This window comes from Rousettus aegyptiacus, unplaced genomic scaffold, assembly GCF_014176215.1.
Source record: "Rousettus aegyptiacus isolate mRouAeg1 unplaced genomic scaffold, mRouAeg1.p scaffold_m13_p_12, whole genome shotgun sequence".
NCBI classification, from domain to species: Eukaryota; Metazoa; Chordata; class Mammalia; order Chiroptera; family Pteropodidae; genus Rousettus; species Rousettus aegyptiacus.
In genome coordinates this window covers 63,631,126-63,703,214 of record NW_023416287.1, presented here as the reverse complement: position 1 = coordinate 63,703,214, position 72,089 = coordinate 63,631,126, and the positions used below count along the sequence as shown (strand labels likewise).

Sequence of the window (72,089 nt, the reverse complement as noted above, 5' to 3'; positions counted from 1 at the left end):
CCACAACTTTTATCCTGCATGCTGCCATATTTGGTGACTTTATAATCAGGAGCAGCCACCTTAGCCCCACCTTAGTTTAAGAGCGCACCCTGTCTTTATCTGAGGGATTTTCATTAGCCTTATAGCAGATGATTCCAAGTCAAGACATCTATGCCTTGTTCCTAGTTTATATGTGTCCCAGCCGTCACATGTATGTTAAAGATTTTTATCCATAAAGAGTTTTGGCTTCTAGAGTCACTCGAAGCTCATCTGTCCTCATTTATGAGGGGTAAAAATGCAGACAGAAGAAAAGATTTAAGTCACTTTTTTCTAGTTGGCAAATTTTCTTTGGGTTTCTGTCTGTTTTCCCCTGCAACTGTCAGGCAACCCTAGTGGCAAAATAGGTCTACGGTTGCCTGCCACTTGGATTAGCCTATGCAGTCATGCCCTGTGAAAACTTCAGCTTTTCCTATAAGCAAGAACATAAACCTTTATGGTACTTTATGGCTGTTAGCCATGATGTTGCTGAGCCCATTGCCACTGGGGTATCCACATGAAAGCTCACTGACTATCATTCCGAAGTATTGGCCAGGAGGCTCCTCAGGGGGTTTGCGGTGGGAATTCATGATCTTCAAAGTCCTTTCTGATAATAAGTCTATATAAAGGGTTAATTGAGAGTTCTCAGTAATAGACTGACAGGATAAAAATAGCAAGATTGAATGAAGAGAAAGATTCACTGGAGAGGAAAATCTACAGGCCGAGAGACCACTCAGGAAGCTTACGTCGTTGTCTGATCACTAGGGTCAAAGTTAGCCCCACCCCTGTCCTCCAGGGTTGTTGTAGATCCTTGAATTTACATGTACTCATGTATTTCTCTATGAATTGATATTAAAAGTACAATTTCTATTAAGTGAAGATCCACATGTTTTCTCAAAGTTTTAAAAGATATTATACTATAAATTACACATGGAAAAAATCTCCCTTTGTAAGTGTACAGTTACATGAATTTTGACAAAAATATACAGTCGTGCAATTACCACCAGAATCATGAGTTAGAATATTTCCATCTAAAAAGTTCCCTCACACTCTTTTGTAGTGAATTTCTTCCCTTCACTCCAGCCCCTAGTAACCGCTGATCTGTTTTCTGTCTCTATAGTTTTGCCTGTTTCATAATGTCATATAAATGGAATCACACAGTAAGGTAGTCTTTTGTTTCTGGCTTCTTTCAGTTAATACAATTCTTCAGTATTAATCTATGTTGTTGTATGTTTCATTATTTTTTTTTTCCTTTTAATTTGTGAGTAGTTTCATCTGAGTAGATATACCACATTTATTTACCTATTCAGCGCTTGGTGGATACTGCAGCTGTTTTTAGTTTTTAGTGATTATCTCCTACTTTTTTTTTAAATATAAGGAAAAATGTTCTTGAAATGATGGAGAACATATCTGACAACTGTAGGTAATATATATAGACTGGAATGAGTTACCCAAGAATTTAGAAATTGTGATGTGAGAAACACACTGTAATAAAATCAGCATGCAATGGAAAGAAGCAGAACCATGACAAGTCGACTTAGTAGGAATTATTAACCTGGGGTCTATAAACTGGTGGTATCTGTAGATAAAATTCAGAAAACTTGTGATACTAGATGGAAAAAAATTACATCTCTATTTATACAAATCTGTGACTGAAATCGAGCATTTCATTAAATTATAAATGTAGACAACCAACCAGAGTAGTTATTAGTAGTACCTGTGACTTTGTCACCAATAGAAATCACAGACATCTTCATATTCATCTAGTTGATGGACATATTTTTAAATATCTTTGATGTTCATTACTACTTTGGAATTATAGTAGGTATTAGATCCAGTGCTAGATTTTGTTATTAATAAGGATACACACATATTACTATACCACAATTTGAAAAATGTTTTAACAGTGTTATTTCAATGTAATTGGTCTACTTTTGTTATTTAATGTTATGCACAAAGAGGCTAAAAACCCAGCCAAAGAGACAGACTAGACCCCAGAGCAGCATGGTTTGGTGGCAATCTAATGGAACACACTAGCATGCGTAAAGAAAGAAAATGGCAGTCATCTCTGAGATTGGTTAGCAGCGGAAGGAATTAAAAAGGGAGTTGTAATGTTGGCTGTTTGGATTGAAGATTTCTAATCTTAGGGAAAAGACTTTCCCTGGAGTATGAAAGAGTGCTATAAAAACTTCCCGTGGAGATAGAGAACATATTAGTCATTCTGACTTGTGTGAGTGCTGAATTTCTTATGGACTATTACTACACAAAAATTCCTATTAATGCTTCGATGTTTGTGAGCTTGGTTAGCAAGAGCCCCTCTCTGAGGCTTTAGATGAAATGGTGGTCCTGAACCTCCACTGTTAGCTTTGGACATTGGTTGGCCCATGTGAATTGGTGAATTCATCCAGGTAATGCCCTTGTGGAGGGGGCCAGCTGGGCTCCACCTGGAAATACTGACCTCACCAAAAGTTTCTCCTGCAGTGTCAATAATAGCATTGGGCTGGTGTGGTGTTGCTGGTTTAGAAGTGCGAGATAGATACAACAGACAGTGTTAAGTAGGTAGATATCAGAGAGACTGCCATCATTGCCACGCGTGATGAAAAAGAGAAGTGGCAAGGTCAACTACTCTTTAGCAACAATAGGAACCAGAAAGGTGGAATCATAGTCAAAGGTTGGGAGGTAGGTGTCACCTTGGGTGATATGAATTAATTTTCAGGGAGGAAATAGGTGAGGAGGAAATAAAGGGAGGAAAGAGGTGGGGAGAAAGCAGGTGAGAGTACATTAAAGAGTGCATAGTAAATTATCTTAGAAGACAAATAAATTAAGAGCGAGGTCAAAGTAGGAACATTAGTCTAGGAAAATAAAAAATGGGGGAGTAACCCAGAAGAAATAATAAACTCTCTTCTAAATAGGGGATAAAAACAGAAGGAACATTAAGAAATAGTTCACAAAAGAAATGAAGGTTAAATATTTAACCCAAGTGTTTAAGAATAAGTAGGAAATTAAACAAGGAGTCAATAAAGTATGAATATGCATATAAAAATGTTCTAGCTGTAATGAGGATTACACAAAAATTAAATATATTTTTAAGGGCACATTATGATAATTTTGTTACTTTTTAAAAAGAAAAACAATTCTATTTCCAAAACATTTCCCCCATGTTTTATGTTCTGTTTCTACAACTGCCAACTGAATTCAAACTTTCATTGCTAATCAGATAGCCTTTTGCAAGTATGTCCTAGCTGATCTCCTTACTGCTAATCTATTTTCCATATGATCTTTTCTATAAGCTATTGCCAAAATAATCTTCTTAATGCTTGCCTCTGATTACATCACATCTCTTTTCAAAAGTTTTCTCTCACTCCCCATGGCGGACCAAAGACAGTCGAATGTCCTTTTCTTGACATTCAGAGTTGGCAAAGACTTGGTTCTACTCCATCTTCATTTATTGCTTTGGTCCTTCAAACACCAACTGAATCTTGGGCAGATTCTGTGACATGCTAGCCCTGGGCTCTTACCCTTTCCTCATCCATCATTCTCATACTGATAACTGCATGAAAGGGCAAATGAAGCTTCCCAGTGGCCTTTGAGGGTATGAAAGACAGTGCTCTATGGAAGGTTAAAACTTAAGCAGAGATTTCAGAGAGGAGGACGTTTTAGTTACCTAGTGAAGTGATGATAAAGACAGCGACCACAGAGAGGAAACGTCAGATGGAGACAGTTATGGAGGCAGAAATAAGAGATCCTGCTGACATTAGAAATGGAAAATGAGTGAGAGGGAAGAACCAAGGACAAGAAGAGTATTTCAGATTTAAATGATGAAATAATTAACTTTATAGTTAGAAATATAAACAAAAGCAAATTTAGTTTTGAACACATTGAAGTTGAGGGATTGATATCCAGGCATCCTGGTCCAGATGGCTGTTGGAGATGATAACTGGGGAGATGAAGTGTGGGATAAATTAGGCTGGGGATGGAGAGTCAGGGTCATGAGCATGTGGGTTGAATTCCAGCATTTGGAGGTCACCAACAGATATTAACAATAAGAAGTTTAAAGCTAGAACTCTGGGATAAACTAACATTTAGTTGGTGATAAAAGCAAGAGAAGCCTGAAACTGAGGCTTTTCCCAAGCAGAAGTTGTCTCTCTCCTTGAGGTGCTTTGTACCTTTCTTCAACATTTTTGCCATTCATTAAGTTGCATATATTCACAATTTTTCCTTCTGGAGCACAGTGACTTGAGAACAGAGGCAATGCCTTCTTACTTTTACATCCCCAGTCCTTAGTGCAGGGCTTGGCACAGAGGAGTACTCATTAAATGTTTACTGAATGATTCAATAAATGAAGAGTCACCTCTAGTTGCAGCTGGGTTTTGCTTTCTCTCTGCGAGTCAATACTTGCTCTCTGCACATGAGTTTTGGTATTTCTGATCACAGTTCATCAGTATAACTGCCATTTTCCTATGTTCTTGACTGTATGTGGTGCATGTGCCAGGTTAAGCCAGACCAAGTCTGTGCTCTAATGTTAATCATTTCATCTCCTGACCAGTACCTATTTGCCCCCACTGCCCCTTGGCCTGGGCTTGCCTTCTGTCTTCACCCAGGTTATTTTCCATGGACCTCTAACTGGCTTCTATATTTTCCTGAGAATTTTCTCTTCATCTTTGATTACTGCCTCTAAAATATGCATTGTAGAAGACAGTTTCAACCTAACTTACTTGGCCCAGGACAGACTTGGAAACTGGAACAAATTGCTTTATTCTGAGTTTTTAGATGAATCTTTTGTGTTTTGGGGGTCAGAGGAAGAACTTCTTACACACATCCTAGATCAGTGTGGGCCCCAGAGTAAGAGTATCAACATTCCCTAGGAACTTGTTAGAAATGTAAATTCCAAGGTCCCACCCCAGACCTACTGAATGTGAAATTTTGGGGGGTAGGCTGCAATTTGTGTTTTAACACACCTCTAGGTGATTCTGATGTGTTCTAAAGGCTGAAAAGCATTGTCTTGACACATACTCAGGAGTGAGGTTGGGCCATGGAGTCCAGAGTCTGGTTTCTTTAAGTTCAGAGTCTAGTTTCTTTAACAGCTTGGCCACCTCCTAGCTGGATAACCTTAGACAAGTTACTTAACTTCTCTGAAGCTTAGCTTTTTCTTCTATAAGATAAAATTGTTGAGTCAGTTGATCACAGATTGGAGTTATATTATTCTATGGCTCTGTGAACACCTGCAAAGACAACGATACAAATTACCAAGGTGTCAGTTAACAGAGCAGAGCTTCAAGGTACACTAAAAGGGCTAGCCTAGCTGGTAACCAGGTGTGTGGTTTCTTTTAGTTCCTTCTAACCTTGCTCGGAAACAGATCCATCTGGCTAGATGTCTATGAGCCAAGTGAAAACTTCCCAGCCTCCTTGCCAAAGTTCTGTGTTGAGAAAGGCTAAGTGAATGATCTGTGACCTGCGGTTCTATTGAATCAGGGTCTCTTCAACCTGTATAGAAAGATCTATTTGCAGATATCATCGGCTTAGAAAGGCTGAAGCATAAATAAGAATCAATCCAGATTTCAACAGGCAAAGGAGTTACCCAAATAATGGCTTAGTGCTAATGTGTTTTAGTTACTTATGAATTCAGCAGAGGAGATTGTTCATTGTGTTCTCAATTTAAAGAGTTTAAACTACAAGGTCATTCTGAAAATGAATGATGATTCTTTTGGAGAAGCAAACCATGTCATTAGCTGCATGTATGGTCAATACAAATCCCTTGGAACACAATTCAGTTTCTTTTCTTTTAATGTGCATTCATACCAACACTACAATTCTTCAGTTGGGAAAAATGTTTGCATAAAAAAATAAATAAATAAATTTATCCATATCTTTACTTGAGTCATGTATAACCCCATGGCCTTTTCCCATGGTTTAGTTCTGAGAACTGCTCCAAAGTCATCATGAAGATAACTGGTATTGCCGGCTGATTTGGGTTAGCAGTTTTCCTAACAGCACAGTTGCAGTCAGCCCACAGCATTTGCAGTCTCTTATCCCCATTGTTGCAAGTTATGTGGAGATGAAGCCAGCTCCTGACACTGAGAAGCTGCCTCGTCTTGCATCATGCCCATCCCACGGTGTTCTTCACTGACTTAGCTCCATATTGGACACTCACCACTCATTGTTTAGGAAATTACAAATATGTATAAGTAGGACATGTTGGCTCACATTTTGTTTTTGCAACATCTTTGTTCGCAGGGCCAGCTGAGGGAATACTGCTTTAAAAACTCCGCTGGAGCTCTTATGTGAAAAAGAGTTTGAATTTTTGGTGCCACCAATTTTTAAGCCTTCCAAGTATCTCTCACTCTCCTATACTAGGGTCAGACCCAAATCTGTCCACTCACCCTGTGAAGGTTGCTAGGCAAAGAAATATTTCTCTTGAAAGGCAATGTAGCATAGTGGAAAATGTATGGACTTTGGAGTCAGAAAATCCCAGTTTGAGTTCGACTTTGCCACACACTAGTTATTTTACCTGGGTTTTCTTATACAACCTGTGAGGCTTAATGTCCTTATTTTCTCAACAGCAATAAGAGTAGTATCTATCTGTTAAGGAGTGTTAAATGCAATGACAAAAGCACAGCACAGTTATTGGCATGGGGTAATTCATAAATGTTGGTTTTGTCTGTAGAGGGGATGGAGAGGTTGGCAGGTTGGCCTTAATTTTTGGTTAATCAATTTAATCTTAGGCTCTGTTGGTTGTGGATACTCTACAGAGAATGTTGCAAGCCCTAACTACCTCCTTCCAGGTGCCGGTTTTCGGAGTAGAAATCACTATGTCACAACTCAGTTTAAGACCTATTTCATTTTTTCCCTGAATATAAATAATGTCATCATAAAATATGGAAGTCCTGTCTGAATTTGTATATTTATTGGTTAACCTGATAGTTGCCTTTTGGATTATGAAGCATGTAGAAATTTAAGTATCAGGACATTCGAGTGACATTCATTTATTTCTATGGGGTTCACTGTGCCAAATAGCTGTAATGCCAGATAGTTTGTGGAAATAAAGGTAATGAATTTCCACAATAAAAGTAGTGGAAGGTCAAGGAGGCAGAGAAGCCTACCTGATTCTGCTAATGCCAGGAAACATGCGGAAGCTTGGTGGTCTCCTGCTTCTGGCCATGCAATGATGGGACTCTGAATAATCTGCACTGGGGACAGGAAGGGATTGGAACTAGACTTTGTTGTTTATTATAAGCTGAAAGAGAGCTAATGGTTTACATCACGTTTCTAGATTGTGTATGGTTACGGCTCCCAGGAAATAGGCCAAGGCGATAGTTGCATCAGTAGCATTTAAACTTTGCCCTAGGCTTGGAGCTTTTGTAAATTCGGAAACTCTTTTTTTCGGCAGGCTCTAAAATAACCACTCAAAGGAACTCACTCTGTGGCAGGTTGAGTTTGTAATGGAGAATCTGGATCCTGGGAGCCAGCTAATAGTGTGTTGCCAGACCAAATGAGGGAGGCTTTAGCATTTGGTGTGTGGTTCAGTAGTTCCAAATTTTTCTAATATGATGTAGACTTTTTTTTTTTAACGTAAAAAAATTTCTTTGACCCGAACTTCTAACATCTGCCTATTAAGAAAAAAATATCCATGACAAAAAAGTTCATAAAAAGTCAGCAATGCCTTGACTTTGTATTTTAGAAATCAAATGTGTGTTTGAAAAATAGTAACTGGGTGAGTCGCTGATGAATAAATAGTAGTTGCTTTCTGAATGAAATAGCAACTTCAATCACTTTCGGTGGTTGGGCCAAGGGTTGACAGGCCCTTGATGGAGCTCTTGAGGCTTCTTCTGCCAATATCTGCATCTATGACCCCACGCTGACAGGGGGCGATTCAATCAATGAGTAAGTCAATGCATATCTTGTGGTGAAATGTAGTACTAGGTCATATCTGTAAGGGAAATTTCAAGTATAAACTTGTCCACGAACAACTAAAAATTCTTGCTGAGACAGTGTGTTAGGATTATACACTTGAAACCAGAGGCATGTATAAAGACGTTGGCTCGCAGTTCAGACTGAAATTGTCCAACGTGTTTGGGAAAAGGAGAGGGGCCAGTGTTAAATTGTGGCAATGAAGAAGACTTTGTAGAAGAGAGTTTTTAGTGGGGGCTAAAGCAAAATCTAAGATTTGAAAATCCAGAAGAGAAAAGGAGATGAGAGGAAGATGAGTGTTCAATCCTGAAATTTCCATGAATCATTGCCTATCTAGACCTCATGTTTATTTTCTTAATTTTCCCTTCCTCCATCTCCCCTCCCCTTTCATATGGCCCTGTTTTCCATCCTGCTAACTTGGTGTCTCTGTTTTGTGGCTTTCTAGCCTCTAGCAGAAAGTAAGGAGAAGCGTAGAGCAGGTAAGTCTTCCACAAAAAGTATACTGAGTCAGCCACTATGTACTCCAGCTTTAGCTAGGTGACCTGATTAAGGTGGGATCTTGGGAAGAGGGGCCCTGTGGACTGTCTAGGGCCTAAAGTCCCCAGGCTCTTTACCCAGCATTGAGGACCCTCAGGCACAATTGTTCTAGAAACACACTTGAACGTTTGTATCTCTATTTACCTCTGGGAATTTGGTCATTCTTGTAGTTACATCCTGTTTTTGCCCTTCAATTATTGTGTTGGATGCTTGTCCCTGAGAAGTTTTTAGGGCCAAATCAGAGATTAAGATCTAAACCTGTGAGGCAGCCTGCCTGTACTCAGACCTGGGTTCATGGGACGGGACTGCATTGTGCCTGCTGCCTTTGCCCAGACTTCCTCCAGCCCAGAAGTGACCTCTTTGCTTCTTTCGGGGCTGTGTGCACATGGCAAAGGCTGTCTGAATGGACTTGAGAGTTGGGAGCTAAGAGCATCCTTGGGACCTTGGTACTATGTTTGATTGGATTCTTGGCTGAGATTTGACATTCAAAGCTATCAACTTTACTTTGCTTGTTCTTTCAATTTAGAGCTTGGACTTTTCAGGAAAGCAGTATAAAAATGGTGCAAGTGAGGTTGGGGGATTATCTGGGACTTTCGACAATGGCTGGTTCCCTTTAAGACGAATAATCTGGACTTGAATGTATAAGGGTTGCAGTTTCAAATCTTATACAGGCTGCAGAGGGCCAAACTGGATGAGTGAAAGTCAGTGAATACAAGAGAAGTGAGTTATGCACAAAAGGAGACATGTCTCACCATTAGAGCTCAGGAAAATTGGTGTTCTCATCAAACTTCCTCTTAGCTCTGGGGCTGGAGCTATTGAATCAGCAGGGAATCGGGGTGAGAGGCTCTTAGAAAACATTCCTTTTCTCAAAAAAGACAGAACAGACTCATTCAGCGCTGTCTTGCTGGTATGTCATTGTGGCTGTGAACCTTTTCAAATGTTTGTGTCTCTATTTACCTCTGGGAGTTTGCTCGTTCATTAACAGGATTCATTATGTTCTGGTCTGGCAGAGAAAATCTCCTTAGGCAGTCACATCACAGTGTTAAGTTGTTCTCAGTATTTCCATGCCTGCCCCTGTCCTGGTGGAAGACAAGCTGGGGTTTCCTGGAAGTAGATAAAAGTAGTATGTAGTAGAGGAAATAACATGAGCTGTGCTGTGAGTCAGACAGACCTGTGTTCAAATCTTCCCTTTACCACCCTCATGGTGAGCAGAGGAAACAAGGTATGGGAATTACTGGCTTAACAAAGAACGAGCTCTCAGTAAATATCTTTCCCTTACTTCTTTATTCCCCCCTGAATGGCTTCTCACAACACATAGTTTCAATAGTTGTAATGTGCTGGCTTCTTTCAAAGCTCCACAAACCAACCCTTGTTTCTTTAGTGGCGGAATTATAGAAAGCTGGAATGCCTGGCATGGAAGACATCTAAGCAGTCCTCAAGTACAACATCCCCACTTTACAGATTAAAAAAACTGAGGTTTGGAGTGATGTGGCAGCTTTCATAGAGTCATACCAGCAGGCATTTACTGAGGGCTTGCTACGTGCTAGGCTCCCCAACCTTTTTGGTACCAGAGACTGGTGTTCCTATGAGAATCTAATGCCTGATGATCTGAGGTGGAGCTGAGGCGGTGATGCTAGTGCTGGGAAGTGGCTGCAAATACAGATACTCACCATGCTCACCTCCTGCTGTGCGGCCCAGTTCTTAATAGGCTACGAACTGGTAATGGTCCACGGCCAGGGGCTTGGGGACCCCTCTGCTAAGTCATTGCACATTTAATTCTAGCAACAACCTTGTGAGATAGTTATTCTTTTAATCTACCTTTCATAGATAAGTAATGGAGAAAGATTTGGGCAACTATCTTACACCACCATTCAAGGCCGCACATGTCTCCTTGAAGGATACTAGACCTGTGACTAAAACAGAGTAAGTCCAACCATTTTTCTGCTCAAGGATGCTTTAGCAACACCCTGAATGAAACAGTCTATCTTGAGGTTATTATGCATTCTTTGAGATCAAGAAAGTTTTCTAACTAAACCCATGAAAGCATCACCTATAGAGACCTGAACATTTTTTTAAATAGTTTTAAATTAATAGACTTTATTTTTTAGAGTAGTTTTAGGTTTATGGAAAAATGAGTGAAAAGTACAGGGAATTCTCATACAATCTTTTCAAACTCCTAACCCTACAATTTCCCCTCATTAACATTTTGCATTAGTAGGGTACATTGTTATAATTGATTAACATGGATGCATTGTTATTAACTGAAGTCCATAGCTTACATTAGGGTTCGTTCTTGGTTTTATACATTTTATGGTTTTGACAAATGTATAATGACATACCATGTAGTATCGTGGAGTAGTTTTGCTGCCCTAAAAATCTTCCGTGTTCTGCCTATTCATCCCTCCCCTGCCCAACCCCTGGCAATCACTGATTCATTCACTAACTCCAAAGTTTTGCCTTTTCCAGAATGTCATAGGTTGGAATCTTATAATATATAGCCTTTTCAGACTGGCTTATTTCACATAGCAATATGCATTTCAAGTTTCTTCATTTATTTTTGTGGCTTGATAGCTCATTTCTCTTTATGGCTGAATGATATTTCATTTTCTGGATGTACCACAGTTTGTTTATTCACTAATCTATTGAAGGACATCTAAGTTTTGGCAATTATGAATAAAGCTGTTAGAAATGTTTGTGTGCAGGTTTTTGTGTGGCAGAAATTGTTTTCGAAATTGTTGCAGCTGGAATGATTGGTCCAACTTTAAGAATAATTTCAACTTCTCCAATTACACTTGTTTATTTTAATCTGGTTCGCTTCACGGACCACAATAGGGGCGCCTCAGTTCCCTGAGCACTTACTCCTTTATTTAAAGAGAAACAATCCATATAATTCTGGAGCTGGAGAACCTCTCAAGGCCTATGTTCACTTGGATTCCTAGACTTAATTAGACTTAGAGGAACTTAACACTCTCAGAAAACAAGCAAAGAAGGGTCTCACGTGGAAGATTCTGCAACATTGCAGATCATTCATAACACTTTGGGCACAGACAAGATTCTTAGCAACTTTCAATCCCATTGTTTGTTCTCCTAAAGTTGGCTCAGGAAAGTATAATTTCTCAACAGCTACACACACACACACACACACACACACACACACACACACACACGCATGCAACCTTACTGGTGTCCACCTAGGTGACTAAAGAGCACTTGGCTTTTCTGTTTCCCAGCTCTGACCAATCTACCCAGCCAGTGCTTCAGGAAGACTGGACAGTAAGTTTACTCTTATTTCCCCTTCTGGATTTTTGTTTTCGGAGCTCCTCTCATAATTGCGTCAGGTCTAGTCCTATGCTAAATCTTATCCCGATATATTCAGGGTGCCTCTATTTTCCTGAACACAGGCTGACTGAGGCAAAGTGCTACTCAAATGCACATGAAGTCGGTCTTCATTTATTTTCTATAGCCCATATTCGGAGGAGCTCTTATTTATTTCTACCAATGACAGGGGGAGGGGTGGGATACTACTTAAACTTGCCAAAGAAAAGAAATTCTGTCTCTTACAGTTTAAAACAGTCATTTCTGGGTTAACTGAAACTATTTTGCATTTTCTCCCTCTTCTTTTTTCTGAGAGCACTATCCCTGGGGTCAAGGAGAAAGGTACCTATACTTCTGGGAGGACGGCCATCTCCTGGCACGCTGGTCTCGGCTGCGGTGTTCCCAGGCTGTCCTGGATGCCCTGCAGAGCTCTCCCTTGGGATGTGGCCAGTTCCACATGGTCCTTTGGTCCGCTGTGCTGGAACCTCCTGCTGAATTCCAAGACCTCTGACATTGGTCTCCACTGATGAGGTGGCCTTTTCTGGCCTCAACTCCTGGCAGCCCACCTGCTCCCTCAGCATCTATCTCCACAGCCCCCTACAGGGGCACTCTTCTTTCCCAAATTCCATGCCAAAGCTGCGGGGTAATCAGGGTGCAATCTCAGAACCATTTATGGGGCTCCTATGAGTTCCTGGCAAATCCATAAGGACAGAGGAAAAGATTTCTAGAAGTCTCCAGAAGGCTGGAGAGTAGATGTCGTGGGAATGAAGATATGCCCTGGGAAAGCCAGGACTTGCGACAGAGTTTCCGGGGTGGAATGGTTCCAGGAACCGACACTCTAGGACATTCCCCCAGAGTAGGGAACAGAAATGAAGTATAGTGGAAAGTCTAATAACTAGAGAAAACACACCTTGTCAAGTGCACTTGGGAGAGGGTTCCAGGAGAACAGACGGGAAAACTTTGAGTTTGGAGGAAATGTAGAAAGACGCTTAGGACAGTGGAACGGCCATGGACTTTATACGTCAACCTCCTGAGTTTAAATTCTGGGTCTGAGGTCGAAGTTAAATTCTTTCTTTGTGCTTCACTTTCCCCAGGTGTTAAATAGGGACAACAATATGATGATAGCCATTCTGCAGGATAATTGTGAAATAGTCCGTGTACTTTAGTTCAATGTAATCCATCATTAGTTGCATTCATCTCTTATCGTTAACAATTGACTATTAGAAAGGAAAGTAGTTAAAAATGTACCAATATCTTTCCTTTAGGCATCCCCGCATGTCCATTTGGATTTCTAGAATCCAGAGGACATATATATTTATTGTATTCATTTCTATTTTTAGCCTTTTTGTTCTTGTATTAAACCAATAATGCACCTTATAATTTATGATACCTTGAATCCAGGAAATGCATTATCTATTTCCAGTCCAGGTAGGTACAAGGCTACAAGATATGTTCTGGTGTTCCTTTTTATTTCATTTTGCCAATGGAGGGCATTCTTTTATTGTGCCAGCACTGTTTGCCTCCCCCTACCCCTGTCAGCTCCTCCCCCTCCCAGTGGAAATTAAATAATTGAATTTTAGTGATTAAAATATAGCCGAAACTTTGAAATGGAAAAATTAAGGTAGTTTTCAATGGACAAGTATCAAAACACAAAGTTTCCAAAACAAAGAACTCCTAAACTTCACACAACACACTCTGCTGCCATTATTTCTTTAATATCTACTTCATCCCATGAGACCAGTAAGCTCCTTGCAGGCAAGGACCATGTCCTAATAATCTTTCTATAACCAAGACTTAGCCTATTGCCAGGCCTAGTAGATGTCTTTCTAATGACTAATTTAAAAACTGAATTTAGAGAAGAGAAAGGTCCACGTGAATTCATGATAAATGTCAAGTAAATAAAAGACTAATAAAAAACTTAAGAAAGGTACATGCCTTCATTATAAAGAGTACAAGAAGAGATTAGCTTGAAACAAGCGGCAGGAAGGACTCTAGCGAGACTTAACAAAGAATGTCCTGCTACAGAAGCTGTGAACAGGAGCATCTAAGAAAGGATGATAGTGTTCTTTCCTACTTGTATTGGTTCGAGATCGTGCCTCTGAATGGGGGTGAGGTGGGGGGCAGGATAACTGACCTCCCAAGCTCTTTGAGATGAATGTGTTTTCTTCACTTATTACAAATCATTGGAGTTTTCCCCACTGGTGGAAGTTAGCTTTGACAATTTTCTTTGTAGATTTTAAAGAATGTCACAGTTGGTCTTTATGATTATGGGCGGGCATGGACTTCTGTATATGTAGAGGCTGAGAAGCCGCACAGGCTGAGTAATGGGCTTTACATCTCCCTAGGGTTCAACGACTGTATGGACAAGCTGCGAACCCTCCCTACAGTCCAGAGCCTGGCCCCTTTCACTCAAAGACCTTAGTTTTATAAACCCAATAAACAAAGAGAACTTGTTTTTCACTGAAGGAAAACCGAACCAAACCAACAACAACTTTGCCTGACCTTTAAAACACTGTAAGCCTCAGGGCTGTTGGCTGCACCTTGTAATAACTCTGATCTTTTGACTAAAAAAGAATGCTAATCAACCCGACTTCAGCAACCTCTATTTGTTGCCAGGTTGCTAAGAGATAACTAAAGAAGATTAGCCCATCACAGATCTAGGTGAATGGAAATTTCTGCCCTGTGCTTTTGTTTGTAGTAATGAAAAATAGTTTAGAGTATTTGAGAGAGGGGAAAAAAAAAAACCCTCCTCTATGTCTTTGGCTCTTAAATTGTTTTTAAGGAGCCCCTTTGTCCTAACAAACCCAAATTGAAAGAGGCAATAAATGATTTCTGCCTTCCTGAAGTACCCCTCACTTTTGGCTTTTCTCTTCCTCCTGTCATCATTTCTTTAGCTAGGGCTGAATGTCTGATGATGCAAAAGCCACAAAACATATCATCCAGCTGTATATATTATGAAACTGCTTTAACCCTCACCTTATTCCTTCATAAAGTGGGAGAAAATAATAGGATGTATTTTTAAGATTACTGTGAGGAGAAACACAGATATTCGTGGAAGAAATGCTTAGTTAGCATGGTGGCTGTTCATAGAAAGTACCCGGTAAATAATTGCATACTATTATTATCACCACCATTATAATATGTCACTGTCTCTCTGTGGCTTCAGAGTATTATTATTCCAAAGAGAAACATACATTTATTTTCCTTTCTTAAAAACTGACTGCAGTTACACAATTTTTGACCAGGCGAGAACCACTGAGTAAACAAGGTCACTGTATCTGAAAGCTTTACTTAGCCGTGTGTGTACATGAGCCTTATATGTGTGATGAGCTCCACCGTTGGTTTTCTTATATGGAAAGTGGACCATTAAGCCTGCTGCAGCTGACACTCATGTTTAGAAAGGTCAGATGGAGTGGCGGAAAGGTTTATTCTATATTCCTTTGCACTCTTGTAATTACCAAAAACGATTTAGGAGTATCACCATCTTGTAACTTTATGTGCCTCATTAATCCACATGTAACACTGCACAGAGCTAATTTTTAATGAACTCTACCAGTAACCTGTTGCTTACAATTTTTATGTGATAAACATCCTTATACGTACATCTTGCCATAATTATAAGATTATCCCCTGAGGTGAAGTCTTAGAAGCTGAGCTGCAGAATCTGATTTTTTTTTTTTTTTTTTGATGAACCATTAGAATTATCATGGGATGCATCATGTAGCAGATACTCTTCATCCTTGTTACCAGGCCCACGTCAGAGTTGGGAGGATAAGAACTGGAGAAATTTTTTCTATGTTCCTTCTACTTCTTTTACAGTTTTTCTTAGTTCAATATGCTTTTTTCCCTAACTCCTTGATTTTTACTTATGGTCACATATTACTGGAGTATTAAAAAAAGGAAGAAAGAGAAAGAGAGAAAAATTTCTTTTTATCTTTTTATTTCTATTTCATCACAGCTTTTGACTGTGGATCTCTAAACCAGTTTTTTTTTTTTTTAATTTTTAAGACTTTAAATTCTGCAATAGTAAAATAATGTGGAGTATACTATCCTTTCTGAGAATGTTTCAGATTATATCGGTATTTAATTTTTCTTCACTCGCAAAGGAAACTCCTGGATGAAAAATCTCATTCCTTAGAAAAGCGTGAATTTCAATCTATCTCTTAACCATGAATTTAGCTTCTCTCAAAGAAGGAGGAATAATACTTTGTGTGTCTTTTTTCCTTTTGTGTCCACTTCTAACTAAATACCTCTTTCCAGTGTATCCATTTGTAATACTCATAGATAGGAATTAACTGGATGAGTCATTCACCATCATTAGGTTGTGGGTGCATGTCTTTGACCCCCTCTGTCTCTTGGGCTTCTAGGTAGCTATAGATGACTACTTCCTTCTTTCATCTAATCAGCTGTCAGCTGTGTGTGTGTGTGTGTGTGTGTGTGTGTGTATGTGTGTGTGTGTGCGCGTGCGCGTGCATGCGCGCAGGCGTTCTGTCATAGTCTGTTCTGACTGCTATAACAGAACACCATAGAATGAGGAGCTTATAAAGAACAGAATTTTTTTCTCAAAATTCTGGAGGCTGGGAAGTCCAAAATCAAGGTGCAAGCAGATTTGGTGTGTAGTGAGGGCCCGCTTGCTGGTTTTATAGGCTTCTCACTGTGCCCTCACATGGTGGAAGAGGTGAGATTGCTCTCTTATAAGGCCACTAATCCCATTCATGAGGGCTCTACCCTCATGACCTAATTACCTCCCAAAGGCCCCACCTTCTAATACCATCACATTGGGGATTAGTTTTCAACATAGGACTTTTAGGGAGACACAAACATTCAATCTATAGCAGCTGTGTATCCTATAAAACTGAAAAACTCCTCTGATAGTCTGGTATTTGGGGTGGGGCATATAGCCGTCAATGAATCTCTATGGGTACACTTTCTTATTCAGGGATTTGTCTTAGATTATCAAGCTGAGGGAGATCAAGTGTGGCAAAAATCGTCCAGCTTTTTGTAAAAAGGAGCTCCTAAAAATGTCTAAACATACATTTGCCCTATGACCAGCAATTCCAATACTAGCTATTTCTCAAGAGAAATGAAAACATATGAGAACAAAGACTTGAATAAGAATCTTCATAGTAGCTTTATTCTTGATAACACAAAACTGGAAAGCAGCCCAGTGTCCATTAAATGAAAATGCTAAGCAAATTTGATGTAATTATACAATAGAATACTGCTGATAACAAAAAGAAATGTATTACAAATACACACAACACAGGTGGATCACATTATGCTGAGTGAAAGAAGCCTTATCTCAAAGAGCACACTCTTTATGACTTCATTTACATAAAGTTCTAGAAGAGGCAAAACACAAAAATAAATAAAAAATAAATGAAAAATTTGTTACCTCTCGGGGTGGGCCTGAACAAGGAATATTTTCTGGTGCGATAGTAATTTCTACACCTTGAAAGGAATTTGGGTTAAACAAGTATATGCATTTGTCAAAACTTAGCAAATTATACTTAAAGTTGGTACATTTCATTGTGTACAATTTTATCTCAGAGGAAAAAAATGTAGACAAATCTTGAACTCTAGGTTAAAGATATGTACACTGACATACTTAAGGAGAATGTACTTATGGCTATCATTTAATTTGAAATTCATAAAAATAAGATGGATTGATGAATGAATAGAGAAATGAGTGAGTAGATAGATATGTGATAAAACAAGAATGGTAAAATGATAAAGGTGGAATCTATGTAATGGAAACACGGGTGTTCACTGAAAATTCTTTCCAATTTGCAGTGTGTATAAAGTTTCCCAATAAAATGTTGGAGGAAATGTCCAGCAACACAAGGGATGCCATTCAATTCATTTCAGTAGTACTGTTTTAGGACAATTCAACAACAACAAAAATAACTGGGCACCTGCCACACACAAAGTGTTGCCTTATGTACTGAGAATACAAGAATGAATAAAGACAATGTTTTTCATAGAAAGCTTATAATTTCATAAGACCAAAGTAAAATCAGACTTTCACGGGAAAAAATGTATGCCAACGGTTTTCTGGAATAGTCTAATTTCAAGAACTTTTATTATTTTTAAATGTAAGGGATTCCTTAAGTAAATGTCTCAATGTTATTTTGATTGCTTTCATAAGACCTTTTATATAAATAAATTCACAAGTCAGGGAAAAATAATTTTTTTTGTTAAATGCTGTATTCCGATTTTGTTTAGGGAAACATTTTTGCCATGATTATATCTTACTTCTCTGTTGATTCTTTGACCTTGCTGACATAATGTTTAAAATTTAATTTATAGCAAGAAAAATGGCACTGATACATGGAAAAATCAAGGAAAGTGAGGAAAAAGAATAAGAGGTTAATATTTAACGTTCACATGGGTCGGAGTTATCTTCAACTTTCTTCCCCCCCTTCCTTCAGAATTTCCATTCTGTGGCCCACTCCTCTACTACAGCCCAAGGGCTCTATCTAGAACCTGATCATAAGGTGGTCCTGCTGAGAAATTTTCTGCGGCTCTGTATTAACTAGTCTGGCCTTAGCCTTGGTCTGCACCTACCTCATCAATCCATGCATCATGTTGCATCCACTGTATCTCATTTCCTTAGAATTGGCACGCTCGCCTGTGTGAAGTGAGACTCTGATCAAGTTGATCCTTGTTTTCTTAATCTTCACTTTTCATGAAAACCCCACCTTTCCAGGAAGACTTCTCAGATATTCCCCATTCCCCACCTCACAGAGAAATTAATCTCTCCAATCAGCTTTGGCATTTTCTATCTTTGATGCTTTATTTATTATAAGCTGTCTTGGTTTTCAAAATAAAGTGTTTGTAACTACCACATCCACTATAGTGTAGGCCCCTGGAGAGTAAATTTATTCATCTTTGAAGAAACTTAAAGCCACTAAACTGCTCTGCACATGGTGAGAACTCAACCAATTGTATAATTTAATCTAGTTTTGTAGGAAAGTCAATACGTCTATTTTTAAAATTAGCCTACACTAGGCTGAGTGTGTTATTTGTAAATTCATTGGCCAGCATCATTTCCACCAAAGTGCAATGTTTTTCATGGAACCACAGGCTCATGTCTGTCTTTTAGAAAGACATTTTTTATTTCACTACCAAAAGAGCCATACAGGTTTTATTAGACTTTCATAATTTGGACATCATTTCCCAGGCAATCTTGAAGTACATCACAGCAGAGTTAGCAAAGGCAGGTATTGGCCTTTGTGAGCTTGCATTGCTTATGAGTTTACTAAATTGCTTATTTTCCTGCTACCTTTGATACTGGCGGACTTTGCATCTTTTGCTGCGTGCATAGTGCCATCTAGTGTACAGGGAGCACATAACACTTGTTTACCCCGATGCTACCAAGGCAATGGTTTTTGGTTGTGCACAGGTTTAGTTAGATAATTGTGCTTCTGTTATTCCATCAATTTCTGTAGTCCAGAGGATCTGCAAGTGGAAAAAATCAGTTATTACCAGGCGAATGTTCACATAGTTTACTGCTAAGCCGACTCAACTTCATCTAGCAGGAGTATATTTAGAACCACATATGATTGTATTTTGTGCATTTCCTCATGTTTTTTTATGGTGGTACTCTCAAAGGCTGCTTTTTCTTCATCAACTCAGTGTTTTTATTCTGAGAAAGAGCCCAGGTAAAACTGGAGAAATGGTGAATGGTCCTTGGAGGGGCTGGGAATAACAAAAGTCACGATTACATCAATAGGTTCCAACTCAAGAAGACTGTATAACCAACTTTCTGCTGGAAGAAGCTGAAAGCAGTAAATGAGGGGAATTCAGGCACCTGGGTCCCTCCTAACATCAGTCTTGAGTAAGTCTTTAATATAGTGAGTAAAATTTCTGACGATCCAAGCAACCAGAATAGAGAAACTCTAAAGTAAACAGAAGAGATTTTGAGGCACTACAAATCGTTCCCATCATGCACTAAAACCTCTGTTGTTCTCTTCATATCAGAACTCCTCAGACCTATTCAGAATCTATTAATTATGACTTACAATGAAAACAAACTCAGGTTTGGGATGCAGCTAATTAAATGAAGGATGGGCAGGTGGGACACTGGCATCATTGATCACGCACAGGTTTAGGAAATTCACTTTGAAAATTCTGTTGAATCTTCAAAATTCACAATCATCTTGTTTGGGTGTACCATGTGAAGGCATGTCAAAAAAACCTCATCCCTACCATTAGCGATTTCAATTCATGGTGAAGGTGGGGATAAGAAAAAAGAATAATATATATGAGGCAATTAGAGAAACATAGAAAATAGTTTGCTTTTCCTTTTTTATCTATATTTTGCCTTTTCCAACAAAGTACATGTAATAAAATAAAATATTTTGGTAAAATAACACTTTAAATGTGAGGAAATTGGAATGAAACAAAGAAGGGGTTGAGCTCAGGCAGTACATCTTCCAAGAAAAAAAATAGTGTTGCTAATTCTCCTAAGCCATTAGACTATTAAGCAAATAGCAACTTACAATTTTTTTAATATTGATAATTTCTGCTAGTTATAGATGGAACTATACCAGTGGTTTATTACAAAGCAAGCAATTATTAAACCGATTTCCTAAAATGTACACATATTTATGAGCAGACAGGAAGCGGAGCAACAATACAACCTGATTTTGTAACTCAGGGCATTTCCATTCTCACTTTAGTTCCTTCTGACTAGCAGTTGACGAACCGTTTATTCTGAGGTGGATGTGTCAGAAGACAGGACAAGCCAGTGCTGTGGATGATCAGATGGCAGGATGCTCCAGAAGGTGAAAGAACATAGAACTGATGATACTAGATGGCAAGCACTTCACAGGAGCCGTGAGACTGTTAGGCCTGCCGTATTGTCATTACCTCATTCATGGAAGTGCAGCGGGGACTGTGCCCAGTGCCTGAACAATCCACTAGTCTCGTAACCACTCATTTCATCAATGAAAAATTACTTCTCTCTTTTATGCTAGTTAGCAAGCTTTCACATATGGATTTTGATAATGATAATTGAAGGGCTAAGTAACCATCCCTGGAGTGTCGATGTCTGATTAGAATTCTTCAAACACTAATCACTCCATTAAAATTAACTTGTCCATGTGTTTATCAAACACCTTATAGAGAAGTGGTTTTGAAATGAATTACCTTACAGACATTATAATAGAAATCAAAATGAAGAAGCAGGTCAATATATTTTAAGATTTCTGAATCAACTTTTTTTTTTTTTTAAACTAGCAGGAAATATAGAGAAAGAATAATTTATACTGACTTAAATTTGTGGTACAAAAGAAAACCAGGACATACCATTGTGGTACGAATAGACGCCTCAGAGCAAGCAAGAGAAAAAAATTAATTCTCAGAATGAGTTCCAAAGGAGGGAATCATTATGCTTGAAGAAGAGTCATTGTGGTGCATGTGCTACAAAACCTCTGAAGACATTAAAAAACAGTATGAAGCACGTGGCCATCGCCCCTGAGCTAGGAATGCTAGCTGCTGTCAACAATACTTAAGTCCACTGCTTTAGAAACTATTCAGCCAGGTGTGCTTTTGCTTTGATTATTTTTGAGATTTCTCTAAAGACTCAGTAGATACTCTTTAGTCTTCTTTCAGGCTACTCTCAATTCAGGTTTAAATTTTATTACTGTGATAAGCAATTTGCATCAATAATTAATCAAATAGTTGGAATAAAAAAATTCGTGACTTTTATGGGGGAAAAAAATAGTCCAGCTTTTCAAGCTACGTCTGTTTACTAGGTGTTTTGGGCTGTGTCGTGTTTCCTCAAAGTTCATATGTTGAAACACTGACCACTAGTACCTCACAATGTGACTATACTTGAATATAAGGTCTTTGCAGAGGTAATTAAATTAAAATGATACATCGGGATGGATCCTAATTCAATATGACTGGTGTCCTTATAAGAAGAGAAAATTTGGGCATAGACCCATACAAAGGGGAGACCATAAAAAGATACGGGGGCGGGGGAAATGGCTATCTATGAACCAAGGAGAGGAGTCTCAGAAAAATACAACACCTAATCTTAGACTTTCGGCCTCCAGAATTGTGAGAAAATAAACATCTGTTGTTTAAGCCACCCAATCTGTGGTACTTTATGTGGCAGCCAGAGCAAACTAATACACCAGAATTTTTAAAAGGGGGCTCTTATGACTTGTAAAAAGTGATTCGTCATTGATCAGCTGAAAGACTGTGTCAGTGAGGGGAAAAACACACGGAAGTAAGGAGCGTTTAGTGGATCATTTACAAAAGGTGAGGCAGGCTAGGGAAGCCTCAAGGGACAGTCCTGAGTCGAGCAACAGTTTCGGAGGGTGCAATCACTACCAATAGGCCTCAAGGAGCAAGGAGAGGGTGGAGGTCCTGGAGCTCAGAAAGGGAATGTCTGTGTGTAGAGCTACATTTGCATAGAGGGAGAGGGGAAGAAAGGCCCTGACCTTATTTTTCTTTCTCACCAATCTCCAGCCAATGCCTTTCACTGACCAAATCCAACTGGAAGCCTGAGGGCAAGGATGCCTGTTGAAGCATCCTTAAAGGACTACTAGCTCCTGGATCTTATGGCTGGGTGAAAAAGGGTGGAGAGAGACTAAGAGGCAAATGAGAAATGTGCAGCCTGGAGCATATCTGGATTTTTAGCAGCATACACATTCCTCATGTTATTTTCTCAACTTGATTCATGAATTGGTGGAGGTTCTGTAATCTGTGAATCAATAAATGTTCATTTCCACTCACTATTGGACTCGATACAGGTTTCAGAATATTCATGCTAATAATGCACTACAGCCAATGGGTTGGGGTATAAAGGAAGGCATGGTAGACAAGAGGCAATGTGTAAGTGCCTCTTTGATTAGAGTATGGGTGTGAAGGTCAGACAGTGACATAGCAAGATCCCCAAAGTGGAAGTTCAAGATTTAAGTATACTTTTGGTGAAGAAGTAGAATATCTGAAGGTCGCTTGTGATAAAGATGCATACTGTACTTTCTACAGCTATGCTGCCAAAAAAACCTTTCCATAATGATAGAAACGGTCTGTTTGTTCACTATCCAATTGGTGGCCACTTGCCACATAGAGCGTAGCTCTAGATTGTAAGGGTAGGTACAAATCTAAAAAAGAAAAAAAATCAATTTTTTTTTCCTGGTGCAGAGAGAATATCCCTCTCCTTTTTCCTTTCTTAGAGCATTTACTTTAGAAAACTTACCATTGTTAATTCCTCTCTGTCCCTTTAAGATGCTATATAAATCTTTTAAAAACTAAATGAGGCTTTGCCAGCTTTATAAACAGGAATGTCTTTCTCAAGGACCTGGAAGCCATCTCTTTGAACATCAAAGATGTGAACGGACATCAAGGAAAACAGCACGCTCGTATCCCCTTCTCCATGACTGCCCGGCTCCAAATTGTCATAGACATATTAGAAGCTTCATTATTTCTTTGAGTAAAAGCAATCAGCAAACACAATGGCCACCTCAAATACTAGGTGATTTTAAGATGAGCTGTCTATGACAAATGGCACTGACAAGTCTTGCTTGAAGACAAGTTCTCATTTATCTTGTTAACATGTATGTAATGGGTTGTATCTGTCTGGCTAGATAAAAAGGTAAGATTTCTGTCTTTGCAATTTCTTTATGGGTTGCCTATGATGCACATCTCATTCCTGCGTAATGCTTATTCAATGACAAAATTGTTTACTTTCTCTTCTATCTTTATGGAGACTTTTTCTAGGTGTGCAGGTGATTGTGCTCTCGATTATATTTCCACGAGCTACCAATTAAAAAAAATAAACACAAAAACATACTTTCATTAAAAGGTAAGTAGAGAAGCTACAGTGGAATCCTGGAACTTGAAATACACAAAAGGCTGCAGGAAAAAAAGGAGCAGATGGGACTGAGAAAACAGAGCAAAAAGGGGTCTGTCTGCCTGCATCCAAGCCAAAGAAGAGATACCTGCAGGTTTTGCAGCAAAGAAAGTAAGGTTTATTAACGTTGTTAAGTCCCAAAAACACTTGGCTCCCCAGGTGTTCTTGGGAGTACAGATTATATAGGGAAAAATCAGGAGTTGTGGAAACCAAGGAAGTTGGGATCGAGGGTATTACGGTTGGACGATTGGGTGGGGGTGGAGCAATTGGTCACTGTGTCTGGTTCTGGAGTCAGCCAAGGCACCATCCAGTCAGGTTGCATGGCCAGTGGGGTTGTTCTGCCTCAATGGGCCTGGGCTGAAGCTCATCTAAAGCTGTTATTCTTAGTCTAACTGAAACCTATTGTCATCATGATTATAAACCTGAGGCTTGTTTAATCTTATGTTCTACGGCTTAATCATTAAAGGAGCTGTAATCCAAAGGAGTAAGAATAGGGGTGAGAAAAAACAAGTGAGTCACAATGCCATTGTCTGGGGAAAACCCACTTGAATTAGAAAAAAAAAACTATATTAAAGAAATGAAGTTTGTGTGTAGTATAATACCAAGATGGTAGGCTTAAGCTCGTCAGATGAATAACTGCTGGAAGTAGACTAAAACCTTCCATTAAACATCAGATATTGTTAGAATGAGTAAGTAAGAATTATCTATATATTTATAAGGAACGCACATAATAAATACATAGGCACAGACAGGTTGAGGGTAAAAATAACAAAGATATACTGTGCAAGCACTAAGCATAAGAAAGCTGGTGTGGCAGTATTAATGTTAAGTGAAGTTACAAGAGATAAAGAGAAGACATCCCAATAATGACTAAAGGGTGAATTCTTCAAGGAGACACAATAATCCTAAATGTGTTTTCTACCTAATAACGTAACACAGGTTCCAAAATACAGGAAGCAAAAGTAGAAGGAATTAAAGGAGAAATAGGCAAAGCCACAATCTGTTAGAGATTTTAACGCCCTTTCCTAGAAATTAATAGAAAAAGTAGACAAAACAATGACAGGATTTCGACAACACTATAATAGTGAAACCAAGAAATTTTGGCATGTTAAAGAATTAAGATTTAATTACCTGAAAGTGATCTGAAACACTTCATTTCTAGGTGATACTTGATAAGCAATGCTTTCTTGGATAGATTTTGACTTAGTGATGTTTGGAATAGAGTCCGTAGATTCATAAAATCACCTAAATTTGCTCTCATGTGCTACTTGGGGTGGGAGCCCTGGGGTCACAGAAATATAACAGTCTTCATGCTTTAGGTCTTGATGTGCCACATGCTAGTGTTGTGAAATGTTTATTAATGTGACATTACAGTATAGGCAGAAAAATCGATTTTTTCCCTTATAAACTATAATAAGGAATTAAAACTGTAACGAGCCTCTCAACATTGGTTGAATGATTCTAGCTCTGTGGGTCAGGTGTGTAGCTTTCTTCCATCAGCTCGACAGGTTCCTCCAATGTCACTTTCTGGACAGAAAGCAAACTTCAGTGTCCCTTAGGAACAAAGTTGCCAGGCTTGGCAACTAAATAGAGTGTGCAGTTAAATTTGAATTTCAGATAACAGATAACTTGTTTTTACTATGGGACATACTTACACTAAAAAAAAAAAAAAAAAGTCATTATTGATGTGAAACTCAAATTTAATTGGGCCTTCTTGTGTTTTACCTCACTTAGGAAGAGAAATATGCCCTTCCCAGGGGACTGGCTGAACCGGATGTTAGCAGTTCTACTGAAAATATCAAAGTCCATCAAACACCTGCCTTCAGGGAGCTGTCTCCTCCTCGAACAACCACCTACAGTCCTCGTAAACTATAAGGAAACAATAAAAAGATATGGGCAAAGAGTTGCTCTAAAGGTCATCTTTTTATTTAAATATTTTTATGATACATATACAAATATAATCTCCCAAGGAACAAATGTAAAAACAAATATAAATCGCACTTTCAGGAATAAAGAAAACCATTTAGAAGATGTGACACGTGACAGGCTAGGGGTTTCAAGCCTGCCCAAGGAGGAAGTTTAAGAGTAACTTTTGTTTGTTTGGAGTATTTAGGTCATTTTTACATTTCACCCAGTAGTGATATTCTTATCACCTACTTGGCAAAACACAACTAAGACTATAATGGGGGGGGGGGGAGGGCGGGGAGTGATGACACAAAGTAGAGAGTAAAAATTTTAGATTATAGAAGAGTGACCTTCACCTTGGCCATGAACTTATAGTGTCTAAAAATATCTGTCTTTTACCCATACATAGTGGGAGCAAAAAGTATCAATCTTTTGCATGTCACAATTCAAGTCAACAATATTTCTATAAATGTACTACAAAAATAAAGTTTTAAAGATTCATTTCCCTAAGCAAAATATCTTGAAAAGTCACAAAACAAGTCTTTAAATTTTATGAAAATTATTTCATTGTAGAGGATATTTGTATAAATTTTTACTGATATGCGCGTATACTTTGAAACATGAAATGGATTATTTTCTCAAGCAGCAATAAAAATACAGTCTGCTTAGTTGGTCAAAACATTCAAATCACTTTTCAAAAAAGGCAAAGATGGTGTACAAATTCATGTCCACTACATGATTAATATGTAGATAGCCATAACCAGCTAGTCAATTATCTTGAGACATGGAGTAAAATTATAATTTCAAACTCATAATTACAAAAATTATAGGGTCTTTCCATTTTTTTTTTTTTTGAAAGTGTAAGCAAAAGAGAGTGGCTTCTAAAATTCAGCTGAATTCCATGAATATTGATTTGACACCCGTGTAAGGCACTGAGGACAGACAGCATTAAAACAGGCACGATCCTTTCCACAGTGTACATAGTCTACTGGTTAATTTAGCTGTACCAAATTAGAAGATAATATATTCTGAGGTTTTATAAATAGTATATTATTACTATAAAAAGTGATTTTATATTTATGATTTTTCCCCCTGATTATTGACTGAATTGCAAGTATTCAGTATTTTTGTGATTACTGAAAAGGGAGGGTATGCTGCTATTTTTAGGGTCATACAACACACATACACATGCACAGAAACACATAATGGGTGTTCTTACATTGATGTTCCAAAACTCAGTCGCTCTAACACAGATTGAAAGGCCTTTAGTCTTAAGGAAAACAAATAAAATCAATCACCCAGACTATGCGCATCTCTTTGGATAAATGAGTGTTGATAATTTGCTAGGTACAGTAAAATACAAACTATAGAACAGCAATGTTAAACATTAATATGGTATGAAAAGAGGCCCGGTCAAGTTTTGTGGGTAGCTTCACTACATGTTAATTTGGTAAGTTCTCAGAAGCCAGATTTACTCTCTATTTAACTTGCTTTGTGAATATTGTCTGGCCATAACTCATTAAAAGGCACTTAAAGACACAGCATTGCCATTATGCCCTTGGTAAATTCTAGAGCATTTCTGAAGTACACTCCTGGAAGCTGAGACAGTGAGGTGTATTGTCTATTAGTGACTGAGAAAAATTTAATTTCTTATATGTGCCTCTTAAAGTTTGTAAGGCTCATGAAAAGGCAGGTCCATTGAAAACATGAAATTAATTACTTGGTTAAACTCTGGGTCAGACTGTGGCTGACTGTTTACGAGTAAGAATGCTGTACCGTGCTATGCTTCGAGACTCTGGTGGAAGATGTGGTTACAGCAGAGCTAGAAAGACCAGGTTCCTCCAAACCGAAATACGGTAGAGGGCCAGAAACCCCAGTTCCAGAAACCATGGTCTTTCTTGACGCCATAGAGGTTTCAGCAGGAATTTGGTAACTGGATTGCAGAGTGGAAGCAGGTGCTAGCACTCTTTCTGTCACTGTCACGTTCTGTCCTGCTGCTATACTGGGCATGGCTAGAGCGGGCTGCATACCTGAGGTAGGGGCAAGGAAGCTCTCTCTTTCCCTCACCATAACATAATGTTCATCTGGCAGATGCTGAATGCCTTCTAGAGGACCAGCTATGCCCCCATTAGGCTGCAGTACTCTCTCGGTAACCATGACATTACCTGTATTAGCATAATGCTGGTCTACCAAGGTGGAAGCTGGAGCATATATCCGCTCTGTCACAATAAGGCCCTGTGGCTGTGTAGGGCCCAGGATCACAGTGTTTGGTGGTGGCACAGTAGAGCTTGTGGCAAAGGAAGTTTCTGTCACTATAACGTTACCAGAAGCCAGTGGATCAGGGAGTGGAGTAACTACCTTTTGACCCTCCTTAGAAGATATAGAACTTTCAGAGACTGTTTCCTGAGTTATTTTCTCTGCATGTGCTTCACGTGAAGGTTTTGACACTTGAAAGCTACCAGAGGAGTAGGCATTCTCTAAATTAAGCCTACTTTGCTCGAAGAGTGACTGTGAAGCTGCCTCCAGACTCGTTTCTCTCAAGGGTTTTGGTCTCTGCTCGATTTCCATATCCATATCTATTTTTTGACCCAAGCAAACTTCAGCTAGTGTCTTGAATTTAAATTCTAAATCATCCAAGAACCGGTCATCTAGGTCTCCTTCAATAAAACTGCAGCAGCCAATGGAACCATGTAGAGATTCAGTTTCTTCCTGAGAATAAACCAGAAGGCAATCTTTGGCTATGTGATTGTCATCTTCCTCAGTATGAGAGGCAGCTTTCTAAAATGGAAATAAAAACAGAGGCATATAATTAGTGACACAACTTCATTTAAGAACAAGACTATATTCCTGCCCAAAATGTATAAGCCGAGTCTAAATGCAAGGAAATATTGGACAAACACAAATTGAAGGATGTTCTAAAATACAACTAGTCTGCATTCTTAAAAAAAAAAAAAAAATATATATATATATATATATATATATATAGTGAAAGATAAAAAAGGGAGAAGGGACTGTTTCAGATGAAAGGTGATTCAAATGTCATGACAACTAAATGAAGGACTCTGAACTGGGTCTGAGACAGGAAAAACATGGCTGTAGAAGACATTCTCGTGATAATTGGCTAAACTGATGTATGGAATGTGTCATTATTAAATCTCTAAATTTGTTCACTGTACGGTGGTAAGAGAATGTGTGTATGTGTGAGAGAGAGGGAACAGAAAAGCAAGTAGCGAATGGCTAAGTGATGATAATTGAGTAATCTAGGTAAAGAGTATATAGGAGTTCAAAATTTCTATCATTCTTGCAAATTTTCTGATAAGTTTGAAATGATTTCTGAAGTAAAAGTTGATCGCATTTACATAATCAAGACTGACTGGAGCGGATTAGTGCAGAGAAGAAAAACATATCAAAATAAAACAAACAGAGCACTGGAATGGAGCCTGGCACTGAGACAGAACAGGGGCAACGAGAAGTGGTTTTCCTCGATGATAACACATCACCACCTCCCTGTCGCGCTTAGGGTGGGCAGATGGTATGAAAGCAGAGAGTATGGAAGGAAATAGGAAGTGGGAAAGCACTCCAGAAATTTGCAACCATTTAGAAGAAAAGGAACAGAAATAAACTGGCTTCCATGGGAGGCCACACCCTCACTCCTCTCACGTGTCCTTCAGATGCCTGACACTCTGACTCTGCCCACGGGACACAGGGGCTTTGTTCTCAAGAAAGGCATCCAGCCCTGTTTCTACTTCCTAATTCCAGACATGAGCTTCCTGACTGTGTCAGATGATCTTTCCTGCAACTTTCCTCCTAATTTTTTGTGAACCACCTCAATAATGAAGCAAAGTACTCTCAATTCAGAAGACAAAATTTAAATGGACAAAATCGATTATGTTTTTTGGTCACATATTCTCAAGTCTGCTCCTGCAGAGGGATTGTACTTTCTGACCCACTGACATCTGGCTTGGTCATGTGACTTGCTCTGGCCAATAAAATCTGAATGTAGAAGAAGGTAATGGCTTTAGAAGCCACTGCCTGGTTCTGCGTTGCTATGTTCTCTGTGCCCCAAGGATGGCAGCTTCTCAGGTACAATCTGCTCTCTTGGCATCTTGGAATGAAGACAATGTGGAGAAAATCAGAGGTGCATCAACTGGCAAAAACATGAATGTGAAAAATAACCTTTGCAAGTAATATTGTGGAGTCACTTGTGCCTACGACATAGTTTAGCTGACTGACTGGTACAATGGGTCATGTCTCTCTCTCCTTATTACCTGTAAGCATTCTCTTAAAAAAAAAAAAATAAGTCCCACCAAATCCGAGACAATGATTACCCTAAAAACACCATAGTCACATATAAATGTTTCCTCCCCCCATACATAAAAACCAACCCTTACCTCAGTGAAATAACTTCTTAAGAATTCCTCATTCACTGCAACAGCAGCTGCTCGAGCTCCAGCCATGCCTCTGGAAGCCCCTGTGGCTCTTGTGGTTCTCATGGTTTCGCTGCCTGTGATGGCTCCCATTGCCCCTGCAGCCTGGGTGGTTCCTCCAGAAAGAATGCTTCTGTGTTCTTCCCATCTTCCGTCCATCTCAGACATCTCATGCAGCACTTTGGTAAAGGAACCAGAGCCGTTTCCTTTCATGGTGGTTTCTTTGGCTGTCATACCGCCTACTCCACCGCCCACTGCTTCATGCTCTCTGTGATCTGTTGCCAGAAACGATGGCACCAGCTGTGAGAGCAAATATAGTTGAGAACTGAGTCAGAAGGATGAAGGGTCATTGTGGTTGATAGAAGGATTTGAGCTAAGTGGCATATGAAGGGAATATTTCCACAGAGGCAAACTAGGAAAAATGTTTTGTTTGGGTTGAATAGCTTCTTTTCAAGACTTCTGAGGAGATCCATTCTACCTTTTTGTTTTGTTAGATGATTATAACCCAAGGAGAAAACAAAAATTAGTTAAACATGGTCTCGGCTCATTTGCTCTATTGGCACCAATGGCCTTTCAACTTTCTTCTAGAGTTTACTGCCTTCCTTATGGTTATAGAACCATTATTATTTTTTTTTTTAGCTGGACATATGGCCACCCCCAAAAAAGACTATATTTTCAGTCTTCCATTGCTACTAGAAATATCCAACTGACTAAGTTCTGGTTAATATGATTTGAAGCAGAAATGGAAGTGTTCTTCGAGAGTGGTTCTTCACTTTTCTCCTAGTTGCTTTTTGAAATGTGGAGACAGCTAGTATTTAGAGGGTGAAGACAGCAGGGAATGGAACTCATCCATGGAGGAACAACATGGAAAAAGGAGCCATATTGTGAGGAATCATCACATTGGTCCTGGCTGCCCACATATATATTTAAGCCACTGTCATTCTGAGTTCTCTGACACTTGCTGCTAAATCATATTGTTAGACAGGATGCTAACTTCACCCTGGGAGATCCAGGATGAAGATGCAGTTAAGAGACAATGGGAGATGGTTATGAAGTAGGAGATGAGTGGATTCTGCAACATTTTACAATTATTATTGTAAAAATATGGGGTGGTGGGCTTAACGCTGCCAACCCTAGGTATTGAGGGAAATGGAAATGCAGAAACACCTAGTTGTGAAAGGCTGCCTATTTAATATTGAGACACAAATTTCCATCCTAAATTCCTACACACTGTTGCCTTCTCTAACCTTTGTTCTACATTCCTGTGTCACTACCTTACCCTTTTTCTATATTCTCTAAAACACAGGACCTGTCACAATAGAGCAAAACCACCTCAACTGTGCCCTGGCAATGAACACAAAATATATTGTCATTCAAAGGCATGTGAATAAAATCTGTAATGACCACTTTACTCTCTTATGACCTAAAATGTTAGAAACACATCCCAAGGCCTGTTTAAAATCGGAAAAGAAGACAAGTCCCACTGACATCTGATAACCTGACCTTGTCTTCAGGTGGCGCCCCTTCATTATTCCAAGGATGCAGCATCTCTATGGTGCCAGGAATGGGAGCAAAGCCTTTGGCACTATCTCCGCAATGGCACATCAGCAGTAAAAGTGGTACAACTGGGCAGAAACAAAATTGAGTACAGAGAAGGTTAGTCCTGACACATTTCTAAATCTATGTTGCATAATTTTTGAATTTGCATATCACTTCCTGGATTTCAGTCTTCCCTTATTTACAGTCCTATTTAAAATTTTTCTTTTCTTTATCTCAATCTGACCTTACCAAGCTTGTCTTGGGAGAGTCATACCAAAGTCTACAGGCAGGACGAGGGAGTCTTACAGAATCAGAGGCCTTGTCCATTATAAAGAGGCTGTGTGTGGTTACTGAGTGGAACACCGAGACGTGATTCTATAGTAACCAAATCATCGAAAGCAACTTAAAGACAATTTTAACCACTTTACTTTTTCATATAAAAAAATTCACTACTATATGTGCATGTGTGTATAAAAAGATCAAAAGCTCCTAAGGATAGGATAGAAAAATTTTAATACATCCAGTATTTTAGAACATTGGAACTTCTATAATACTTTATCACTTCACCCTAGAGTAGAATTTGGCAGAAGGCATGGGGTTCAAATTAACCCTCAAATTACTTGAGTACTGTTTTTTTAAAATGATTCTACATTAAAAACCGTTAGAATAGATATAACACTTCATCTAGAATTCAATAGAATTTCAGAGCTCCCTCTTTAAATTTTATTCTACTTCCAGGAAGAAGTGAGAGGGCCAGTGCCGGCCTCTTGATCAAGGTAGTTAAGAATTAACTACACCTGCAAGTAATCCACCGCAAATAAGGTTTTATGGCCACTCTCATTTGGCAGTTTCCAATGATGAAATGACTACTCCCTAGAATCCTTTTTAGGTAAAATAATTGACAGCACAGTCACTATAGCTACTATGAGTAATAAAAAGATTGAAATCAGCCAGCGGCAATTCAACAATTTGTAGAAATCAAATAAATGTTTATTAAGTGTCTACCAAGTGCCAAGTACCACAATAGGCCCTGAAGAATCTGAGATAAGAAGGCAGTGCAAGGAATCTCCAGGTAAAAGATGTAGTCCCAGCTCCAGTATCTCCCTACAAACTTGGTAAACTGCGACAAGTCATTTACTGTTATGTGTCTGTATTTTTTACCTATAAAATACATGATGGCATAAAAGTGTACTGTAAACTGTTGAGTGCTGTGCTAATGCCTTTGACAAGCTCCTCCTCTGTCAGTGAAATAGCTGAGGCTGCCTCGAAGGTGGTCCTCTGCCTATGTTCAGTGGTCAAGTGGAGTGGTACATCACATGACCCCAGGCTGCAGTACTTTGTTCTTTCATGAAAGGAAACCTGAGGTCTTCAGAGGGCATGCACGGAAGGCAGGACTGGTATCATTGTCAGGAACCATAGAAGTGCTCAGAGGGTCTCACTACTATTGGCTCAGGGGAAGAGGCAAGCAGAGGGTTTGGGAGGCGAAGCTCTGACAATATAAATGTGTGAAGCAAGGGCTGTTGGAATAACCTTGTACCCATAATCCAAATTCATGCAACAAATCTTTTCTGAGCATCTCCTATGGGTAAGGCACTGTTCTAGGCACTGGGCAGGGGAGAAGAGACAACAACTTCCCTCACAGAGCTCATCAAAATGGGGTTACCAACAAGGTTTATGTTAAAAGGTGTTTGAAGAGCATGTAAAATAACCTTGATTATTTAAAGGAGGAAAGGATACATTTTCATACAACAAAATTTTGAGAAGCACTATAATAACCTTCACAGAATAAGTGTAAAGAAATCAAGGAGTCCTACAGTAACAAAATACTAGTAGTATCCTTAATTACTTAAAGAACTAAAGAGTAACTATAATATACTTACGTAGCAAGAGCAAAAAGGCAAAAATTATTAGTGCAATTGCTGCGGGTCCCAGGCCAACATAGGAGTCATGCAGGGCTTCCACACAACCACTGCCATCCAGACACTTACAAACTGTGAGTGTAAGGATCTGCTTTTCAGGGCAACTGAAGCCCTGATTATCTGAAATCAGGAACTGAATTTCACTTCTCCCAAACTTTTGTTCATTTTGTTCATTTTGTTCATTTTGTTGTAGTAGTATACTGGTACCTATTAAGGTAAGAGGCAAAAAGAAATAAAGATGAATGGTTACCTTTTCCTGTAATCAAAATTACAGGAACATTCTTTAATTGCTAATAATATTTAGCTCCGGTTAGAAGCTTTATTCTTCCTTAATTTCGCTATCGAATTCACTCTGTGTGCTTGATAAAATCAGTCCAGATACTCCAAATGTGCAGGTTAATAGCAAAAGATCAGTTTTCTGATGATTAATTTTAACAAGTGTGTGTCCACCAAATGCTAGGAATTATACACTGGCAATATAGTGACAAACGTCATGAGTTAAATGACATTTCCATTGAATAACCTTAATTTTACCATTTCTTTAAAAAAAATTTTAAGGCACTTTTCAATCCTAGAAGAGCATAATTAATCCCCATAGTACCCATCCTCAGCTTTAACATTATTCAAAGCCTCTTAAAGTGATTGTAAAAAATTTTAGGCTTAAAATACAATACACCTGTAAATTAAGATAAACTTGGGTATTATATTTGAAAATTTTCTTAAATCAACTAACTATTTAGAACAAAATTATCTTCTGGATAGGTTTTTGTACATTCCAAACCACTGGGAAGGGCACGCAAAAGCTCCCATCAACAAGAGAGATATGTCTGAGATATAAATATATGCACATGGCCATCTGGTATGGAAGGATCAGAGAGACCCTTCTTCATGTTGTGTCCATTACTCATCAGCTTTATGACCTTGAGCACGCTGCTTAACTCTAGTTAAGCCAAGGTTTCTTCAGCTGTAATGTGGGAATAATGCTATGGACTAAAGATTAAATGAGATAATACATATGATTATATGTTATGATTTTGCTTACTTTCTTCGTGTACTACTTTCCATTTTTTTGACATTCCAGTCGGTGTGTCAACAATGACGAAAGTGAAAGGGTCACTGTTGGGGTACCCATCCAGGTCCTCCGCAGTCACGTTCACATACTGCCTGTCATCACAGATACTTTGCACTGGGTTGACCAGCGTGGGACAATTGTCATTGATGTCTTCAACAGTAATAACAACAGTGCCAGTGATGGTTTTTCTAGGAGTATCTTAAAAATAAGAAAAAATATGAATACCAGGTGCTATAGGCATTAAAAAAAATAAAAAATATATATATTTTGGTTATATTGCTGACAATGAACATAGCTTGAATTATCTTGCAATTTTGGCAAGGAGGAGGTACTAACAAATTAGGATATTTCCTATCCTAGATGTTTTCATATTCATATCAAGTAATGTCTTTTAATCCACTAAATAAGTAGAAATGTGAAGGTTCACCTATTTAGAGAACTTTGGTTTTTCTACAAGATCAAAATGAAGGTCTCTGATATTGGAAAATAACATCAAAATACATATAACCAAGAAAAATATCTATTTAATAACTTACCTTCTGATACAGCCAAAATCTTTACAGTGTATGTACCATTTTGAACATATCTGGATTCAAAATCAGGAACTTTTACAAGTTTAATTTCAGATGTGACAGAATTTACAGAGACCCAACTGTCTATATCTTCCAATTTGCTGTATCTGTTATAAAACAAATATAAAATTAACTTTGAATTCTGGATAAATTGAGAATCTCTAATATCTACAACTTTTTAAAATTTAATTTTTGTTTCATTGTAGATGTTCTTGTTATAGGCATTAGTTTGGGATGTTTTTAAATTCTTGAAACTATCCTAAAAGCCCCTCTCTTTACTGCATATCACACTTATTTTGGAACCTTCCCTAACCCTGTGACATACCCAAGGCATATGCAAGGGCGACCATTGCTTGGCTACTAACCCCAGAGGTTCGCAAGTTACTCTGTAGTCTGCCCTACAGCCTTCAATCTAGTCTCCCTTAAATTTGGGGTAAAGCTTTGGAGAATAACTTTGTTACCCAATGAGAACTGCAGGAGAAAAATAGTCTTATGTCCTACTATATGATGGCATGTTATTAATATTTTAAAATATCAGTTTTAAAAGTCAATGACTGACTTTAATGGAAGTACTTTAACATTTTGGGATAATGTTGATTGTCATGACAATATGCTTCTTTCAGTTAGAAACATTTAAACAAGAAAGTGCTGATTAAGTGACTCCTGGGTTTGTTCCCTCAAAGCAAGAATTAGTATGGAAAGAGATAACTTTGGGGAGGGCAAGAACTTTCATATTATGTGTTCAGAAATGTATGTAATTTAATACCATAGAGTTTAAATACAACCGAATACAAATAGAAACTAAACATATGAATATATGTCGTTTGATCAATCAGATTGATAATTTATTTTCTATTAAGTAGCTGTGTGGGTACATAGGGAAGAATGGCTAATTTATAGCAATGTTCATTTATTATGCTATTTAAAAAATTTCAATTATATACTTTAGCTAATTTTTTTTGCCTTTTAATATTTCTATCAGTAAATCATAATACATTTGGATTTTCACAAGTATTTCTGAATTTCATGTCTGGAATTTTAAGGCCTGGACTTAGTTGCTGTCAATGGTTTTCTACATTCATATATAAATAAAATAATAAAATAATAAAGGTAGAGTCTTGGTAATAAGAATCACATTTCACATGGAATATTGTATATGATCTCGCTGAAGGAATTTTCTCTTCTCTTATAGTAAAAATTAGACACTGTTCAAAGTAGGATGACAGCTCATATGTTATGTCAAATATCCATAAACCATTAATGCATATGAATAATCAGTAAAATAGTAAATTATGAGAAGTCAAGGGAATAATTCTTCTGCTGTCCTTGTCAGCATTTCTAAATAGAAAGCACTAATTAGTCAGGTGAACATTAGAAAATTATTTAACTTAGCTGTGCATCTCATTCTTTATCTGTAAAATAGTAGGTTTGAATTGATCTTTAAGATCTTTCTCCTTCTAAACTTCTGTAACTGCATCCTAAAGAAGAAAATACTTTTGAAAAACAAACGCAGTTCATTATTTTTCTAGGTAGAACATATAATCTTTTGATATATTTATCATCCTTAATAAAAATAGTAACTAAAATTAAATAGGTGGGAAAGAAAAGTTTCAATAGATAGCCACAGTATTATTGGAGGATAATTAGTTAGGAAGTTTAAGACTCTAAGTGGATGGCAGTGAGAAATTATCATATAGAGCATTCTTCTTCAATTCTGGGGATTCAGTTAGAAACTGCCTTGTTAGGTTTTGGAGTCGTGGAAATAGAAACTAGAATACAAAACCCAAGGAAAGAAGTGCTGGTTTCTGCAGGAATGGTGGGCAAAAAAGGGTCATCAAGACATTGCAGAAAACATGGCGGAAGCTATTTGTTAATATTATTTTGAGTAAAGGTTATTTGCTACTATTGGCTGATGAATTCCATTAAAAGAAGAGTCACTAAAAGGAAAGAGATTGTTGAAAAGCTTTTTCATATTCCCATTCCAATTCTCACTCTGACCAACTAGGCATGTAAATCTAATGTTTTATAAAGTGTTGGCACCCAGGGACACTAAGGTAAGTGTCCTTACCCAAGCATAAGAACAGTCAAGCAACCAAATGACTCCGACAGCAGGAAAACAGAGGCCGTGTATCTGGGTGGGGCTCCTTTGAATTCAACCATAATTATTGTGACTGAGTTCCACAAATAGTTCTGTAGAGACCTGTCTTTCCATGGCACATCTCTGAGATCTAATGTAAATTTACTTCAAACATTTAAATGTATCATGCAAACCTAAGGCATCACTGCAAAAGGAGTACAATCCAGTTCCTTCTAGCACAGTGGCAGCATCTAGAAGGTCCTCGAATGTATTTTAAATAAAGATTATCACGACCAAGACACACATAAAAGGTTCATCAATCCCAGAACCAAGTAACATGGTTCAAATGAAGATTAATTTCTAAGATTTATGTGCAAATGAAACTGGTTTCTCCACATTAAAACACATTATGCAACTATTTCTCTAAACTTGTGTAAAGTGGAATTTGCAACAAAATTTGCTGCTTTCTTACTTTGAATACTTTCAGGAACTAAGACAGATTGTAGAAAGTTTCTTTCTGAACTTTCTCTCTGTTGCTTTTTAGCCTTGAGCCAGAATTGTTTTGAGGCGAGAAACGAGCTTCTGCCTCAAACTCGGGTGGTAGAAATAAGGAAGACTGGGGAAGTTTCTCTCTGCCTCTCAGTTGCAAGCATGACTCCGGATAATTTCATCTACAGACCTTTGGAAAACTATACTTCTAGGTAGCAAGAAATGAACTGTTCAAATTTCATTATGATTTTTTTTTTAATATAGGCATTTAATAAAAAATGAGGAAATCTATTCATAACTATCTCTTACTTTACGTGGGCTAGTTGTCCGGTGTCTTCGTCAAAAGCTTGAAATTTTCCAATTATTTGGCTTTGGCTTGATATATCCATGTTCTCACTAATGCGAACTGAGATTGTACTGCTTTTGAAATAAATGCCTTCTTTCACATTTTTCACTTTTACTTTGATGGGAATGAACGTAGGCTTATATTTACTCTTAACTGACTTGTGAAAAGGTGCTTTATTAGTGACAATAATGCTTAGGTCAAGTTGCTTCATTTCTTCATAATCTAATTCCTAGAAAGGCAAAAACAAAGGAAATCTTTCAAATGAGAAAAAAACTCGAACACACATAGAACATACACACATCCACACACGAGTCATTTTAATGTGGTACATAATTTAACGCATGGGAAATACAGCAGCACTGACTGTTTTAGCTCATATAGATAACATGCAATTAAAAAGTCTGCAATTTGGATATTTATAAATGTCAAGGATGATCAGGAAACATCTCCAAGTTATTTTTTAAAGGTCAAAATCATTGAAAAAAAATTAATTTTTACAATTCGAAGTAATTTTTTTATCGATGGAAAACAAGTTAATGGACATTCGCTATAAGTTAATATCCTCTAAAATGTGTTTCGTGGGTTTGTCCTGGTGAAAAGGCAACATAAATAGTAGAGACACTGTCAGCTGCCTCCTTAATATGGACTTTCACTGCACATTAGCATATCAGAAAACTGAGACCTTCTGGAGCACAGACAATTGTTTCACTTTGTTAAACCCAAGGGTTTTCAAATTTGTTTAAACAAAGAACCTACTCTTCTCCTTTTTGGTATAATAATATCTATTAATATCTGGTTTGCCATTAATGCCATAAAGATTAACCTTTGTCCAAACATTCTGTTCCTTGTGAATTGTGGTATTTATAAAGTATATTTGCTATAATCAGTTTATCACTGTAGACACATTTTATGTTTGGGGCTCAAAATATATCCGTTTCCTCCTCTGTACCAACTTTACCCATTCCAGTTTTGAACACTAAGTACTTACCTTAAGAAGGGTCATGATTCCTTCATTAGTTTGAGTATCAGTTTCTATGCGGAAATATCCCCTTTCATTTCCTGATGCAAATGTAAAATTTGCTAACCAATTATCAGAGCCTATTTCATCTGCATCAAACACTTTTATGCGCATAACTTCTACATTGGCTTGATTTTCTTCAACTGTCCCTTCATACTGCAAAACACAAACACAGAATTTTTACTTTAATATAACACAAACATAGCGATATATTTTAGGTGAGACCAAAATAGGAATAAGTAGACTCATTTGTTATAAAAATAATAGTTACCATTTCATTCTCCACTACAGGTATATTGTCGTTGACATCCAAAATACGAATCTGGACTTGAGCTTGTTTTACTGGTTTATCAGTTATTTGTCCATTGCCGTCTCTTGCTTCTACTGTTAAAGCATAGCTGCTGTGTTCCTGCAGGGCAATGAGAAACATCCACCTGGGGTGAAAATGAACTGCTCTCAAAAATGTCTTTCTGGTTTTAGTTCATTTTATCATCAATAGAATAAACCACAGTATGTTTTATTCATTATAAATAAGTTTTATGATCTGCTGTTATTCATGTGAACATATCAGAGCTTTTCTAGAAGGGAAGAAAAACCTGGAGGAACTGTTGACAGTTAAATTCTTAAACATGTCATTGGTGGTATTATCAGATGAGTCTCTCCTTTAAACAGCTTGTGCACAGAAGAATGCTCTTTAAAATGTAGTTTGTTCTACCCTGGAAGTGATGGTACGACTATAGGAATTGGTTTTTTCTACATCACACTTCATTTTCAGCTAATAGCTATGCTAAGAAGACCTAGTCCCCAAGAAAAGGGGCTTAGTGAAGGCAAAGCTTGGTGAACTTTGTCCGGACAGCCTGAGAGATATGATTCTTCGAGAATATGTTTTCGAGAACAAGGTCTCAGATGTTACTCCACATTGAACCCTTCTTTTTTCATGGTACCCTTACAGTGGCTCTAGTTAATGTGGCTGGAGTTTAAGAAGGAGCTGGACAACCAGTGCCAATGCATGGGGGTCCTGTGCGGGGTAGAACTGCTCAAAGGCAGAACAGAAGAGGTCCTAGAGCCAGCTGCCTGGGTTCCAGTTCTGGCTTTGTCACTAATTAGCTGTATTCGATACTCTTAATCCCTTTGACCCTCAATTTCTTTCTGTGTGAAATGAAGGATAATTGGATCTGTCTCACAGGGTTTCTAGGTGGATTAAATGAGTTAATATATACAAAAGGTTTGGAATGGCACCTGGCACATAACAAATGCCCAATAAGTGACAGGCATTATTATTGGCTAAACTTTCCATACTTTAGAGACAGCAGCTTATTAAAAAAAAAAATCACACACTACTTCAAAATAATACTTTCACATGCTAATTTTATGTAAAAAGGTTTAGAGTAGAATTTTAAGAGTAATAAAATTCTTTAATTTTACAAAGATCTTGATAGGAACATTGAGCACAATCCTCTCCCTCTCTGGGTAGTAAAATAATTTTTGCACGTAGTACAAAATATATGGACTACACTTTGATGGTGACTTATATTTGATGACAATACAATGCTTTTATGAACATCAACATTTTTCTCATGAGCACTGTTAAAACCTTCATGTATGTAGCATTAAAAAAAATCTAGCTCCCTTCTTCATCTAAAATTTTCCCTGAGTTAGAAATAAAAAAAGTGAAATGTTTGAGAGAACAGCTTTCCTAGGAAATCTATTCAAATTTTTCTCCAAATTGAGATTTACAATAATTTTTCCTTTACAAATAGTTCTATTACCCTAAATGGGGCTATTTTCATCTTTTTTCCCTTCTTCTGTATATGTATTTACCATAGAGGAGACTCCTGGTGTTTCATTCCAAAACCACAAATTATGGGCCACTGCTTTACAACTCTCTAGCAAGCAGAATCCTGACTGGAGAGGCCTTAGATGAGCACTGTCCTTATGTAATTTTAAATTTTCCATCAGCTGTACTTAAAACAGTACTAATCTTTTTTTTTTATATTAATTATCACCGATTGGGTGATGATTTTATCTTATAGTACATCTCAATTTGGACTAGTCACATTTTAAGTGCTCAATGACCACATATAGTTGATGGCTACCATACAGGACAGCACATCCCACGAGAAGGTAATTCCAAGAGTATCCTATAGATGAGGAATATACAACAAAGAAGGAAAATTAGAAAAGGAATAAAGAGAGAGGAGAACCTTCAAGAAAGAAAAAAGGAGAGTTTAAAAGATGAGCAACATAAAATATTAATTTACCTCTCTGTCCAAGGTAATACTGGTTGTATAAACCTCTCCTGTATCTTTATTCAAGTAGAACACTGGAGGATAAGGAGGCTCCTGAGATACAATTCTATAGGAAATTTTGGAATTCAAAGTATTGGGTTCATCTGCATCTGTTGCGGTGATTTTCATCACAAGTGTATCTGGCATTAGAAAGAGGTGTCCAAAGTGAAACTCAACTTTAAGCACACTCACATACATTATTTTTTTATTTACAATTTCAGCTTATTCCAAAAAGGATCACAGTACTTATCAAAATTAGTTTACCAAAGTAAAAAAAAAAAAAAAAAAAAATGAATTCGGGGAGGAAATAAGTGGGAATGGAATACAGTAGTAGAAAAAACAAATGAGGGCAGGCCAAGGTTAGTACACACAATTCTTAAGGCGAAGTCCTGAACACCTGCTACAGGAGGGCCACAAATTTATTATTTACTTATAATAGTTCAAATAACCAATACAAAGCAAGAAGAATGAACAGATATAAATAAGTACTTGTTAAAATATAAACAATTCAGGAGAAATACAGCTATTCTTTACACTATGATCAAAGAGCAATCTCTCTTGCGTCTTCATATAGAGCACTGGATTAAACATTGTCAATAAACCTAACAGTAGAAATAATATATGTCAAAGATCAGCAAACTACTATCAGTGGGCCAAAGCCAGCCAAGCCATCTATTTCTGTAAATAAAGTTTTACTGGAACCTGGCCACAGCTATTTGTTCTCGCAGAATTGTTGCTATAGAGACCTAATGTGTCACATCAATCTACCATATCTGTTCTGAGGGTAAAAAAAATGCTATATAAAATCTTTTGAACTTATCACAAAAACAAACAAACAAACAAAAAAACAGTTCCAAACCTAAAGCAAAAGATTTGTTACTATTTGTCCTATGGTTAATACTCAGCTTCCATTAAGATAGAGGATTTAGTGTTCAGTTACACAATGGGGTTAAGCTGACCTTGGGTGTTCATTTATAAAAATAATAGATTCTTACGTGCTGCACTCAATTCTTCAACAGACCCAACAAAGACATCTTGCGTGAATACTGGCTCGTTGTCATTGATATCGAGAACTTTAATGCGGAGTTCCAATGGTTTCTCTAAGCTGTTTCCTTGTTCATCCAAAGCGTAACCAATTAGCTGAAATCATGACATAAACAATAGAGATTAGATTTAAGCTAAGGTAGTTAAACTACCAGCATCAAAAAAAAAAAAAAAAAAAAAAGGTAAAATAAATCATAACTATTACTAAAAAACACCCCTACAAACTAATAAATGTAAATTTGTTCTTCTTACCAGAAAAAACGGTGTTTCTTCTCGATCAAGAATGCTGGTCACGTTCAGTTCTCCATTGTCTTTATTAAACACAAACACACCAAAAGGTGGCTCTGTGATCCCTTTTCCAGTGTATTTGTATGTAATTTTTATTCCTCTTTCTTCTGCAATATCAGAATGTATCTAACATGAAAATAACAAGGGAACGTCTCAAGTTAAACTCTCCATAACTTACATGTCAACATTTTTAATGGAAAACGTCCCTCTGAAGGTGTCACGATGTTCACAGAAGGGAGGTTGAACACAAGAGCTCAAGAGCAGATGTGCTGGCATCAGAGAACCTGGGTTCAAATCCTGTTTCAGTCACTCGCTAGTTACATGATACTAAGAGTTACTTAACCTCTCTGTGCCTCAGTGTTCTTATTCGTAAAGCCAAGAGGTACTACTGCCTACCTCTTAGGGTTGTGGTGAAGTTAAAATATTGTTGAAGGTATATCCTGTGGGGGGTAGATTTTAAATTTAGCATAGAAGGTAAAAACTGCAGTCAAAATCACCTTCATAAATCCAATTGATCATCTGGAAAGTATGAACAAGGAATAACACTTCCACAGAAGGATTAAAACAGTCAAGTGCCTTCCCTGCTTAGAATACTTCAGCAAATTAATGTTTCTAACCTGCTCGGTCTTCTAGGTCTTCTGGACTTATAATCTTCATCCTCTATAAATAATTTTACTTATATCTCTAATTCTTCACTAGTAAATGTGTCTCTGTGGCCCCCTATTAGTTCCTCAACTTTCTCCTTCAGACATCATTGAAGCCATCACCACTCACCCACTCGATCAGTTCTTTGTCCTGAAACCTTAGAACACTTTCTTCCCATGGGTTTCCCAACATGCACTGGGGCTAGGGAGTTGCTGCTGAGAATAACCAAGGGGACAGCAGATGGGGTCTCCGACCTCCTGCTACACCTACTCTGCTCCTGGAGTAGAACGGTCAACCAGAGCAGTCCCACAATTACATGTAACTGAGTTTCTGTGTCTCTGTCTGCCTAGTTGTTTGTCTTTCTCTGTGCTTCTGTCTGTCTCTTTTTTTTTCACCAAGTATATGCATATACACATGTGAATATATATGTATATGTTATAATATTTATAAAAATATTCTATATTTTTAATGATTATGTGTATTACAGAATTGTACTTATGTTCAGAATAAAATAAAACTGCATGTGGACATAACTGTTGGTTTGTGTATATATACGTATGCACATAAAAGCATAAAAGTATATACACACTATGTATTTCATAAGATCTGGAAGATGCTAAACTGTTGACAATATTACCTCTAGACAGAGAATTTGGAAAGTTGGGGAAATTGAAAAATGATCTTTTGCTTTTTATATAAATTTTACTCTTAACAACTTGTATAATTAAAATCAGTGAGAAGAATAGTTAATGCTTATTGAACCCCAAAGAATCAATGCATTTTAGGGTAATCTATTAGAAGGTGTGAATGACTCAGCTATCTCAGAAATCCAAAGCAAACCCAAACAAAAAACGTAACTGCTTGTATATATGTTATTTTGTAAACCTATAATTAAAATTTTGGTTTTTAAAAGGCTTTTATATAATAACATGTTGCTGGAAAGGAAATTGCATTCTTCTGTTCTATAGCTGCTCTTTCTTTTAAGAGGCTCTTCACGTATGACATTTATAAGATTGAAAAGATGGAAACTTGGATATGAACACTTATTTATTCATACACGTGTTGTCTGAGCACCTACTGAATGTTGGCATTGCTCAGGGCACAGGGCATGAGCTGTGAGCCTCAGGACAAAGCCCCTATCCTCGGGGAGCTTATGTTCTTCTGAAGGAGCCATATAACAAGCAAGTCAGGCAGGAGACAATGTTTTGGAGTGGACTGTGCTATAATCCTAGCAGAATGGAAGTATGGGACACAGACCGGAAACTCTTTTAGGAGACACTTGGGCAGAGGCTTGATGTAGAGAGATAGTGCAAAAACCTGTGGAGAGGGGATTCCAGGCAGAGGAAGCAGTAAGTGCAAAGGGTGAGAGGCTGGAATGAGCTTGTGTTGGTTTAGGGGTGTAGCAGAGTGGGGGATGTGAGGTGATAGGAGCTGAGGTCAGAGAGGAGGAGGTCATGGCCAATAAATCCCCAAGAGATCTTATAGGCCAGGGTACAGAGTTTATTACTTTTACTGCAGCAGAAAGCTATTGAAATGGTCTCACTAAAGGGGCGAACATGCTTTCATTTTTCTTTTCAAAGGATCATTCTGGCTGCTTTTGGGAGACTGAACTGTGGGGGATAGGGTGGGAGCTGGCAAGAGTGAAAGCAGAAATACAATGTCAGGGAGGTCTTTTGGTAATACAGCTCAGAAATGATGCTGACTTGGACTAGGGGGCCGGCAGTGGGGAGAAATGAGTAGACCTGAAATATACTTTGGGGGTGGAACTGATAGTACTTGCTACATTTTTGAAAAACTGGATGGAAATATAATGCCACTTACCGAAATGGGCAGAATTTATGAAGAATAGCTTTAGGGGGAAAATCAAGGGTTCAGGTTTGCGCATGCTAAGTCTGAGATATTACCATACAATTTATCAAAAAATAGGATACTGAGAGTAAAAAGGAAGTTATTAATTATTAAGCCAGGACGATTGTCATAAAAACCAAGACTACTATTTCAAGCAGGATGTATGGTCACCCTACCTATTAGGTATCAGTTCTTTTTATTTTTTAAAATTACTTTTTAAGTGTAGGGTGGCAAAATATGCCACCAAAATATGTCACTTTGGTAGAGGGCTATTTTGAGCTGAAGGCAATCAAGAAGTAGATACAAGGAAAGCTCTCTGCTGTCCCCCTGTCTAAAAACAAGACATAAATTTGTACAGGTGACCTCATTCCTCTCTCTACCAAGAAGGAGGACAAAGTTAATCATAACCGACAACTTTAGACCCTTATCTGCTTGGAGATGGTAGGTACAAGAAATCCACAAAACAAACTTTTCTAACTAGCCTTTTTCTACCATTAGTTTCCCATATATTTGCCTTCCCACAAGGTTCTCTTTCTTTATCTTGTTATTTCTCTAAAAATTTATTGTTCCTTTGCTAAGATGCTATGTAAGCCCAAATTCCAACCTAATCTTTGAGTTACTCTTCTCTGGGTACTCTCATGTATTACAGGCAAAATACACGTCAATAAACTTGTTTTTCTCTTATTAATCTTTCTCTTTTCAGTCCAACAGGGCCCCAATCAGAGAACCTACCAGGGTGCCAGGAAAAAGAATTTTTCCTCCCCTACGTATGATAACATCTTCTTTTAAGTATTGTAACACTCTGCTACACAAAGATTCAACTAGTGATAGATGCCTTAACTTTTAGTTGAATCAAAACCTCAAATTATTTATTTTTTCACCAATGATGCTGCATCTTCCAGAGTGGGAACGAGGATCTTAAAGTTGGTTCTTTCCGCTGAAAATTAAGCTCCGCTAATTTTCAAATACATGTAGAATATTTTAAGACTTAGTAAACACATTATATAATTGGCTTTAAATTTTCAAGTGAACATGACAGTCTTCTCATCCATGTTTTAGTAATACACATGTTTTCTGTTCCTTATTAGAAGGTACCTTGGCAATCGGGTTCTTTTTCGACAGGTCCTCTCCCTCCCGAAGAGCTGCAGGGGCGGTAATCCAGGCACGCTTTTGCCGCACCAAATGAGTATGTTTGGGAACCAGCTTATTTTCATTTCTTGTGCTTAAGACCTACGACCATAAAATATTGCCAAAAAACTATTAAGGACCCTCAGACATCAGTATGGTATCATGTAATTTACTAAAACTTTAAAAATAACTGTAAATTTTAAGGTATAAATTTCATATTTCTTAAGAGACTTCATTTTCAAGGAGGAAACGTAAAGATGCAGGCAAACCACAGGTGTTCAAGAGATGGTCTCCAAATTAGTGAAACAGTAGTTTAGTTTTTAGCAGTAAGAAAAGACTTCCCAAAGGGAAGTAAAAAGCTAAAGAGAAATTTAGTGATTTTACAAATGGGCAAATTAAATTAAAATACCATATCAAAAAATTTTTTTTCTTACTAACCGAAGATGAAGTTCCATTTTTCTGTGGTGACATATTTTTAAAATGAATTACTAAATGTTTTAAGACTAAATCTTAGTAACCTATTGATATCAATTTCATTAAAATTAGTGAAAGTGTTAGTTAATTGTTTTAAAAATGGGATAAAGATTAAATTGCCCATCTTTAGTTTTCAGAACCTTCAAGTAGAAAACTATTCTGTGAATTTTCAATTGGGCTTATCTGCTTGGAGATGGTAGGTACAAGAAATCCACAAAACAAACACATATAATAGATACATATATATATTTAATCTGAGGAAATTTTCAATACATCTGACCTACTATTTTAAGATCAGAAATGATTATTACACTAAGTTTATCATTTTACTCTTTTTGTTGCTCTGTATAACATGTACTTTGAAAGAGTGGTTATCACTAGGTCAGTGATTTTTTTCTTTTTAGTTGAAAAAAAATTCTATCACTTGAAAAAATTAAATTATGTACCAAAACATTAAAATAACATTAAAGTTTATAAAGGAAAATGTAAAACTTCCTTCTATATTTTCATTTGTATTTCTGTGCACTCACTGTTAACAGCTTGATGAATATTTTTTGTGATCTTTCCTTATAAGCATACAGTTGCACATGTATAAAAGTCTTTTTCCTGTAAAAACAGAATTATACTGCTCCTTGATCTTTCATTCAGTACCTCGCCTTGGACATCCTATCACTTACCACAAATTCTTTTAGCATTCTTATATTGATAGACAGTTAGACTATAAAAAAATGCTGTATCGAACATCCCTGGGTATATGTTCTTTGGACTTGTTTGAGTGAGAATGGCTGGGTCTAAGTATATTTTTAATCTGGTGAGGAAAAGTCAAATTGTCTTCCATGAAACTAAGCCGCTGAGTCCAAAAGATAGAAATAATCCTCTTGGTTCCTTACCTCTAAATGGAGTGCATTTCCAAAGTTAAAGCAGATCTGGAAAATAAAATTATTTGTTGCTTGATACAATTTATCATTCAATTCAGTTTAAATCATTTTGTTAACTCATTTCCTGTTTGCCCCAAGAATATTCGCTTGTGGCTGCAGCGCTTACCCCGAGATAACCGCAAATTATAGTCCTAACCTTACCACCAAAGTTTACCACAAAATAGCTTGCTTTTATTATTATTTTCGCATCACTCTAGTATATTGATAGTCTTTGGAAATAAATGGCATCACTCTATTTATAGCATTCTGTTTTTAGTAGCGGTATTTCCATTTACAAAATATAGTAATTCTCAATTGCTTGAAAATGTCAAATCCTAGAAAATGGAGTATTCCTATGCATGATGTTTACATAGTTCTCGAACAGTTGTTAGCTGAAGATTCCTTTGATGAATCCAATTTATGTACACATTTCTGTTACATTAATATTAGAGACAAGTTCTGTTTAGAAATAACCCCAAGAACAGTGTTTATATTTTATTTTCATGTTGAAAACCAGTCAGATTTGCTTTAGCGTCAAAGTGTTTATATAAAATTAAAATAACGGTTAATGGATAACCTACCACCTGGGATATTATGGGTGTTAAAAAAAAAAAAGTTTAACCACCACTACCTTTGTCAAAAGGAAACAAATTTTAATTTTCCCCTTTGCCTGCCCCCCATGACCTGGGACAGAGAGTGCAATCTGCACTCTTTCTGATCCACACTGCCTCCTCCAGGAAGCTGAGAACACAACCACTATCTGAAAAAATAAAAAAAAAAAACACACACACACAAACTTTATTTTTGAAATCTTACCCAATCCCCGATCTTCTCCTTTCCCTGTGGTGTTCATCTCATGTTCTTGGGGACTCACCTACCTTTCCTCAAGGCCTTCAGCGTGAGATTCCACCATCCCCTACCCCCCACAGCGAACTCCCATCATTCCCCATGGCCACACACACACCTGCCCATATTAAGACTTAATTTCTCACCTTCCTCAGTCTCACCAACCTTTTTCTTTGGTTCTTATCAAGCTCTGTCACAGTTTGGACTTCATCATTACTCAGAACTAAATACACTTATGTTTACTCTAAAATCTGCACAATAAACTCTCCTGCTTCATTTTCTTTACAGCCCATTAACCACCTCTTGCCTTCACTTGGCTTAATCTAAACCAGCACTCGCTAATATGGTAGCCACATGTGACTATTTACACTTACATTATTTGTAATTAATAAATTCATTTGCTCAACAGCCACATAAGATAAGTGGCTTGAGATACTGCAGACATCCATCACTGCACATATCTCTATTGGACAATTCTAGATTATTGCCAGCCATTCCAAAAATGTTGTCATTGACTCAGGGATCCCTCATTCCTTTGACTTTCTAATATTTCTGCTCTCTTTCCCCCCAACTCCAAAAGCCTAACAATTATTCTCATTGATTCTGACCCTGTACTGACAACTTTGCTCTAGAGAGCTGCATCACACATCCGGGCTCCCTAATAGCTAGCTGTTCCCGCTACAGGGCTGGTGTTCATTTTTAGGGTGGCTGTATGTTTGCTTGCCCACGAAAGCCTGGCTGACACCTGTTGTGTAGGCATCCCCTCTGTTAGCAACCCTTTCATTCTCAAAAGTATGCTCATTCAGACCATAAATTATTACGCCTTGTCTTTGTATCGCTTACTGTATCCCTAGCATAAGATTCCAAATCTCATGTCCTCATCTAAACCTAATTATGTCCCAAAGGCCCTACCTCCAAATACCAACACACTGGGAGTTAAAGCTTCTACATATGAATGTTTGGGGAATACACAAACACTCAGTTCATAACAATGCTTAAGAGAATTTTGGCCAATGAGATATCAAGAGTCTAGAAAAGATTATCCTCAGAAGAGAAACATGCAGAGCCTCTCTCTCCATCTGCTTCTGGAAATTGATTAGTAATGATGTGACATTTAGAATGTCTGTAGCCATCTGTGAACATGAGGAGAAAGCTAATAAAATGGAAGAAAAGTCGAGTGTAACCATAACATCTTTGAATTACAGAATTGGTCAAATCTGGAGCCACCTTATCTCTGATCCATTTCTTATGATACTAAATTTCTTTTTATTTAATCCACTGTTAAATAAACGTCGTTTTGTTACTTGTATTGGAAAGCAACCTAACTGATATATCCACTTGGCAAAGTTATTATACAAATTAAAATAAAAAATATTTTTGTATTAATTGCAATGACTGGCACATAGCAGGTACACAGTAAAGAGCATTACAATGGTATTTCCTCAATTCTAAGACTTGCATTTTCCTCATCTTAAAATTTCTGAACTTTGAATTTATTCACTTATGCCTTCAATTTCCTGAACTCCTACAATATGCTAAGTGATAGAACATTTTTACCCTCTTGGATTCTTACATGTTGAGGAGATAGACAAAAATAGGCTGTGATAAGAGCTATAAAGAAAATTAAAGCAGGGATAGGATGGAAGGGAGTAACTTAGGACTGTGGGGAGGCTCTCAGAAGAGGTTATATCTGCAGACACCTGAATGGAATGAAGAGGCAAGGCAGACAGAGCTCCCTGCAAAGGGAAAAGCCAGGCCACAAGTGCGAATAATAGTGGTGTGACTGAGGCTGGTACTGCTTGAGGGGACTGAGTCAGTCCCCTGAGTCAGTGGGGATGATGTCAGGGCTTTTGGGTTTCTGGTAATTTTACTTCTTATTCTGGGTTACACAGTGTTTTCAGTTTCTGAAAATTTAGTAATTCTGTACAGTTTGTGAAAATTCAGTAGTTCAGTACACTTGTGATATGTGCACTTTTCTGTATGTGTTACTCTAAAAAGTTTCAAACATTTGTGTGCATCTTAAAGCTGAGTGTTTCTTGGAATCTATGTAATAGTTCTGCTATTTGCTTTTAACACCTACTACAGTAGCTTGTTTTCATAGACAATAAGGCATGATAAATTGAAATACTTGCTCTACATTCATTGCAGAAAAAACCAAGAGAATTGTACAAGTATTTTGTCAACTGCGGAACTGTTTGATTTTTTAAAGTTAAGGCTTTAACTATTCTTTTCTAAAGTAAATAATTTGGATGTGTCCTTGGGACTCAGTATCTCCTGCAGGGTGTATTTGGTAATGTCTAGAGATATTTTTTGTTGTCAACCAGGGTTGGGGTGGAGGTGGGGATGTGCTAGCGCCATCTAGTGTGTAGAGACCAGAGATGTTGCTCAATATCTTAAAATGCCACCCCGACACCCCTCCATCTAAAGCGATTTCTGGTTCCAAATGGCAAAGCGCCAAGAAATCCTGATTTAGACCATGTTTCTCTGATTGGAAATTCCTGTAACATCTAGGTACAAGAAAGTCCTACAAGTTCCAGAGGACCATGAAGATTTACGTAAATTTCCAAATCGGTAACATATTGCGGGCAATATAAATAAAATAACTGACACTCTCTGTCTTTGTCCTCTGTTCCCACTCCTTCCAAATTCCTTTTGAACATTTCCAGCTCTGTAAGTCTGAGTGACCTCCTGTGGGGATGTCGTAAAAGGCTTTCAAGCATTGGAAGGTCAGCTGGACAAGATGACCATTATGGTTTCTCCCAACATATGAAATTTGTAACTCCATTTTTTTCTCACAAAGAACTTGGTAATAGAAAAATATCATGTGCAATCTGCCTTTAAGACTGAAGAGGAAAGCTTCTAGTCTCTGTATCCAAAGTAGTGGTTTTAGATGGACCAGATAAATCCTTCAAAAACATTCCTTACTTACTAAAATTGGAATTTATTTTTTTTTTAATTTCTACAGTTGAGTCCTAGATATCTTGTAAAAAACTGGCCTCCCTTGTTAACTGGCAAGAAAATAATTTGGTTTTGGCAGAGGCCCAAAGGAAGGTCAAACAGTACTGCAAAAATCCGATCAATCAATGTACTCTTTGTTCTCAAGGTCTGCACCTTTAAAAAAGACTTCCTGTTCTGAAGTCACCTTGATGAGTTTAACAAGCAGAATCCAGCAGGACTTATGAGTCAATGGATGACAGCTCCTCCTGGCTGATAAGTTCTCAGGAAGGTAGTCTAAAAAGTTTCTTATTTTATGGCTAAACATAAATGATCCATACATAAGTGTAATTCCTATAGCCACCTCACTCAACAGCTAATTTAAACAATTATATTTTTGTTTTCACAGCTGCTAACTTAAAAAAGACTTGATAGCCAAGAAAAGCAATATTTTGAACTTTAAGTTTTGAACTCTGAATTTGAATTTTAGATAGTAAAAATACATACTTTAAGTTTAACTGTAATAATTATATGATTTATCATAATTTTTTGCCTGCTTTTCAGATGTTTGGGCTAATCTTAATGTAATGAACAGGATTTGGGGTGAGTCATAGCGAAGTTAGCTTCAAAGAGATATTTTCTTTGGAAGCATTTCTTGCCTCGATGATTTGTAAAATATGGATTTGGCAAGCTGTGACACCCTCGCATTGTTAGATCATGCTGTGCATTCTCACTTCAAGTTGAATTCTGCGTAATCATGGGAAGCTCCTATTTTTTCCTTGGTGTAAAAAACAAGGATAAATAAACGGAGGGCCCCGAAAAGTCGACATTATTTTATTTAGTGTCAATTTCTTTGGCCCCTAGAACATTAAAAAAGAAAAAAAAAAAAAAAGACAAGAGTTAATCGAACTTTTAACAACTCGTTAAAAAGGGAGCTTTTTCATATTTAATATTTTTTTTCTACTCCCAATGTTTCTTGTAGGGATGTTAACAGTCGTTCTCAAACTTGAGTGGCAGCAGAATCACCTTAAAACAAAGACTGCTGGGCCCCACTTGAGAGTTTCCGATTCAGCAGGTCCGGGGTGGGGTAGGAGAATCTGTATTTCTAACAAGTTTTCTGGTAATGCTGATGCTGCTGGTTTGGGGTTAACAGTTTCGAAAATAAATGTGTAAAACCACAGAGTAGCAAGCAAAAGGGAAGAAAAGAGCCTGGGTAATTCATAAACCGAATAGTGAACCCCAAGTTACAGAGAGGTGTGAAACAATGGATTCTAAATAAGGAAATTAGGACTGCATTATGTGTATCACAAGAAGATTTTCCCACTTTACCAGTAATAACTACGACAAGATTGCTTTAAATAGTGTTTTCACCCGGTTCATACCTCTTCTTCTAGCTTTCTAGCTAAAGTTTTATTTGATCCTGATCATTTTTCAGAAACATTTTACCATTTTATTTGTATGTATTGTCTATAACTACTACAAATGTTTTGGGAATCAGGGGAAATATAAGTAAATCTGTAGAACACAGCTCACAGAAATTGATAGACAAAAATGATGAGTGGTTTCCACCTTTTCTGATGCAAAATATTCCTGAAAATTATACTAAAAATAGAGTAAAGGAAAACAGATTTTTCCTCTCAGAAGTTTAAGAAACCAAGAGCTTCAGATTGTTCTTTCTCACCATTAGATGGCACTAGTCTATCAAGAAGGCTAACTTCAGGAACTGCCAGAGAACAGCCAACAGACGACTCCAAGGTTCACAATGGAAAACACGCATTTACAATTGGCCTCAAATAAGTGCATGGCAAAGCTGAAAACAGTAAAAAATCAATGGCTTTTCAAGAGTCATATGAATACGTTTGTAGGACTATTATCTTTGAAACTAGACAAATCTTAATTCACATCTCTTTTTCCTTTCTAGCATTTGAACGTGTAATGGAACAAAACCAATTACCTAGTTCCAGAAGTTTGGGACTTATTGATGACAAAGTATAGAATACTGCTGTAAAAGAAGGTCACAGCGATGCCTTCAGATTAACAAGAGGCTTATGGTGTAAGGGGATCTGGGTTCTATCGGGCTATGCCCATTAATAACATTCACTAAATCATTCACTAATAACATTCACTAAATTACTGGCACACAGCAAGTGGTCAAAAAATGTCAAGTTCTCTTCCCTACATTTCTCTTCCCTCACTGCAAACTCCATGACCATAAGACAGTTCATGAGCACCTGGAAAACTGTTTGGCATGTAGTATAACCACAGTTGTAACTGTTGAATGTGTTAAACAAAAATTTATCACTCAATTTAATACCTATCCAGGTATTAAATATTTCTTCTAAACAAACGAAATTCAGATTATGATTCCAGCTTTTCTAAACACTGTAAGATACCTTACCTCTTAACATTTTAAAGTCTACTTCTATGTCCAAGGCATTCAACTAATTTACAGATGCTATGTAACACTTAGATCCTGCTCAAATAAGTTTACTATTTAGCGGGAGACAGAAAGTATATGTAAACCGCTATAATGTGAGGCAGAAAAACTTAACAGTGCGAAGGACAACTACAAAAACAGTTTTGGGAGCTCGGAAAAGATAGAAATTAAATTACTTCCTGCTAGGGAAATCAGGAGGCTTTTAGAGCAGCAGGTGGTAACGGGTTGGGCCTTGAGAGACAGCAGCATGTGTGTCTGTGCAGAGAGGAGAGGGAGGTAGGCCGGGGCTGCACACACACCGTCCTAACGGCGGCATCCTCTCAGCCATGGCTGCTGCCACCCACTCTTGCCTCCCCTGCCTTCTACGTGTATCTGATAGGTCTCCTGGCGATGTGTACAACATATCCCTTTACTGTGTTGGGTGAAAAAGAGGGTGAGAACCACTGAATCTTCCTAGAGGTGAAAGGCCCCCAAGAGGATATTGCAGAAGCAAAGGAAGGAGATACTTTAAAAAGAGACAATTGATAAGTGTTAAAGGAAGATAATGATTGACCTCAACCCCTTGTCCAATTTCTCAATGAAAACTTCTGGGGTCAAAAGAAACTGGACTTTTAAGATGATGTAGCGGGTATGGAAAATTCATTTTAACTTTTTTTTTTTTTAAGTTTGCACTGTAGTAAACTTGAAAGAACAGTGAGATGGAGGCATTTTAGAATAAGGGAAATCTGGACTCTGTCATCTCCTCTCATCTCCATGCAAATCTCATTGTCTAATCAGCCAGGCAGCAACTAGCTTGGCTTATGTAGTTAATTCCCATGATGGTAATTTTGATGTAAGACATAGAAAAACTTTGGCACTGAGTAGGTAGGTGCTCAATATTTGTTGAACGAATGAATGTATCAAGTCTCAATCACCTGGAGAGAGATTCGCATTTTAAAGAAGACAGAGATTAGTAAGAGGAATCTCTAATTAGAATCTCTCACTATTTGCCAGTCACCATTTTTCAATGGGGGTGCTACTGACATTTATGATGGGAAAAATCTTCATGAGTAGCCAATTTTTCTCAAAGGTTCTGTAAACTGCAGGAGGTTTAGCATCCCTGGATTTCAAGTACTAAATACCAGTAGCATCCTGAGCCCTGTGACAATCAAAATGCTCCTTCAATAGCCCTGCCCCTGACATTCCCTCGAGAACTCTTGCTACTGAACAAACCCTCCTGCCAGGCTGTCTCCTGCCCTCCACTGTGCTCTCTGGGTCTTTTCTACCTTTCTTTGATCATAATATCCAAAATACTGGAATGCCTCCTTTTTAAAAAATAAAGAGGCAAAGCTGTACCCAGTCGACTACTCACTCATCTTTCTCAACCCTTTCCTGACCAACCCAACCAAAATTCTTTTCGTCTTCTTAATGATTTCAACACTTTTCCCTAAAAACATTCATTAGTCTATTAGCTTTTTGTACCTCCGTTGGTATCAAGGCTGAAGACCCATTTCTCTACATGTTGTTCTGTCTTATATTCTTTGTTATAACTACAGTGAACTGGTTCAGGTCTTCCAAGGAACCACACGCCCATGTCTTCAGGTCTTTGCATGTGCTCTTCTCTCTATCTAGAACATTCTTCTTATTTATTCTCTTTACATCATCTCACTAATTTATAATTATTCTCAAATCTTGGCTGGGATGCTCAGTGCTAGAGCTCCTTCTGTAGACTCCATGGTGCTCTGAGTTCTTTTATCATCATTCTTCTTACCATCAACCATTTGGAAGTTAGCTATTTACTTGTTTACTAGACTGCAAGCACCACGAAGGCAGACTATGTCAGGCTTTTTCATGGTCTCACAATGTCCAGCACATTGCCTAGTATATCACACAGGGAGTCACTAAAGAGTGGTCATGTGCAGTTAGTTTCTACATAGTTTCTATTCTTGCAGGCATTACTCATCCTACCATTAGACTACAGTTTAAATCCTAGTGTTCCATATTCTTTTACCCTAATCACCAAGCTTTGTATATGGTAAAAATCTCAATAAATTTTTTTAAATAATTTGAAACTAAAATAATGCAGTATCATATATATCTGACATTTTAAGATAAAATTAACTGAGAAAATAATCTTTCATCATACATGGACATATGTATGAAAAATGTTATCAGCCACTAAAATGTGTGGCACATTGAAATACAGAAAAAAAGCTGTGATTAAGAAATACTCAAGCTGATCTAAAGCTTATTTATGATTTCAGTTAAGGGTTCTGATTTTTGTTATAATTTGGCAGTTTTAGAAATACCAATCAATTCCTATCCACTGTGTAATTTTTTTTGCATACAAATATGTGTATGCTTCATTCATGAATAAACTATTTTGCAAAATTTAGAGAGGTAATTCTCACTCTTAGACCTGATAATTAGATTAATGAAAAATTTCTATCAATACAAATTTCTGAATCACAACCTTGGAAATTTTAATTTAACTTATTGGTATTTCTAATGATCAGGGAAAATTTAGACAAAATGAATGCTCATGTCTTTTTGTACTTTTCCCCAAGTTTATAATTAAAGCAACTGATGATGTTGAGTTGCCTTTTCCCCACTATCCATTAACTTTTAGAAACAAAAACAAATACAATATCACCTTTCTAAAATCCCTGGGAATAATGGATTATTCTTATAGGGTTCAATATTTACCATTTAATTTATACTTAAATTTATGCTAAAATCTGTTATGCAGTAGCATATTAGTGTGTTAAGTATAACTGTGATGTTATTGATAAATTATAGATTGTCGAACCTACTTGTTATGGGTTGAACTGTCTCCCGAAAGAAGACAGCTCAAAGTCCTAACCTCAGCACCTCAGAATGTGACCTTATTAGAAAGCAGAGTCTATGCAGATGTAACCAAGAGGAAGTCATTAGTGTGAGCCCTAATCCAATATGGCCAGTGTCTTAAAAAAATGTGGAAATTTGGACACAGACTCAGATATGAACGGAGGGAAGATGATATGAAGAATGCCATGTGAAGATAGAGGACTGGAGTGATACATCTACAAGGCAAGGAATGCCCGAGATTGCTGGTAAACCACCAAATCCTAGCAAGAGGCAAGGAAGGGAACCTACAGGTTTCAGCGGGAGCATGGCCCGGCCAACAGGTTGATTTCAGACTTCTAGTATCTAGAACTGTGAGACTATTTTAAGCCAACCAGTTTTTGGTATTCCGTTATAGTAGCCCTAGAAAACTAACATGCTAGTAGATATAGCTGTTCACAGTACAATTTGCTTTTATTAAATCCTTAAGCTGTAGTTTGATTTTAAAGGATAAGCTTAATTAGTCAAAGGTAAAATTGAGGTAACCGTCAGAAAATCTTTTCCCCCAAGTGCCCTCTTTAGCAGTCTGGTGAAACCTATGGACCCCTTCTTAGCATAATATTTTTAAATTTAAAATAATAATAAAAAAAACCCCAACACATTGTATTACGAATAAACCCAATTATGTTGTAATAGTTATCAGAATTTAAAGAAACCCACCATGTTTGTGATGCAGTAATATAATACACTTCATTATCGACACATTAAATAATCAGATCTAGTAGAAAGTCCATTAGTGATGACATAAATGGTATTTTGAGACAACCGTAGTATGATGCAAAAATATTTGTGAATTCTATTGAGACAAAGTCACAGGTACTAAGGCTACTGTACTGTCTTTCCTACACTCATAATTTAAAGAAATGTTAAATTTCAGTTAGAGGTTAGTGAAAATAGATATGTAATTTATTCCCAGCCTTGTCTAAGGACCCCCTAAATTCTATCTATGGACCATTTAGGAGTTGGTGGATCCCAGGTAAAGAATTCTTGAAGAAGGGATTCTCTGCCTTTATTCACAAAAGTGTCTTCATTCCCTGTTTCGATCGTTGGCCTAAATGACTGTGTGGTTGGGTGTCACTCAACATCTCCCTTCTGCTGAGTCTCTCTGAACTACAGAGGAAAGCTGGAGACCACATATCATAGACTCCCTTGCAGCTAGGGTTCTGAAATGTGATATAGGTCCAACCAATCAGTACTTACATAAGATAAAAAAGAAAGAAGTGAAGCACAGCTATGTGTTGTTTTTGGTGGCAGACACTGATACGGATGTAGTTGGGTGACAAGCAGCAGGGTACAGGTACATTTAACTGATATGAACCTTAGCAGATGTGGCATGGTTCTGGAACTGGCAAATGTAGTCTCCCGATCATGGCAGTTTCCAGACTATGAGAGTGGCAGTACTGTTCCTCATCACAGGAGAGACAGCCCCTCCCTAAGTGCTTTGGGTCCTGCTGTGTGACTTTGAAGTCATTACTAACAACTCAAGCTGCAGTCTGTTTCCTCAATCGTTCCAACACTTATGTAATTAGCTTAATGGCCTGACATAAATCTCTTCTTGCTTTGACTAGCTAGAGTGAATTCTGTTACCTGCCACTGAACTCTGATCTATAAAGGCTAGAGCATATATTCCCTTCTATAAAAGACTTGTTTCCACAAGAACTAATTCTGTCAGATGACTTGCTTTCTGTTCTTCACCAAAGACTTTACAGATGGTCCCTAACTCACAATGATGTGATTTAATGATGGTATGTGGTAAGTGTTCAGTAGAAACCATACTTAAAATTTAAATTTTTGGGACGTGGTTCCAGAGTGTAGCAGTTAACATGTCTGCTTTACACGCAGAAGGTCCCGGGTTCAGGCCCCAGTGGAGACACAATCCATGGTCTACAGCCATGCCACCCTGAACAAGCCCAATGTCTGATCTTGGCAGCTAAGCAGGGTCGGGCCTGGTTAGTACTTGAATGGGAGACCACCTAGGAAGACTAGATGGTGTAGGCATAAATAATAAATTATTTTTAAAAAACTGAATTTTTGATCTTTCCCTAGACTAGCTGTATGTGATAAACAATACTCTCTTGTGATGCTGGGTGGCAGCAGCGAGCCACAACACCCAGTCAGCCATGCTATCAGGGGGTAAACAGCCAACACTCTATAGTATACAGTCACTGGCTCGCCGCATAACTATGTTTTGGTCAATGATGGCTCACTTATATAGGATGGTGGTCCCATAAGATTATAATGGATAAGTAAAATGTTTGTGATTTGAAAGACTGAAACTGACTACAATGTCAAATTTACTATTAGCTCTGGGCAGTTTCAGTAGAAGAGGTGCAGCATGCTGTCTACCTGCCATGTACACAACATGCTCATGTGCTAAACTCACTTCCCTTCCCTCTATTTCCCTTTATCTCTCTCCTTCCGGTCCTGTTCCCAGCCTCCCTCTCTCTCCTGCACCTTCCCTTTTATTATTTCTCATATTAAGCTTTATCTCTCCCCTTTCTCTCTCCTTCTTTTCCTTCCTCCCTCCCTCTTACAGATGTCTACTCCTTCTCAAAGAGCATCTCCCTTCACCAGACTTCCCGACCCCCAATGGACATATACACACACTTTATTTTCTATACTGTATTTTTACCGTATTTTTCTATGTTTAGATAACAAATACCATTGTGTTACAGTTGTCTAAAGTATTCGGTACTGTAATATACTGTATAGGTTTTTAGCCTAGGAGCAATAAGCTATGCCATGTAGTCTAGGTGTGTAGTAGGTTCCCCAACCTTATTGACATCAGGGACTGGTGTTCCTATGAGAATCTACTGCTTGATGATCTGAGGTGGAGCTGAGGCGGTGATGCTGGTGCTGGGGAGCAGCTGCAAATACAGATGAAGCTTCACTTCCTCTCTAGCCCACCACTCACTTCCTGCTGTTTGGTCCAGTTCCTAACAGGTCTCTGACCAGCACCAACATCAGTCTGTGGCCCCGGAGCTGGGACCTCTGCTATACCATCTAGGCTTGTGTAAGTACACCCTATGATGTTTGCACAATATTACCTAATGATGCAGTTCTCAGAAGGTGTCCCTGTTGTTAAACGACCCATGACTGTACAGTGCTGCTAGCCTTTTTTGGGTATTATGTTTTGTGTTTTTGTATCCCTTCATGTCTACGAAATACCCATTTGTATGTACCTCTTGCTTCTGTTGAGAAGGCAATCACTCTTGAGATGAAACCCAAGATAACTGCCCAACTACAAGCTAATGTAAGTGTTATGAGCACATTTAAGGTCATCTAGGCTAAGCTATGATGTTTAGTAGGTTAATGTATTAAATACATTTTTAAGCTACAATATTTTCAATGTAGGATGGGTTTATCAGGATGCAGACCCATTATAAGTCAAAGAGTACCTGTACTTCCAACTTAAATTACATCAGGGGCAAAAGGCTGAACTTCCCACTGTTCTTTGACCAAAACCAGAACGTACTCAAATTTATGTCGCAAGATGTATTGTAAAAAATACAAAGAAGAGTCCAGAATTCCACTTTGGTTCGGTTAATTATACTCACTTTTTAAGGAGCAATTATTGCCAAATAAAGTATTAAAATATTAAAATAAAGAATAAAAACATTAAATTGCTAAAGGAAAAAATATGCTTAAATTATTCACCTATTTCTCTGTAAATGTACTTGAATTGGTCTTTTTGTTATACCATCTGAGGAAAAGGTAAGTTTTTTCTTATATGAAAGGAAGTTAACATTTAATTCTCCAAGGGAGCCAGGTGCTGTGTTAGCCTGGTATTCTCCTTTGCCAGGAAGTATCGCAGTGATGGAATTGGTTGCTCTGTTGTGCTGGAGACCAAAAACAAACCTCTAAATTATGTCTTTGAAAAGCATTATTAACAAAACATGAATTGAAAATTACCTCATGACTTTGCCAAAATGAATAAATACAGCATGAAACCAGTGAATGAACCAGTGTGGCCAAGGTTTGGAGGTATAAATATCATGCTACTTACTGTAAGTGAGAATTCACTGAAATCCCTAGATTGGAGTAGTCATGCTTTTTTCTGGTTTCACCTTATGAATTTTTTCCTGTTTATATATACACACACACACACACACACACACACACACACACGAATTTTTTCCTGATATATATATATCAGGAAAAAAATATATATGTAAATTTACACTTTAGCAAAACCCATTAAGCAAAGCCCGATAAACCATATACATTTCTAAATTATGTGCAAACAGAAAGCAAATACAGTTTAAAATCCAATTGAAGCACAGAAACCCAGCCTAAGACTTGTAGATCTAAGGACTGAACACTTTTCCAGTGGTTGAAGCCCTCTCTTTAAAATAAATCTCTGAAAACCCCACCTGACTGGCTCTAGACTTCGATTTTCTATAACTGTTTAAAATGAAATCTTAACACTATTAGATACATTCATTATTTTTAATATCAGAAAATTGTTTTAAAACACTAACCTTGCGAACTTTTAAGTTAAAACTGTATGTGGTCGATTTTAACAATGTGGCTTAAACCAAAATCTTTGCAAAATAAATTTAATACACCTATTTTTAGCCATTTCTTTTGAAGTCTATGAATACTGGCATTTCCCTGGTTTCCCCGGTTCACGGAGGTGCACCGGTGTACCTGGGGAATCGTGGACAACTGGAGCGACCTTGGAAGAAGGCACGGCTGTTGCCTCTACTTGCCTCCATGTTTCCCGCAGAAGACTCCAAACAAAGCTCCAGATCTCTAGAAAAGGTGTTCCCGGCTCCGGGGCTCTCTATACCCACAGATCACAGATACAAAAAGCCATAGGGCTTGAGTATGGCAGCAGAACAATTGAGGGGTGGAAAGGTTCCAAAACGCCTGGCTCAGCCCCAGGATTCGAGCTAGCTGCAGCCTGTCTCGCCCTTTCCCACCTCCGGGCACAAAGAGGGAGCGCCGGGCGGGCGCGGACGTCTCAGGCGGCACCAGGCAGGTCGGGGCGCTCGCCCAGCGCTCGCCAGTGCCCACGCCTGCCCGGGCTCCGCGTCCTCGCTGCTGTACTTACCAGGAGAAGCAGCAGGGCACTCTCCACGCGCCGCGCCATCGCGCCCTCACCTCCGCCGCGCCCTACCCTCCGGACGCCCGTCCCGTTCCACGCCGTCCCCTCTGCCAGGTCCCCGGGAGCGCGCATTCGGCTCCTCCCCAGAGTCCCCGCCTCGCCCTGCGGCGCGCGAGCTGCGCGGCCCCGAGGCACGGTCCCAGGTGTGGCGGCCACAGGAAGGTGGAGGTGGGGAATTTGCGGAGAAAGGAGGCGCTTGGTGACCCCCCGCCCTCTGTCGTATACGCACCTGGGACCGTGACGTCCCGGGTTGGGGACTTTGAGTGGCAGGCCCCACCGTCCTGTCTTTCCCAATCCCCTCCTCCCAGGAGAGTGGCCGGGAGGAGGGAGGCTCTGGGCCATCAGATGGGGCTCGGCCATAGGGCAGACCTCGCTCTCTCCAGCAGAGACCTGCGGTGTCCAGCGAGCTGACCCTGCCGCCTATAGGCCCAGAGCTTTGTACACGTGCGTGGGGCCCAGAGGTCAGGTGGCGCTAAGAAAGACGAGTGACACGGAAACCCGTGTCCTCACTGCAGCTGAGGTTCTGGAGCAGAATTTCAGGTGGAGGTCACTGCGAAGACTTCTCACCCCTTCCTCAAGCCACCTTCATTGCTTCCAACAGGTTTGCAGCTTATCTGGCTCAGGGAGAACAGTTATTAGAAGAATCACAGTTGATCTAAAGGGACAGTTCTATGACCCCTTGTTGACTAGACTCAACTAGGGGAAACTCTAGAGGTGTTATGGGGAAAGATATATTCTTCGATATAATTTACAAAATCTCTTACACAAAGTGTAACTACAAGTCAGAATCTTCACTCCAATAGTACTTAGCTGTGTGACCTGGACAATCTCTTTGTGCCTCAGTTTCTAGATACTATTAAATGGGATCAATAGCGCCCAACACATAGCAATGCTTGTAAAGATTAAATCAGAAAAATCTATGTGAAGCTTTCTGCAGCGTCTAGCACATAAGAGTTCAACAAATGGGAGTTATAACTATAATTATTATCTCAAGTTTAAATGATAAGTCGAACTTCATTTGAAAAACTAGCATCAGCAACAAATTGGGAAACTTTTGAGAGAAGTTAACTATTGATGTTGGAGTAATGGAAGAGCCTATAAAAGTATACAGGATTGATTTACTACTACAAAGAGCACTTTGGTGGTAAATTTGGCCAAAATAGCAGAGTTCCTTCTGTGGAACACTGTCTTTATCTCCCTCCCCCAGTACCTCCTACCCTTCTCTGCCCAGTTCTAATCTTGCCACTTTTCTGGATCCAGTACAATTGCCACCTCTTTAGCCCCTTTCTTCTCCAGCAGCCAAGCACCACTCTTTGAGCTGAGAGAACCATATGATTAGGGCTTAAGTGCTGAGTGACTTTCCCCATACTGTTAATTTAAGTGTGGCGGTTAAGTTAGCTGAGGACTAAGAATCTAGAAAGAGTGCTAAGCTTACCACTTTGCAGTGCCTAGAAAATGCTATCAAGTTTACATAGTCGAATCAGGAAGGAAATATTTATCATCTAGTTTCTACTCCTTTCTCTTGAGCCAGACATGGATGGTAGCACACCTTGGTAATAATTCTTATTCCCCATCATGCTGGGAAAACTCCTAATTAAATAAGGCAGGCTTTACTAAAACATTTTCACTAATTATCCCAGGAAACTATATATAAGTCCTATCTGAAATTAGTGCTCTTGCAATTGAGTCTTATAAGCAGGTATTTATGTGTAGTTATCAAAACTTTGGTTACCATTTAGTAATGAAGATAATTGTAGCTTCCAGAATGAGAAATAGCTAATGCAAGTTTTATTTCTGTTGGGTTATTCAGCCCCTGCCAAAGGCTGTCAAAGTCAGTTTCAGTGTAGTATTCCTTCTATAAAACATTTATTCCAAGGCTTTGAGAGAAGGTGTCAATATATGCACTATCCAATGCCATTGCACGTCATTCTTGAATTAGTTCCTCTTTTAAAATTCTGAAACTTATGACTCAATGAGTTAAAGGGACTTGTTAAAAGTCAAATGATATACAGCTGATTCTCTAGCTCCTGACTTCTTTCTGCTGGGATGAGAGTAAGTCTGTTTTATAAATCTCTGTGCACAAAAACAAATGTGACCATAACCAACAAAGCACTAATGATTGCTTTAAAGTAAATTGAAGTGTTAACAAGATGTGAAAGATTTAATTTACAAGTTTTCCTCCGTAAATTATGTGAACATTATAGTAAATGTATTTTTCTTCAGAAACATGCTTATAATACACCTGTTCAAAATATACTTTGTGCAATTAATTGGTTTTAACATATATATACATATATATATATATATATATATATTCTCCAAAACATCTACCTCAGTTATGCTTCCCAGAACACTTTACTTCACACAATCACATGGGTGAGAATAAGCTTCAAGAGATTAGTTTATTAGAATTATCCCTTAATATTATCTCAAACAAAAAATTTGTAAAAAGTTTTGTAACACATTCCAGTATTTAAGATCACGTTATAAATGGACTTCTTGGGTAATGGTTTGATAGATGGCTGATATTTAATTCCACTGAAAATCCCAATGGGTATATGTATTAGAATTAATGTCAAAGAGTTGGGATCTAAATCTGTTTTCTGGTTTAGCTCCACTCATTTAATTCTTAATTTATTCAACATTTAGTTTGTCCCTGTTCAATAAACATTTAATTGCATGTTGTTAGAGATGCAAAGATGTTTCTTCATCCAAAGAAACAAAAATAGACACTTATAAAATAAAATAATATAACTTCTTATAAACTATTATAAATGTAGTGGTAGAACTATATGTAAGGTGTAATTCAATTGTAGTGAAGAGAGTCCTAACTCACGCTTTAGACCATGAGATTAGAGAAGGCTTTTGCAGAGAGAAAGGAGTGGTGTGGTGAGCTGATACTTAAAGGAAGAATAATTGTAAAGGAGACATTAAACCTGCCAGGACAGAGTAACTCAAAGCATAAATGCTGTTGGTGAAGAGTCAGGGGCTTAAGATTTATCTGTGAGAAAGCATTCTTTTCATCCTATCGACACGGAAAGGGAGCCAGAAGCTAAAGCTCTCTCTCTCTCTCTCTCTCTCTCTCTCTGTGTGTGTGTGTAAGAGAGAAAATTGAATTTGAGATTATAGAGCTATATCCAATTATAAAAGTCTACCAAGCAGTTTGAAATGAGGAAAACACAATCGTGGGTAGATTTAGCAGGTGGAAACAGTCACTTAGTTTTCTATTCTTCTGGCTGTTTTTTCTCAATCTATTTCTTTGTCTCTGCCTACTTGTTAAATGCTTATGCCTCTTGAGTTCTTCCTTTTCCTTCTTTTCTTTTTACTTGGTACCAAGCATTATTCCGTAGCCACTCCTATTGTGCAAATCTATCATAGATTCTCTCCCAAGTCTCGAATATGGGATATTACCATTTGGATATTTCACAAGAACCTCAAATGACAATAATAATTTCATAGAAACCTCAAACTCAACGTACTGACAAAAAACAATTTTCCTATCCCTCTGTACCTCTTCAGCTTAAGCTTGCTACTTCCTCATATGCCTCGTCAACTTGGCCACCTAAGCCAGGAACCCGAGTCATCTTCAATTCTTCTTTTCCCATACTCTCCATATCCAGTTACTTACCTTTCCCTCCATTCACTGTAGCCCTGTTGACGATGATTCATATACCTGTCTAGTGGCAATTACACTGTGGCTAATGGTTACTTCATCCATGTCTGCTACTCCACCCATCCTTCTTTTTAAGATTGTTAGTACTTTGAAAGTAGAGGATGTATCATATTCATAGTAGGCCCAGCCCCTTGTATCAAACACATATTAGATGATAAATAAAAATTTGTTGAACCAAGCCCACATTCTGAAAGGAATTAATTATAAGTAAAGAATGATATTGTAGGGAAAGGTGCTTTAAATATCCACTGTGGATAAGTTCATAGTGGATCTGGCCAGAAAATGTTGATATGGGATTTGTGTATGTGTACATGGAGGCACACAAAATGTGCATGTATTGATTTGTGTATGTGTGTTTTTCCCCAACCACACTGTAGCCAGGTGCAGGAGAGGAACAGCAGATGATGTGTGTAAGTCAGGGTTGCAGAGTGCCCGAGCTGAAAGTTGAGACATATAAGTGTCAGGATATACATGGAGGTGAGTGTGGCAGGAGAGATGGACAGGGAAAAGCTGAAAGAGTTCAGGGGCCAGTTGAGAAGATGATGTATTAAATCAGATGTGGAAAAATGGGAGAAGATTGTTCTTTGATCTGGAGAAGGAGGCAAGGCAAGGGTGACATCACAGACACTAGGAGTCAGGATAATGAGATTCTCACAGACTCTCCAGTTAGATGGATCAAGAGCCGCCTCTGCCTTAGGCAACAAAAGAAGAGTATTGGCAGACTTAGGCGAGGAGGTATGGCCTCTAGTAATAATGACGGGGTAGGAGAAGTTTTGTTGTCTTTCTGAGCTAGAACTTACAGAGTAATAATCAACTTGTAGACTGTAAGCTTGATGGTCTAGCTCAGAGAAGCCAGCACATCCTTAATAAACAGTCACCATACTTTGGGGGCAGCAACAATCAGTCCTGAAAGCACAGGCGTAGACACCAACACCCCGAAAGAGTGAAGAAGCCCCATGCAGTGAGTCACAGTGTCTAACTGAGCTGTTCCCCACAGGCTCCTTGTGAGTCGATATACGAGGAATGGCCACTTGAATGAGAAGTCCCTGAATCAAAGTGGCTTAAGGAAATTGTTGACTTTGTTCAAGGAACAGAGGAAAATTAGGAGAAGATACTACAGTTGCAAAATCCATTTTGGCTCAGCAAAGAAAATTGTTTGTTTTTGGATATCTACTTAGATCTTTAGAGAGTTTGTTTTCAAAATAAACCATGCTAACTTTAAAAAGTGTGAGACTATGTAATGCTGGGTTGAGGTGTGTTCAAAGCAGCAATTGTCTGGGAAAATCAGCAAGGCCTCTATGTCCCATCAGAACACTTCTCTCTTCTACTGACTGATGTCTGAAATCCTTTAAACGGAAGGCTTCCTTGTTGCATGCATATTGCTGGGAGGGTGGCATGCTATTTACATCAGTTTTTTATCATAGCATGATAGCACAAATACACCAGGCATGCTCCGCCTTGGAGCCTTTGCACTCCCTGTTCCTTTTCCCTAGAAGGTTCTACTCCAGACACGTACAAAGTTTACTACCTCACTCTTCACCTTAACCCCTTAAATATTAGCTTATCAGTGAGGCCTTCTCTGACCACCATTTAAAAATTGTAATTATTCCCACCCGAGTTCCCCATTACCCTTCCCTGCTTCATTTTTCTTCTTGGCACATCATAATCTAAAAGACTATTCACTAATTTATTATCTGTTGCCATTCACTAGAATGTAAACTTCATAAGGGTTCGGGATTTTCTCTGTGAACTGCCATGTATCCAACACATAAAACAGTGCTTGACCCATAGAAGTTCTTTAGTAAATATTATTTGATTGTGTGAATGTATGAATAAGTGATATATTTTCAAGGTTATTTTGGAGGATAGGTTGAGAGAGAGAGAGAGAGAGAGAAAGTGAAGTGTGTGTGTGTGTGTGTGTGTGTGTGTGTGTGTGTGTAAAATGAAGGTAAAAGGGAAAAGAGCAAGAGACCATTATATTCTTGGAAGGATGCGAGTAAATGTCACAGGGGAGGTGGAGGTGTACAGGGAGGCTTGATTCTCTGTGGACAACATCCCCTTACCTCACCATTTTCTCAAGGATGGGCTTTGCTAGAACTGCTTGAACAGAGTAAGTGGGAGTAGTTCAGAAGCTAGTGGAGAACATTTCTGGTTCTTTCTCTCCTTTAAGACTCTTTTGTTTTTATGGGATAACAAAATGCGAAACTATAAACAATATGGAAAATCCCCTTTCCCTCTGGAGTTGAACAAAGTAAGCATTCATTAGGGGATTGTGGCAGTTGAGAATGTCAGTTTTATCTACTCAACTACAGTTTCTGAAAAATTTTCAGAATAAATCTCTGACTTTGGTTTCACCCTGGGATTTGTTTATGGGAATTCTTGGAAAGATAAGCAGTGGCTGGGGAAGCGGTGGGGGAAGGGAAGTATTTGGTTACTAACAGCAGCCTTGGACTGGAATTCGTTGTCTGCATGACAAGACTTGCGGGTGTTTACAGCAGGCACAGGAGTGTTTTTACTCAGAGTGTCAGACAGAAACCATAATGCTGACCCTATGTGACTAATGAGCTTAGGGAGATACACAAAAAATTCCTCAGAAGACAGAAAAGAATACTGGTTTCCTGACAGTTCATTCACTTGTCACATACACAAGTGACATCTTAAAAGTTTAATGAAAAAGCAAAATAGAAATGATGCAGTAGCTTTGAAGAGCAAATATGGAAGTAAATTATTGGCTTTAAAGATCTCTTCTAAGTGATCCAGAATGATGACTATAAATACTTTAGTAGAGAAAAGTGAATCTCCAGAATTAATTTCCATTTTAAAGTAAAAAGTATTCAAAGATATTAAAATACTTATTTTAATTTACTTTCAAAGTTAATCTTGGTGGTCTTTTTCATTTAGTATCAAGTTCTAAAATTTTGAATGATTTGCTAATACGATTAGATTAGAAAACATTTAAAGTTATTCAATAATGATGTTACTCACTTGCATTTTGAAATCCCTCTTGGGCGAAGAAAGAGAGTGGATTCCAGAGGGGAGGTGAACAGAGCCTCAGGGAGAACAGGAAAGCATGAGTTTCTGAATGTCATCTGTCACAAGTGTCATGCAGAAAAAATATTGAGAATCATTACTTTGGAGGACACGCTTACACAAGCCATGCTTACCAAAAGTTATAATGTTATCCTTGAATCCCAAGTTAGATATTACAAATGATGAATTATGTCTATGTCATAACTTTGCTTTTATAATAAAAGTAATTGGAAATCTTTCAATACAATAAATAATAATTTAATTAACTTAGTTACAGAGAATTGGAGAGTTGAAGCAGTTTTTAGATATCATAGAGAAGAGCATCAGAATGTCTCTAGTGTTTGGAAAATGTTTGTTTTTAAACCTGTTTCATTTGAACTGCATTTTTTTTTCTTTTTGTTTTTGCAGTGGGCCTAGTTTGAGCTTCATCACCTAATCTAGTTCCCACTTAAAACAGATATTTTATTAGGCAGAAATATATTCAAACATTAAGCAAACATTCAGCAGAATGTTGATACAAAGAACGTGTGGGGGAAGGAAAATAGTTTTTCTTCTAACCTTCTAAGTTGGAAAATTATTTTTCCTCCTCCACAAAGGCAATGGGGAAAAAAAAAATGCGCTTGATAATTTAATTTCAACAATCACAGTACTCTTACCAGCTTGTCCAAGGACAGTTATAGTTTACTATTTTTAAAAAAATCATAATATTCATTATGAACATTACTATATGCCTTGAAAGCAGACCTTTTATTTTACTAGGCATTATCTGTTAATTTATTATAACTTTTTTTTTTTTCTTTCAGATGGACCTATATTAACTACTACTGAAATAGTATCTGAATGATGTCATACCTTTGGAGAGAGTCACACCCATTCATGCAGAATTAGCTACAATAAAGGTAAGTCAAGTGACAATGATTTCTTGTGACTAATTCTCCTATGAATATAAAAGAGAAAGAGACTGTATCATTCTACTTCTTTCTTAACTTTGGGATTAGAACATTCATCTGAAGTAATCAGTAAATTTGATGACAAGTCAACAAGTTAAGCAGAGCAGTATTACAGGGAAGACCTAGAGCTGAACAAGTAAAATCCATGTGAAAGCTCATGTGAAGAATTGCTTTATGGTTCATAAAAGTGCCATTGTGAGCTTCCATTGTTTGGCACTGTGGGAGAATCAGTCTAAACCTTGAAATTTTCAATAATTGCAATCTTAAGTCCATAGAGTATGGCTTATCGTTTTTTATACCTAGGATTTTCACTTTAGAAGTACGAATGAGCTAACTAACCTCCTTACCTCCTTACCTCCTAACACAGGAAGATTGTGGCTTCTTGGCTTTTAGGGATAACAAAATGATAAGACTTCTATGGAACATGTTATTTACTTTTATTTCTTAGAAACTAGGTGCAGTCGGTTGTTTGGTCAGAATGTGAAGCCTGAGTCACAGGTGTGATCTGTGGTCCTACATGGACAGATGCCAAATATGTGATTTGAGAAACACTGGAAAGTCTCTGTGCACAAAACACTGTGCCTCTTGACCTATGATAATGTAATTTCACTTTGTTTTCTGAGTCAACGGATATTTTTAATATTAAAAATATTTACTCCAATGAAGAGTGACAAGTGCCTTGTGTGATTTATACTGTGAATTAATTTATCAAACAATTAAAAAACTTATCAAATAGTTATTGTCAAATTTTTAAAGGAAGCAGGAAGTAGCAATTATGAAAACATTAGGCACATCACGTTCTAGTAATAAGGTAAAAATACAAAGGTAAAGACAAATTTTACTTCCTTCTATTTTATGTTGGGTCAACTAGCTTTTGAAAATTAAACTCTTCACTTGGCTGGAAACTTGGCAACATAAATCATATAAAAGCTGAGGTAAAGCGCGATTTATTTATTTGTTTGTTTGTTTGTTTATTTTTTTGCCACAACGATTGCTATTCTACTAGCAGTACCTAACATACCATCCAACTGAGGTTGGGTCAATAGCATTATTCCTTTCATGCTAATTTTCAAGTAGCTATTCCTCCTCCGCCCCCCAAAGACACCTGACTGTCAGATGCTACTTGGTGGAAATCAAGTAATTAGAACTCTTAGGGAAAAAACTTCCCACTCTGCCCTTTTCCAAGAAAGTGCAACTGAGTTTGGCTGTACATCTGTATTTGCTTGTGAATTCAGAGGAATTTCCAATGCAGAGTAGACTAGATAGAACAAGCTGTGGCTAAGGCAAAAGATTAGTGAAAAAGAAATATCGCAGTGGCAGTCTGGAGTTACAAAATGGGAATTAGCATAGTTAATTCCTAACTCTGCCTTTGATCAACAAGTTACTTTTCAGCCTGTTGGAACATATGTAAAACAAGGCTTTGGATCAGATAGTATAGATGTTTTGAGTTTGTATGGCTTCAGTAGTTTGGATGTCAGCAGTCTTAATTTTATTCGAGTTCGTTTTAAAGAGTTAAATTATAATAAAAACAATAAAAATAGCAAATCTTCACGAGCACTTATTATGTCTTAAGTGCATTTTTGTAACTTTATAAAAATCTCATGAACTAGGAGATAATAACAGTCCAGAGAGACACAAAGAAGTTAAGTAACTTGCCCCAAAACACAGAGCTTGTAAGTAGTGAAGCTGGGGTTTGAACTCAAGTGTTTTGTCTCCAAAGTCTGAACTCTTAACCATTAACTTAAAACACAGAATTAAAAAACAAAACAAAACAAAAAACATTTCAGTCATCTGTTAATCATTAAAATATGATAATATGTCATTATTTTTGATTGATAAATAGATGGAATGAGATTTAAAATTTTCTCTCAAGTCCTCCAGTAGTAGTTTTAATTTTCTGCAAACTTTAGTAGGATTTTTTTTTTTTTTTTTTTGCCTGACAACTCATTGTTTTCTATCAAAATATTCAACATCTCCTGACTTGTACTTTCAGTGTAGACATCATCCTTTTCTAGCCGGAGTTGGCTAAGGTTGCAGCAGCATGCGTTGGCTTGTCCTGGAGGCCCTGAGAAAGTCGTCGTTGCATAGAGGAGAAGGTCTTTTGTCATCTTGGCAGCATATGCCTTTGTTGTCGGTTTGCATCTTTGAAAGAATATTCAAAGAGCAGCACAAAAGAGGACAGTTCCAGGGTCCAAGAAAGTATAAAGAAAATCAACTTAAACTTCAACTGTTAGCAGCCATATAATATCTTCTGGGGAAAAAAAACCCCATAGTAATTTATAATAGCTGAGAAGAAGAGAGAAGATGCAGAAAAATAAATATTGTCAGAACTGATTAGACTAAGGGTTTATTATGCATTGAAAAATTTAGGAAATGTAAAAAGTTGTACATAACTAATGTATACAACTTGATGAGTTTAGAGACAAGTATATAGCCATGAAATCATCATTACAATCTATGCTATAAACCTATTACTTCTGAAAGTTCCCTTCCACGATCTTATTTTTTATTATTATTATTATTACGACAAGAACATTTAACAAAAGATTTACCTTTTTAGTAAAATTGTAAGTATACAATACAGTATTATTAACTCTAGGCTCTATG

General features: G+C 37.9%; 1 protein-coding gene across 1 annotated transcript; it reads right to left on the bottom strand.

Moving 5' to 3' along the window:
* Positions 1–25,574: 25,574 nt before the first annotated feature.
* On the bottom strand, positions 25,575–61,916 carry DSG2 (desmoglein 2). The gene is made up of 15 exons (XM_016131204.2): positions 61,776–61,916; positions 47,614–47,649; positions 46,217–46,351; positions 42,593–42,754; positions 42,292–42,436; positions 41,270–41,436; positions 39,280–39,417; positions 38,979–39,164; positions 37,954–38,219; positions 35,043–35,185; positions 34,477–34,704; positions 33,396–33,641; positions 31,480–31,601; positions 29,941–30,276; positions 25,575–28,327 (listed from the first exon to the last, which is right to left on the bottom strand). The coding sequence occupies exons 1-15, from the start codon at positions 61,899–61,901 to the stop codon at positions 27,305–27,307; spliced, it is 3,459 nt and encodes a 1,152-aa protein (XP_015986690.2). The 5' UTR covers positions 61,902–61,916; the 3' UTR covers positions 25,575–27,304.
* Positions 61,917–72,089: the final 10,173 nt, after the last annotated feature.

Coding starts and splice junctions, on each gene's coding strand:
- DSG2 (XM_016131204.2), bottom strand. CDS start 61,901: ATGCGCGCTCCCGGGGACCTGGCAGAGGGGACGGCGTGGAACGGGACG. Junction 33,642..34,476: donor GAAAGTAGTACACGAAGAAA/GTAAGCAAAATC, acceptor TTACCTTAATAG/GTACCAGTATACTACTACAA. Junction 30,277..31,479: donor GGGCGCCACCTGAAGACAAG/GTCAGGTTATCA, acceptor TTGCTCTCACAG/CTGGTGCCATCGTTTCTGGC.